Here is a 72089-nt window from a genome sequence, read left to right as displayed (position 1 = left end):
TGGAGCTTGGTTGGTGTTTTGATTTTCTTCCTTGGTGAAGCTTCCTTATTGTGGCCGAACCTAGCTAGGAGGAGAAGAAGGTGGTTGGTGGTTTCTCATCTTGGTAGATCGTTGCCCACACAACGTCCGAGGTTAGAAGAGGAATACAGTAGAAGATCAAGAGGTCTTTCTAGAAGGTATAACTAGTAGTTTTTCCTTTTCCGCATCATACTAGTTATTTATGGAAATAATACCAAATACAAGAGGCTTACGATTCTAGAATTTTGAATATGTTTTTTCGAAGTTGTGTTCTTTTGTTTCTTTCTTTTCCTTGTGATTTGATTGTTCTCTTTGGTTAACCTAAAGTTATTTTAGGAAATTAAATATTAGCTTTCTATTAAAGGTTTTGTCTAGTCGGTGGTGGTTGCTCCCATATCCAAGAAGGCCATGTGCCTCGCCACGTCAGTACTGGGAACCTTTTATGGAAATTAATATTTAATGGAATTAATAACTTAAGGAGACTTGGGTCGAACGTGTTAAGTTCCGCAGGAGATCCAAGTCAAAACCTAAAAGAACAAATAGATTAAGTTTTGGATCAAACGTGTTAAGTTCCGTAGGCGATCCAAAATTTAATTTAAAAGAACACATGGTAGCTAGGAAAAGGTTCAGACCTTTGTACAAAATTTTTGTACAGTGGAACCTCTAGGCTTTTCGAGTAGCAACCAACATAACTCTCATGAGGTGGCAACCATGATGATGTGGTGCATCATCATTGGTCCACATCAATGCCAACTCACCAATGAGGTGGCATAAAGTCAAGTCAAACTTGACTTTTAATCTTCCTCTCAAGTCAAGTCAAACTTGACCAAATCTCTTCCATGGTTGATCTAATCTAACCATTTGATTCAAGCCAACTTAATATAATGAATCTAATTCATTAAATTAAGTTGATTTAATGAGTCATAATCTAAATTAGACTCATTGAATACATGAATCAACTTGAGTCCAACTCAAGTTAGCCCAATTAGGATTACTCTTAATCCAATTTGATTCATCAAATGAATCTAATCCTTTTTGGTTCATCATATGAATCTAATCTCCATCTAATTGTCCTTAGTGTGTGACCCTATAGGTTCTTGTAACGTTGGCAATGCCCTAAACCCATTTAGGAGCATAAGTAATGAGCGGTATCTAGCAACACATCATTACTACCCAAGTTACAAGAATATCGAGATCCGACATCACCTTGTGACTACTAATTGTGACTCCTCACAATATATGACAAGTGTCCTTCTATCCTAGACATCTAGATTGATTAATATGAGGCATAGACCGTGTCATCCTCTAATCAATCTAAATCTTGAACTCCAAGTAGACACACTAAATCAAATGAGCTCAATATCCTATATTGACTCATTTGGGCATGACCATGCACTTCGTGGTCTCACTCTATCAAGAATACCGATGTCACTCCCGTCATATAGGAGGGATAGATCCCATCTACATCACTCACATCCCTCCGCATAATTTGTTACATACCCAGTATTCGCCTTTATAGTCCACCCAGTTACGGGTGACGTTTGACGAAACCAAAGTACATAACTCCTTATGTAGGGATCTATGGTGACTTCAGGTCTAAGGACTAGTAGTCATACTAATAGCCACATGAGAAAGTATATGACACTCATATAACGATCCATGATACTTTCTCATGGCGGGTCATTCAGTATACATTCTCTAATGTATACCCATGTGTCAACTTGATATCTCTATATCCATGACTTGTGAGATCAAGTCATCGAGTTGACCTACATGCTAGTCTTATTGCATTAACATTGTCCCTAAATGTTAATACTCAACTAGGAATGATTAAGAGTAGTGTTCCCTATATCATCTCACTATCGGTTCAACTAACCGATTGATATAGGTGAGAACCATCTACTCAAGGACATTATTATACTTAGTTTATTTGGTACCAATACAAGTAAGTATAATAACCAAAATCCAAATGCCTTTATTAATATACAAGAATATGATACAATGAGTCCATACAATCATCAAATGATTAGCTCTAGGGCTCTAACTAACAATTAGACGTCAATCCGGCTTAGATCCATTTCAGATATCTTTGTCGAGATCGTGACTAGATTCCGGTCTCGGAAAGACATAATCTAAGTCATACCTTTTATATTGAACTTATAAACTGTGCTAACACTTTGTTTTGCAAAATATACATTATCTATTTGCCTCGGACTAACCTTGTTTTACAGGAAAGGTGTTCCCTGGAAAAAGGTGGTCCGGGCACCCTGAGGGGATCCGGGCGCCCGAGAGGTAACTTTTATCCTGAACGCGTCATCACCACGTGGAGCTTGCTGGTTGGACCTGCCACATCTCACCAGGGTGCCCGGAAGGGATCCGGGGCACCCCGAGCCTCATATAAAAGAAGGGGTAGGGGTGGAGCTTCAACAACAACTTAGAATCCAAGATCCGCTCCTCTGTGCTCTCGCGACACCACGAAAAGCTTTCCGACTCAGTGCTGGTTTTGTTTTCATTCTGTTGTCGGTATTTTCTTTCTCTATCAATTCTTGTACTTAAACTTTGTAATATTCGAATTGATAGTGATTGCCCACCGAAAGCGGTCAACGACCGCGGACCTTGGAGTAGGAGTCGACACAGGCTCCGAACCAAGTAAAGTGAATTGTGTTAGCATTGTTTTACTTTTCCGCTGTGTTTACTCCTGTTTGAACGTTTTTCGATATTCACCCCCCTCTATCGAACGTCTACGATCCAACAATAATGGCATATGTGAATATGTATGCATGCACAGGTGAACATATCAAATTAATCAAAAACATAACTAACGATGTAAACATTCGATACAAAGAGGAAACACATGCTACAAGCAACGGAAGGTAAAGTAACACTTATATATAAATCTAAACTCAAAAATCTGAACTTGAGTGGGACTGGCAACCAGGACCTCTAAACGACACACATCCTCTATCTACTAACCTGAAGGGTCAAAGAATAACAACGGGTAGTGAGTATATAATAAAATATACTCAGTGGATAGAAAAATATAGAGTATGAATAGAATACTGACAAGAAATCAAAGATATAGTCTCATGTAACATACTTACTAACCAATGCAGGTGCCCCAACATACTCACCAGCTAACACAAAGGTATAATTAATAACACTAACATGCTCAACCAAGAATAACCAACGAATCGAGAGTACATACAGTACATATAAACCTGCACGAACAATACATATGACCTACATATAGCAAGTATATATATAACAAATACTGATTGCGGGAGAACACTCTACCACGGATAGCCCCGTGGGCAGTCAGGGTAAATGACTAGTCACTGTCCATGGGAGAACGCTCTACCACAGATGATCCCGTGGGCGGACAGGATAAATAACTAGTCATTGTCTACGGGAGAACGCTCTACCACAGATGGTCCCGTGGGCAGACAGAATATATACCAATGGTTACCAACGACTCTCTCTCTCACCACATATGGGAGACAAGATATACTAACGATCGCTAATGACTCTTTCAACCATGAATGTGAGACAATAGTCGATAGGATATACCAACGGTTGCTAACTACTCCCTCAACCATGAATGGGAGATAATGGTCGAATAAGGCATAGCAATCAAGGGGTCTAGTAGGATCCTCGGAATCCTACACTATGGTATAATTCTACTAATGTATAGGCATAAGCCTATAAAATAATAAAGGTATACTAGAGTACTTGGTACCCCATATTACGATATCAACCTACTAATATATAGGCAGACAATAGACAATCAGGGTCCCATGTTACTAGTCATCTAGTACTAATATCTCGACTAATTCCATGGAATCATCGCAGATATAATAGACAACGGGATTAATAAGTAATCCCAAGGGTTGATTCGAAGAGGAAAGCCTAGTGGAATATACTACCCTTATGGGAGTGATTTCCTTCAAGTGCAAGTCAGTATAATCTCACCATCATATATGTCCTCACACCAGTATACAACTATACTACTTATAATATCAGTGCTATGCAAACACGAGCCTAACTATATAACCACAGTCTAATACAAATTCACGAACATAAGTTATAGGCTTAATTAATAATAAAGATCTATTAGGATACTCAATATCCTACACCCTAGTATGAACAAAACAAATAAAGGTTTAGTAAGATGTTGGACCCCGTGGTAGTTTTGATGTGATCAACCAAGTTAGTTAGGTCCTGTGTTTTGTCTGAACCCTGTGTCTGAGTGTGCAGGAACTTAGGAGTGCAGGAAGTCGAGCGGAAGACACAGCTAGCGAGAAGGATGGCACGGGAAGGGAGCCGACGGGCTCGGTGCGTCCGAAGGACAAGAGAGTTGCGGAAGAGTACTCCGGTGGAGCGAGAAGAATGTGCACGACGTTCGAGGGACGAGAAGCCGGACGGAAGACTGCTCGAGGAGAAGGCCGGGAACTGGGTTCGGGTGAGCCCTATTCTGGATGGCCACAATCACCCAAGGAGCCGAACCGGAGCAAGTCAACTGGAGTTGATTTGTCAACGATTCGGTCGACCGAACCCCATGATCGGTCAACCGAACCCCATGATCGGTCGACCAAACCCCAATCCTCAGAAGACCAACCGCTGGTGACACGTCAGAAGCCACGTCAGCAAGCCAGCCATTGGGGGATTGATCGGTCGACCGAACCTCTTGATCGGTCGACCGAACCAACGTTTATCTAGAGACTCAGTCGAGTGTTTTGATCGGGCCAGCGCAGAGGAAGACCGTTGGCCGATCGGTCGACCAAACACAATGATCGGTTGACCGAACCGGAGCTCGATCCACAGAGACTGCACCTAGATGGAAAGATGGGCAGGTACAGCAGGTTCGGTCGACCGAACCTGGGGATCGGTCGACCGATCCCTCTCAAGTCAAACCTGATCCCGAAGATCAGGTTAACAGATAGATTCTAGAACCCCTATATAAAGGGGGTCTCGGGTAGCTATATAAATTAGTAGAAATATTCTATTATTTTTCTGAAATTTTAGGATATTTTTATAGAATTTTTAGAGTAGCGGAAGTAGCAAAAATAAATAGAAGTCGTAAAATAGCCTAAGCGGGAATTGAACCCGAGACCTATTGGATCCTACGACTTAAGGTGAACTCTAGTAACCAGGAGAACCCAGCAGGACCGTGCTGAAAGGAAAGGGAAATGATTTTATTTAAGTTAGAGTTGGGTGAATTAATTCCTTAATATAAATAGGCAATTAAGTGAGAAGTTTTATTTTTATCGTGACTTACCTCTTCTCCTCAGCCTAATCCCGCCGAACCTCCCTTCTCCCTCATCTCTCGGCGCCAACCACAAGGAACCTAGGGTTCCGTTCCAAAGGCCCTAAGAACACCTTCTGGCGACAATTCCGGCACGAGGGCGTCCCTCTCCGCGAGAAGAGCACGTAGAAGAAGGAGGATCGTCGAGAAGATCGTCCTTCCGGGAAACCTAGCGATCGGATCGTAAGAAAATCTAGCGCAGGATGTAAGAAACCCCTCACCTGCAGTATAAGTAGTTCTCGTGTGATTTCATGCTTTAGTTTAGTAGTATATGGATTTGTGGCACATAGGGGGTGCAACAGCGCACGCTAAGTGCCTGATAGTATGTTCAGCACCATTAAAATGCGACTTAGGCATTTTAATAGTTAGCTAAATGCGATATAAGCATTTATTTAGTATATGCAGCTTTAGTACAGCTTATATGGGACTACGGTCCAATGGGTGGGCTCCCACAGTCGCCTCTAGGTTCAGATAACCTAGCTCTAGGTTCAGATAACCTAGAAATAGCAAGATAAGAAAAATTTAGCTATAACCAGTATTTTATTTTAGCAGTGACACTGTACTGGATCAGATATCCATTGGATTGGGCTCCCACAGTCATCCCTAGGTTTAGATAACCTAGTGAACCCTACTAAATTCGGGACTTGCAAACCTGGGTCTAGTTAGGGATGCGCGCATAGCAAGTACAACTGCCGGGCCCAAACAACAACATGATTATTATTTTAACCTATTTATGAAAATAGTTTTCAAAACTTCGCAAATAGATATGTGATTTCAGTACAGCTTTAGCATTAGTTAGAATTAGCTCAGCTCAGTTTTTGTATCAGTTTAGTTCCTATTGATACAATATGATAGTTTATGTTAGCACTTGTTGCCATGACTAGTTTGTTTGTATGCCATGCCATGCTTTTACCTGTTCAACATATATTTCAAATAGCATGTTTTAAAAACATAAATTGCATCGTATGCATGTTTTAGTGAGGTAGATGATTTCTTACTAAGCGTAAAGCTTACAGATACTTCTTTCCTTATACTGCAGATAAAGGTAAAGGAAAGATGGATTAGCGGAGGCTGGAGGTTAATGCGATGAAGATGTGTGTGGAAGGAACCTGGAATGAAGATCTTGGATAAATTAGCAACTAAGGCTTTAGCTTTTATATAGTGTTATTTTCCGCATTTCTAGTTATTTTAATGCCTTGAATCGTGAAAGACTTGCTTAGATTGTTAATACTTAGGCTCATAATCCCAGTTATGTGTTATTGGTATATTCTCAGCTAATATAGAACTCTTGTAGGTGAGTTTGGCACGAAATCGGAGTTCTGGCACGAAATCGAAACCCGATCGATCGTGGATCGATTGGGGTCCTCAATCGATTAGCGGATCGATTGGGAGGGGGAAGCTTCGGATCGATCAACCGATCGATCCGATGCTTGCGAACAGAGAGTTCGAGGATCGATCGTTCGATCGATTGGGAAATCGCTCCCGCGAGCAGAATCGATCAATGGATCGATTGATCGATCACCCGATCGTTTTTCCACAGATGGCGATCTGAATCGATCCATGGATCGATCCAACAACTTGCAATCGATCGAGTTCAATCTGGATCGATTGGGAAGTTGGGTTTCGACCAAGAGACCTTGTAATTCAGCTTCTTGACCATAGGGGATGTAGGATATGCCATGTATACTTTAGATTGCATCCCTTAGCACATGAAGTACCAAGAACTTGGATTAGCTTCGCAAGGTTTTAAATTGGTACAGTTTTCCGCACCTAGACTTAGTAATGGTCATGAATATAGCTTAGCACAGCATAATGTGACGGTCCGGCCATACGGCCTAGCCAGTAGAAGGCGAGTCGTTACAGAGTGGTATCAGAGCAGAAAGTTCCATACCTCCTACACACACATCAACATTGAACCTGCAGCTTCCAAGTAAGAATACCTCTCACTTTGTTATGTTTATTGCTTTCATATTTGTAGATAACTAAAGTATGCTTATCTGTGATAGTGTTAGCTATGTAAACATGATGCTTTAGTTATGTACGTCCTTTGTTCCTTTAGAAATGGCACGAGGACGCCCAGCTAGAAGGGCACCAGCTACTGAGCCCCAGCATGAAGCAGGCAGTTCAGTGCCTCCTCAGTTACAGAAGCAGCTAGCAGAACAACAACAGGAGATAGCCACCTTAAAGGCTAATCAGCAGAATACTCCCACTGTCACCCCAGAACCAAACATAGCAACCCCAGTAGTTATAGAGGTTCCACCAGTCCAGCCTACAGCACCAGTGGCCCCAGCAGCAGAAGCAAAGAGAGAAGCCTATCTGATCCAGTGGCAAAGAGTCAAGCCCGAGAACTTCTCATGCACCAGTGAACCATGGGATGCTCAAGCCTGGTTCAAAACGCTGGAGAGTACGATGGAGGTTTTGGACTGGCCAGAGCATGAAAAAGTGAAGTACGCGGTGGGAGAGAATTAGAGCGAACCAGACGACATGGGCTGACTTCGAGAAAGAATTCTTCGAGGAGTTCTTTCACATGTGGGTCACAAACCGCCACTACGACGAGTTCACTGAGTTTCGTCAGGGCAACCTATCAGTGGAGGAAGCCGTGAAGAAATTCAATAGATTGGCTCGTCTATGCCCTGAACTAGTCAGCATAGAAAAAGAACGAGTCCGATTGATGCTCAAGATGCTGAGGCCGGAAATAGCAATGAACGTGGCTGGCGATGTTCATAGGCCGCAAACCACCGAAGAACTAGTTAGCGGTGCTCTGACCACCGAGCACTATCAGAACAATATCAAGCAGCAGAAGCAAGTCCTCTCAGAGGCCAAAGGGCAAGGAGGCTCAGGTACTCAGAAACAATAGGGCCACAGTTCTAACTGGAAAGGGAACTCCAGCAACAAGCGCAAACCAGGGAGTTACCCAAAGGGAGGACCCGCCAGCAAACAACCTAGTTATCCCAAATGTGCTACTTGTGAGAAATTTCACCCAGGAGTTTGTCGCAAGGGCACACGAGGATGCTTTGAATGTGGACAAGAAGGGCATATGGCTAAGCAATGCCCGAATAAGACAAGTCTTCCTCAACCACAGCCGATACAGTATGGAGGCCAGCTAGCACAGCTACATCAGATGTAGGCCGCTTTAGATGGTCCACACATCAGCCAGGGCAGACTAGAAGCCCCTCCAGCTATGATGAATGCAAGGATCTACTCCTTAACCAGAGAAGACGTAGCGAATACCTCGACAGTTGTTACAGGTCAGATTAGTATTTTACAGCAAAGTACAACTGTCTTATTCAATACTGGGGCAACCCATTCTTATGTATCTAAGGCATTTTTCGAAAAGTTAGCGATACCTCCAGAGGTTCTCCGTGGTCAGTTTTTGACAACACTACCTTCAGGAGAAATTATGGCATCCACGCACTGGTTCAGAGCAGTGCCAGTCATTATAGCAGACAGAGAACTCTTTTGTGATCTGATAGTGCTAGATATGACTGATTATGATGTCATATTTGGAATGGACTTCCTAATCAGATACGGTGGCTCTATCGAGTGCCGTAAATAGAAAGTCATATTCCAACCCGAAGCAAGAGTACAATTTGAGTATAGTGGAGAACCAAAGAGAAAAGCGAAGAAATTTCTCTCAGCTCTGAAGGCACAGAAATTGTTAGATTCAGGATGCACGGGATTTTTAGCGCATGTAGTCAATGCCGGTCAGGACAAGGGCCAACAGCTAGCAGAGGTCCGAGTCGTATGTGACTACCCAGCAGTCTTCTCTGAAGAGTTACCAGGCCTAGCACCAGACAGGGAGATCAAATTTGAGATAGAACTCATTCCCGGTACGAATCCTATCTCCAAAGCGCCTTACCGCATGGCTCCAGCAGAACTAAAGGAACTTAATGAGCAACTACAGGAGCTGCTTGACAAGGGCTTCATACGTCCTAGTCACTCACCATGGGGAGCGCCTGTATTATTCGTGAAGAAGAAGGACGGGAGCATGCGCCTGTGTATAGATTACAGAGCACTGAACCAAGTCACCATCAAGAATAGGTATCCTCTTCCCAGAATAGATGACCTGTTCGATCAGCTAAAGGGAGCAGCAGTGTTTTCTAAGGTAGACCTCAGATCAGGTTATCATCAGGTGAAAGTTAAAGAGGGGGATATACCCAAGACAGCGTTCAGGACTAGATACAGACATTTTGAGTTCATAGTCATGCCCTTTGGTGTGACAAATGCTCCAGCTACTTTCATGGACCTCATGAACAGAGTATTCAGGGACTACCTAGATAGATTTGTTATTGTGTTTATCGATGACATTCTTATCTATTCAGGAACTCAGGAAGAACACGCAGAGCACCTGAGAATAGTATTGCAGACCCTTCACAAGCTGTACGCCAAGTTCACGAAATGTGAATTTTGGTTAGATCAGTGTCCTTCACAGGTCACATCATCTCAAAGGATGATGTCATGGTAGACCCAAGATAGAAGCGGTGAGTAATTGGAAAAGACCCAAGAATGCCAGTGAAATCAGGGGTTATTATAGAAAATTTGTAGAGGACTTCTCCGAATAGCCTCCACTGACAGCTCTCACCAAGAAGAATAGAAAATTTCAGTGGATAGAGGAATAGCTTCAGTGAGTTAAAGAGGAGATTGACCGCTCCCATTTTGACCAGAAAATACATACAGCTTTGATATTTACAGTGACGGCTCTAAATTGGGACTAGGAGCGATCGATGCAAAATGGCAAGGTGATCGCCTATGCCTCCAGACAACTCAAGGAATATGAGAAGAATTACCCTACTCATGACCTTGAGCTTGCAGCAGTAGTGTTCGCTCTCAAAATTTGGAGACATTACTTGTATGGAGCTCAGTGCAGGGTGTATACAGATCATCAGAGTTTGAAGTACTTCTTCACTCAGAAGGATCTGAATATGCGACAGCGTAGATGGCTTGAGCTGATCAAAGATTATAACATAGACATCCTCTACCACCCAGGAAAAGCTAATAAGGTAGCAGATGCACTTAGTAGGAAGTCCAGCGCCACCTTACTATCACTAGTAGCCATGTCACCACCCCTACAGAAGGAGATCACAGATTTCAGCCTCGAACTTATAGTAGGACAACTCTCTACTATAACATTAGAATCCACCTTGCTTGGTGACATCCAGACAGCTCAGGGACAGGATCCTGAAATTTAAAAAATCAAGCAAGGACTAGCAGAATCAGAAAGTGGAGAGTTTAGAGTGTCCGCTAGCGGGATGTTGTATTTTGGTGATAGACTCTGTGCTCCAGATCAGGAGGAACTACGGAGGAAGATCTTAGACGAGGCTCACAGGACTCCTTATGCGATGCATCCGGGTTCCACCAAGATGTACCAGGACTTAAAGAAACATTTTTGGTGGCCTGGAATGAAAAGAGACATTGCTAGATATGTTAGTACCTGTCTGACTTGCCAGAGAGTCAAGGCAGAACACCAGAGACCAGGAGGGGTTCTGCAGCCTATCCAGATCCCAGAATGGAAGTGGGAAGACATTTCTATGGATTTCATAGTGGGACTACCTAGAACTACGAATGGTGTTAATACCATCTGGGTAATAGTCGACAGATTGATTAAATCAGCCCACTTCTTAGCTATCAGGATATCCTACTCCATGGAACAGCTAGCTCAGTTGTATCTCAAGGAGATCGTTAGACTACATGGAGTCCCACGAACCATTATTTCAGACAGAGACAGTAGATTCACATCACACTTTTGGGAGTGTGTACAGTCAGCATTGGGCACTAAGTTAAAATTTAGCACAGCTTTCCATCCTCAGACAGATGGTCATACGGAGCGAGTAAATCAGGTACTCGAAGATATGCTCCGAGCATGTGCCCTAGACTTTAAGGGAAGTTGGTGTAAATATCTGAGTTTTGCAGAATTTGCATACAACAACAGCTATCAGGCCACTATCGGCATGACACCTTATGAGGCTCTCTACGGGCGGAGGTGTAGATCTCCAATCTGCTGGTATGAGAGTGGTGAACAGAAAGAACTAGAACTTCAGACAGATCTAGTAGCAGATACCACAACAGCTATACAACAGATCCGCCAAAGGATAGAGACAGCTCATACACGGCGCAGACCCCTAGAGTTTTCAGTTGGGGATACAGTGTTCCTCAGAGTAGCTCCCATGAAGGGAGTAATGCGTTTTGGGAAAAAGGGCAAGTTAAGTCCCAGATATGTGGGACCATACCTTATCATCAGAAGAGTTGGTAAGGTAGCATATGAGCTAGAGCTACCTCAGGAGATATCAGCTATCCACAATGTATTTCATGTCTCTATGCTGAAGAAACATATCCCAAATGCCACCCAGGTGATTGAGCCCCAGTCGGTACAAGTCCGTGTAGACCTCAGCTATGATAGTCGGCCTATTCAGATAATAGACCGAGCCGTTAAGAAATTATGAAACAATGAAGTACCATTAGTAAAAGTTATTTGGCAAAATCACACAACAGAAGAGGCAACTTGGGAGACAGAAGCCAGTATTAGACAGAAGTACCCAGAGTTATTCTAAGTTCGAGGACGAACTTTTTATAAGGTATGGGGGATTGTAACGTCCGAAAATTTCCAAATAAATTAGTAAAAATATTCTATTATTTTTCTGGAATTTTAGGATATTTTTATAAAATTTTTAGAGTAGCGGAAGTAGCAAAAATAAATAGAAGTCGTAAAATAGCCTAAGCGGGAATTGAACCCGAGACCTATTGGATCCTACGACTTAAGGTGAACTCTAGTAACCAGGAGAACCCAGCAGGGCCATGCTGAAAGGAAAGGGAAATGATTTTATTTAAGTTAGAGTTGGGTGAATTAATTCCTTAATATAAATAGGGAATTAAGTGAGAAGTTTTATTTTTATCGTGACTTACCTCTTCTCCTCAGCCTAATCCCGCCGAACCTCCCTTCTCCCTCATCTCTCGGCGCCAACCACAAGGAACCTAGGGTCCCGTTCCAAAGGCCCTAAGAACACCTTCCGGCGACAATTCCGGCACGAGGGCGTCCCTCTCCGCGAGAAGAGCACGTAGAAGAAGGAGGATTGTCGAGAAGATCGTCCTTCCGGGAAACCTAGCGATCGGATCGTAAGAAAATCTAGCGCAGGATGTAAGAAACCCCTCACCTGCAGTATAAGTAGTTCTCGTGTGATTTCATGCTTTAGTTTAGTAGTATATGGATTTGTGGCACATAGGGGGTGCAACAGTGCACGCTAAGTGCCCGATAGTATGTTCAGCACCATTAAAATGCGACTTAGGCATTTTAATAGTTAGCTAAATGCGATATAAGCATTTATTTAGTATATGCAGCTTTAGTACAGCTTATATGGGACTACGGTCCAATGGGTGGGCTCCCACAGTCGCCTCTAGGTTCAGATAACCTAGCTCTAGGTTCAGATAACCTAGAAATAGCAAGATAAGAAAAATTTAGCTATAACCAGTATTTTATTTTAGCAGTGACACTGTACTGGATCAGATATCCATTGGGTTGGGCTCCCACAGTCGTCCCTAGGTTTAGATAACCTAGTAAACCCTACTAAATTCGGGACTTGCAAACCCGGGTCTAGTTAGGGATGCGCGCATAGCAAGTACAGCTGCCGGGCCCAAACAGCAGCATGATTATTATTTTAACCTATTTATGAAAATAGTTTTCAAAACTTCACAAATAGATATGTGATTTTAGTACAGCTTTAGCATTAGTTAGAATTAGCTCAGCTCAGTTTTTGTATCAGTTTAGTTCCTATTGATACAATATGATAGTTTATGTTAGCACTTGTTGCCATGACTAGTTTGTTTGTATGCCATGCCATGCTTTTACCTGTTCAGCATATATTTCAAATAGCATGTTTTAAAAACATAAATTACATAGTATGCATGTTTTAGTGAGGTAGATGGTTTCTTACTAAGCGTAAAGCTTATAGATACTTCTTTCCTTATACTGCAGATAAAGGTAAAGGAAAGATGGATTAGCGGAGGGTGGAGGTTAATGCGATGAAGATGTGTGTGGAAGGAACCTGGAATGAAGATCTTGGATAAATTAGCAACTAAGTCTTTAGCTTTTATATAGTGTTATTTTTCGCATTTCTAGTTATTTTAATGCCTTGAATCGTGAAAGACTTGCTTAGATTGTTAGTACTTATGCTCATAATCCCAGTTATGTGTTATTGGTATGTTCTCAGCTAATATAGAACTCTTGTAGGTGAGTTTGGCACGAAACAGTGCTGAAATCAGAGTTTTGCTGCGAAATCAGAAACCCCGATCGATCAGTGGATCGATTGGGGGCCCTCAATAGATCAGCGGATCGATTGGGAGCCTGGTTCCACGAACAGTAAGCTTCTGGATCGATCAGCCGATCAATCCAGTCGCATTCTGTCGCAAACAGAGAGTTCAGGGATCGATCGTTCGATCGATTGGGAAATCGCTCCCGCGAACAGAGAGCTCTGGAATCGATCACTGGATCGATTGGCCAGTCTGGATCGATCAGCCGATCGATCCAGATTATTACCCGAGCACAGTAGCGATCTGAATCAATCCATAGATCGATCCAACAGCTTGCAATCGATCGAGTTCAATCTGGATCGATTGGGAAGTTGGGTTTCGACCAAGAGACCTTGTAATTCAGCTTCTTGACCATAGGGGATGTAGGATATGCCATGTATACTTTAGATTGCATCCCTTAGCACATGAAGTACCAAGAACTTGGATTAGCTTCGCAAGGTTTTAAATTGGTACAGTTTTCCGCACCTAGACTTAGTAATGGTCTTGGATATAGCTTAGCACAGCATAATGTGACGGTCCGGCCTTACAGCCTAGCCAGTAGAAGGCGGGTCGTTACAGAAAATGAACGAAATTCAACTCTTGTACTGTCTAGTTAAGCAATAGTTCTGTGCTCTTCAAAGTGTAAAAGGCTTCTCCGCCTTCAGAGAAGGAGTTTCTTAGTGCGCTTTCATCGCCTTGGATTAACAACCTTCTTGGTTGTTACCAGGTTAAAATAGCTGAGTTTTTCTTTTCTGTTCATACTTTATTTTTGTTTAATCTTGTAGCTATTGCATCTATTTGAGTTTAAATTGGTTGAGGAGGGTTTAGTTTTTACTTGTAGACAATTCACCCCCCTCTTGCCGGTCCCCGCTGCGCCTAGAAGTGGTATCAGAGCCTGACAGCCTCAGAAGGACTAACCGCCGTCTGAAGCACAAAGATCAGAACAATGGCCGGCACGAACATTCATCCCCTGAAGTTCGACGGAGATTACGCTACATGGAAGCGAAAAATGGAGGTATTCTTTAAAACAAATTTTGATATTTTAATTACTATGAAATATGGTTTTGCAGCTCCTAAAGACAAAGAAGAAAACACGTGGAGTAAGAAGGAGCAAGCCGACTTCGTCGCCAATGGAAAAGATGAATTCCACCTCCTCAGCGTTCTGCCACCTCAGGAGGTAAGCCGAATCGGAAGCTACAATTCAACAAAGGATCTCTGGGAGAAATTTCTGGAGCTTCACGAAGGTACCTCTGAAGCGAAGCTGGCACGGCGTGATATCCTCCGGACACAACTAACAAACCTCCGGATGAACAACGGCGAGAAGGTAGCGCAACTCCAAGCAAGAATCAAGGAGTTGATAACGCAACTAACGAACCTTGGAGAAGAAGTAATCAACCGGGATTCCATCCGATACACGCTCAATGCCTTCCCAAGGACTTCAGAATGGACGTCCTTAGTAGATGCTTACTACATCTCTAAGGATTTTGAGGTAAGTAGTTTAGAACACTTGTTTTCAACTTTCGAACTTCACGAGTCTCGACTTGCAGAAAAACCAGTAGAGAAGTTGAACCTCAACATTACCCTACGAGCTGAAAAAGACGATCCTGACTCCGAAGCGTCAATCGACGAAAATGAAGCTGCGTTAATGGTAAGGCGCTTTAATAAGTTTTTTAAATCTAACAAGTTTAGATCGCAGTCAAGTAAGCGTCATCAAAAAGGAAGGACAGTCCGGTGCTACAATTGCAATGAAGAAGGGCATATCAAGGATGATTGCCCAAAATTGAAGAACAAACAGAAAGATAAGGAAAGAAGCAAGAAGTCAGCTCGACCCAAGCATAGAAATCTGAAGGCAACATGGGACGACTCTTCATCCTCCGAGTAAGAAGTCGAAGAATTCTCGGGACTAGCACTGATGGCCAACCATCATCTAGAAGAAACATCTAGCTTAGAAATGAGCATTGATGAAGGGGGAGGAACATTAGAAGAAGAAAGCAGCAGTGAAGGGGGAGCGTCACTAGACCAGGTAAGTAAGGTACGCAATCTAATCCCGATTCAATCTTTTAAATTTATTAAAGCTCTTTCTAAAGAATTAAATAAATTAGAAAAAGAAAATGAAAATTTAAAATTGGAAATTGAAAAATTGAAATTTGATGCATGCTTAAAGATAAATGTTTTTCCAAAATCAAAACTTAAAATTTATGGAAAATTAAACTGGTATATAAGGAAGCATCAGGGTCAACTTAAGAAAATTCCTAAAAATTATGTACCCCATAAGTTTTTGACTAATCCAGTAGGAAGGAACTTTTATTGGGTTCCAAAATCTGTGCTAAAATAAACATATAATTAAAAGCTTTATAGAGAGAAAATTAAACATTTTCCTTATGAAGGCTTTGTCTAAGGAAGTGGTTGTTGCTCTAATAACCAAGAAGGCCTAGTGCCTCGCCACGACCTGGAAGCTGAAACAAAATGTTTAATTAACTTTCCGAAAAAACATTAAAAGTAGAATTAAAATGCTTTGAAAGTATACAAACATTTTTTTTTCTTTTCTAAGTTTTGGATTTTTACTTAGAATTTTTTTTTCTATCTTAAGAACTTGCTTCCCCGTTTTTGCTATGATCAAAGGGGGAGAGAAAGGTACAAGTTTAGGGGGAGTTAGGAAAATTAAAAGTTTAATTTTTTAATTACTGTTGCAATTTTATTTATTGCAAATATTATGCTTAATATGCTAGTTTAGTAATTTTTCTTCAAAATTACTTTTTGTGTTTGTTTTACCCTAACTTGAACTTGGGTTGATGCACATCAAAAAGGGGGAGATTGTTGGACCCCGTGGTAGTTTTGATGTGATCAACCAAGTTAGTTAGGTCCTGCGTTTTGTTTGAACCCTGTGTCTGAGTGTGCAGGAACTTAGGAGCACAGGAAGTCGAGCGGAAGACGCAGCTAGCGAGAAGGACGGCACGGGAAGGGAGCCGACGGGCTCGGTGCGTCCGAAGGATGAGAGAGCTGCGGAAGAGTACTCCGGTGGAGCGAGAAGAACGTGCACGACGTTCGAGGGATGAGAAGTCGGACGGAAGACTGCTCGAGGAGAAGACCGGGAACTGCGTTCGGGTGAGCCCTATTCCGGATGGCCGCAATCACCCAAGGAGCCGAACCGGAGCAAGTCAACTGGAGTTGACTTGTCAACGGTTCGGTCGACCGAACGCCATGATCGGTCGACCGCACCCCAATCCTCAGAAGACCAACCGCTGGTGACACGTCAGAAGCCACGTCAGCAAGCCAGCCGTTGGGGGACTGATCGGTCGACCGAACCTCTTGATCGGTCTACCAAACCAACGTTTATCCAGAGACTCAGTCGAGCGTTTTGATCGGGCCAGCGCAGAGGAAGACCGTTGGCCGATCGATCGACCGAACACAATGATCGGTCGACCGAACCTGAGCTCGATCCACAGAGACTGCACCTGGATGGAAAGATGGGCAGGTACAGTAGGTTCGGTCGACCAAACCTGGGGATCGGTCGACCGATCCCTCTCAAGTCAAACCTGATCCCGAAGATCAGGTTAACAGATAGACTCTAGAACCCCTATATAAAGGGGATCTCGGGTAGCTATTGAAGAACAACGAAAACGAACGAAATTCAACTCTTGTACTGTCTAATTAAGCAATAGTTCTGTGCTTTTCAAAGTATAAAAGGCTTCTTTGCCTTCAGAGAAGGAGTTTCTTAGTGCGCTTTCATCGCCCTGGATTAACAACCTTCTTGGTTGTAACCAGGTTAAAATAGCTGAGTCTTTCTTTTCTGTTCATACTTTAGTTTTGTTTAATCTTGTAGCTATTGCATCTATTTGAGTTTAAATTGGTTGAGGAGGGTTTAATTTTTACTTGCAGACAATTCACCCCCCTCTTGTCGGTCCCCGCTGCGCCTACATAAGATGCTCAACATCCTCACTACAAGAAAAACCCTCATAGACATCGGTGGAACAACAACGGTTTTAAGCAAAAACCGATGTCTTTGGGTATTTTACACCGATTTTTCCAAAAACCGGTGTCTATAAGCACATATTTTCGCTCATAGACATCGGTTTTTTAAGCTGATGTCTATTAGCACATTTTTTTCGTTAATAGACACCGATTTTAACAGCAGTTTTTAAAACCCGGTGTCTATGATACAATAAAATAATTTAATTTTTCCACCAATACTTAGCCGAAATTTACAACACTTTACTCTTCTCTCCAAACCTAAATCTATATCGCGGCATCCCCTTCCTCTCCCGATCAGGATCAAGACGCCCCTTGCTTCGTCCAACCACACCGCTCCTCCAACTCCTCCCTCTAGGTAAGAAGAAGAGGAGCCCTTCTCCGCCCTCGCTTCTCCCTTGCTTCTCCTTACTTTTTGATGTTTATCGTCGAAATCTGAATACTTAGTGGAGACTTAGCAGCTAAGGCTTGTTGGAGATGGCAACCTTTGGTCAGGTCCTCAAGCTAAGGTTGGAGCCGCCCAATCTGTTTGCTTTTATGTCTTGCTTTTGTTGGTTATCGTGGAGCTGCATTATGGAGGTGATGGTCGAGTTGGATCTTTTTGTTGGGCTTTTCGAATCGACCATTTTTTTTGGTTTCCAATATGGTGATTTTATGAGAGAAAGCTGGGGTTTTTATTTGATTTGCGACGGTGTTGTGGTTCTTGCTGTGGATTTTAGGTCTGGCGGCTTGTTAGGGCAGTAGAAAGAGTTGATGATTGTTAGATCCAACTCGATCCGCCACGAACAATGCAGGTAACAACGTTGCTTCCGTGCTCCACGTTCTTTGCTAATCGTTGGTAGAAATGCTTGTTAGAGCTTTGATATGTGTCCTTCCGTTGCACATTTTGTGTGGGAGGCTTTTTTCCCCTTCTGTTACCCTTCTCGATTTGCTAAGAATCCCACATTCGGGTCGATTTTTGATCTCTGCTTTTATTGGTTGTCGTTAGCACATTAAATTCATTTATGATGTATGAGTATATAACATAGGGTTTCTTGGAATGTTTGGGTGCAGTTTGGAAAGGAAAGGTTTGATTTCACCGCGTCTTAGGAGAAAAGGGTCGTGTTAATATAGATGACCTGGGTGAAGATTGGTTGTGAAATGGAGCAGTATGAGGTTTTGGAGCAGATAGGGAAAGGTGCATTTGGGTCAGCTCTACTGGTGAAGCATAAGGTCGAGAACAAGAGGGCGTCCTTTTGTCTCCGAAAACCTAGCTGACTCACTCGTCGATTTCAAGCTACGGGAGCTTGCCTCCATCGGAGCGGGACCTTCTCGCTCTGCCAATTCCAGTGCCGAGCACGAGGAGCTTCTCAAAATCTCCAGGGGCTTCTCTGATTGCTCCAGCTTTGGCTCCGACATCTCCGGCGAGCTCCAGAGGCTGGCCTCCTTTTCCATATCTGAGGTGCCGCAGAGCGTTGTGGCATCCAACGTCGAAGGTTTCGAGGAATCCGGGCTCAGCACGTCATCGGAGAGCCTAGAGTACGCGTCGGTGGAGGGCGTCGAGCCGGTGGTGCGCGCTTGCGTGGAGCGTCTGAGGTCGGTGTCGGTGGAGGCGAAGCGGGAGGCTGTGGCGAGGATCCGGCTCCTGGCGAAGCACCGGTCGGATTTCCGATCGCTGATCGGGGCGTCGGGGGCGATCTCGGCCTTAGTCCCGCTGCTGCGCAGCACGGATCCGGCTGCACAAGAGAATGCGGCGACGGCGCTGCTTAACCTTTCGTTGGAGGAGGCCAACAAGAGGCGCATAGTGGCGGCGGGCGCGATCAAGCCGCTGGTGTACGCCCTGCAGATAGGGACAGCCTCTGCGAAGCAGAACGCTGGGTGCGCATTGCTGAACATTTCGATGATCGAGGAGAACCGGGCAATGATAGGAGCATGTGGAGCGATCCCACCGTTTGCTTGCTACCTCATCTATATAGAAAAAAAGTCAATAGCCATCTTGTTCATATGCTCGTAATAGCATGTGTTCTGTATAGTGTTTGCATGCTATTTATTCATTTTGTTTATCTTTGCCACTATTATAGATGGAGCTAATTTCAAAAGTAAGAAGCCCATTTATTGTGGATTATAAAGATTCCTGGGTTGAAAAGGTTTCTAAAATTTTACTTCCCCTTGATTTATTATGATAAATTTCTTTTCTGTTTTAGCATTTAGATTGTAAATGGATGTTTTATGACTGCATGTTATATGTATTAGAACTCTAGTTATTTAATCCATGTTTATTCATTCAGTCAATATTCTATGATTTCTTAAACTAGCATTGTTCTTGCAACTGAAAAGATATTTTACATGCACTCTTTGATTAATAACTATATTGGTTATAGGAGCAGAGTGAAGAGCTTGCGCATACTTTTGTGGACTAGATTGACTCTGAGAATAGCTGCCTAGGCTATATGGTTTCAGGGTCTAAAGCTAATAGTGCTTCAATTCATCAAAGTGCTGCTATAAATAGCAGTAGAGTTGTCCATGCCCAAGAGTTTGATGTTTCAGTAACAATGTTGAATATTGTATGTAGTTCAACGCATTTTGTCAAAATTTTTCTTTCCATAATTAGTGAATGAGTTAATAAATTGCTCTCTTCTTAGTATTTTTGTTAATTTGGTTCTTCACAGGCAATCATTCTCTACCATATCCATGAGTATGCATATTCATTATCTGTTCTCAAAAAGTTGTTCCAGAATATCGAGCCAATTAAAGAGGTATGCCTTAATTTAATCATCTTATGAGTTATTGATAAGATGATTCTTTTTGTTCTGCCTTGCTATTTTTTCCTATGCAGCAAATAGCTCTCCGTGATGCCTTCTGCTAAGGTCAACTGCATCTCGTCAATTTGTAGACGTGTATCTCATCTTCTATGGATGTAAACACTAAGCAATGTGATGTTTCTTTTCTGTTTAACATGAAATCTAATAAGTTGTATGTATCTTTTTTTTTTAATATTTTCTAGACATAAAGGAAAAATTATGGAAGCAGTTCCAAAGACAAGAGGAAGGTCAAGAAGTTGTAGCCCTCGACCTAGGTAATGATTTTTTATGTCAATCAGAATTGACATTTTATAATTTTTTTTTTGGAAGTTTGTGTACCTTTGTGGTTTTTCTCTTAGTTAGCACTTTAACTCACATAGTTGATATGGAATGACTATTATCTTTTTTAGAGTTATCCCTCCTGAAAAAATACAGAATATTTTAAATTTCTGTTCAAGTTATTGCAAGATTACCTCAGTCATATAGATTGATGTCATTTGAACCTAATCTAAGAAATTGCTTGATCAGCGCTACCACATATTCAAGCTATGAGCAAACGAAAAGTCCTTTATGATGAAAAATATATAAGCTTTTGGGGCTTAAAAATGGTGAAAAGATGAACAAAGCTTGCACATGGCTTAATGACCTAAGGATATCTTTTATGAAATTGCAGCAAATGCATGACGGATGTAATTCTGCGGTGAGACCAACAAGTAAGAGTAACAGGATTTTAACTTTCTCTATGGTCAACCTTGCATAACAGAACTTGTAGTTTCTTACTCTGTGTTGTTTGCTATGAAGAAGAGTGTACTGTAATCATGTGTGAACTGTGGATATTGTAGATTTCAGAGTCAAAGTCATCAGCCCGCATTAACTTTAGCGTCCAAATATTAGATGCTAAGTTGTTAAGATTAAACCTCAAGGGGCCCTCCTCACCTTTTCTTGCACCTGACCATTCATAAGACTTCAACTCCTAGGGTGTTTAGCATTTGCATTCCAGATTCATTATATTTCATGCACAGCAAGTTTAGATTCTTTACCACAAATAAATTCTTAGATTTAGTGTTTTTAGAATGTTTAGGTTCTGTGAACTGTTGTGATAATGGAACCTATTGTCTACTTGTTTATTTCTTCACTTTGATTATCATTTGTCATTGATTTAATCTGTATTTTAGTTGAAATATAATTCGACTTCAACTCATAAGGATTTTACACTGACCATATTTTACTTGGTTCTTCTCCATACGAAGATCAATTGACTAGTTATTATACAAATTAAGAATGTAAAATTCCCCAAATTTGTTCTATTTTAATTGAAATCTCATTGCTTCCCAAAGATGACAGTGATCCAATGATTCTTTGTTGGGTTTGATATGAAAGAAGAAATTGCATATTTGGTATCCACACTTCTACTTTTTGTGTGAAGACTTTTACACTGTTTGTCTTTAGGTCTCCTTAATAGTTGCAACTAAGGGTTTGATGTTGTTTCTCCATGTCAAAATTGTTAGGACCTTCGGATGGCTAAAGAGGGGGGGGGTGTGAATAGCCTCCACTAAAAACTCAATTAATTCCTCACAAAAATTTGTTAGCACAGCGGAAATAAGCAAAAGGAAAACTGATGCAAGGAAAAGAAACAACCCACCACTAACACAACAAGGATGTACGAGGTTCGGGGATAACTTGCCCCTACTCCTCGGCGTGTCCGTAAGGTGGACGATCCCTTGATCTTTCGGTAGATCACACCCCGGACAAATTTCGGCTAAGTATTTCTCCTTCTCGGTGGAGTAACCTCTCCACAAAGTCTCAGACAAGATTTGAAATGAAGCACAAGACTTACAGAGTTTAGTGGCTAAAAGGAATGAACAATAAACTTACAGCCACGATGAAAGCAAAGCGCAAAGACAGAAGAAGTTCCTCAGCCAAGAGCTAAAACACACAACACTCTTGCTTGATCGACAGAGAGTTTTTCAAAATCCTTTTTCAAACCTCTCTTCTTCCTTCTTCTTATTCCTCTGCTTTCTCACTGTCTTCAGCCAGAGCCGAATCACTGTCACCTATATCGAATCACTGCGACCAACTCAGGCGTCGCCAATCACTCTTCCTCTTCATCTGGTTCTCTGAATTCACACCAATACCATCCATGGTCTTCACTGGTGTCTCTGAGCTCGAACCAATAAGCAAGAGTCAAGCTGTTGCCAACTGATCGCATCCAGTGAACGTTTACGCTCCAATTGCACCGTTTGCAGTGAAACAAAGCAGAAAGAGCACTTGGTCTTATTCTTCTGATGGAGCTTAATTTGAATTTAAGCATTGGCACGACACCTGCAACCTGTAACTCAAAAAGCTTACAGCAGATGGTTAGATCAGATGAATCAGAAATCGCAGAGAAACAGCAGAAGACAAATGACATCGTTGTGGATCGGTCAACAGACCGATCCATGGCCCTCTGGACTGATCAGGACATATCCTGATCGGTCTGGGATGATGCTGATCGGTCTGTGGACCGTTCAGCCTATAGGTGGATCGGTCCACAGACCGATCCCCCTATAGTTCTCTGAATCCATCGCTTCCTTCTGATCGGTCTACAGACCGATCAGATAACCCACAGAGAGCTACTGTGTGGTTACTGATCGGTCACGAGACCGATCAGATAACCCACAGAGAGCTACTGTGTGGTTACTGATCGGTCACGAGATCGATCAGATAACCCAGGTATCACTGGATCAGTCGACAGACCGATCCAGACGGCCAAAGTATCACTGGATCGGTCAATAGACCGATCCAATGCCTCTGTTGGTTTTAGAGCTTCCTAGCCCTAAACCCTAACGTCTTCCTGGTCCAGAGAATGAGCTACCGAGCCCTCTCTGACCTAGTCTGGAGAACAAGCTATCGAGCCCTCTCCGACTTCCACGTCCGGGTCAGAGAACGAGCTACCGAGCCCTTTCTGACCTAGTTCGGAGAACGAGCTGCCGAGCCCTCTCCGACTTCGTCCGGTCCAGAGAACGAGCTACCGAGCCCTCTCTAACCTAGTCCGGAGAACGAGCTGCCGAGCCCTCTCCGACTTCGTCCGGTCTAGAGAACGAGCTACCGATCCCTCTCTGACCTAGTCCGGAGAACGAGCTGCCGAGCCCTCTCCGACTTCGTCTGGTCCAGAGAACGAGCTACCGAGCCCTCTCTGACTTAGTCCGGAGAACGAGGTACCGAGCCCTCTCCGACTTCGCGTGCCAAGTATCCGTACTTGGACTTTTCCTCTCCACATGATCAACCTTGATCATTAATCAGTCTGAGTTTAATTAATATCTGATACAAACTTAAATCAGTGTCAACATCAAAACAACAGCCAGGTCAGACTGTATTAATAATCTCCCCCTTTTTGTTGTTTGACAACACAATTTAAGTTTAGATCAGAAATGTTCATATTTCCTTAATTTTAGGGGAATCAAGATCCTCCCCCTAAGACAGATACAACACCATGTAAGGATAGGGGAATCAAGATCCTCCCCCCTAAAGCCAAACTTTCATTTATCTCTAAACTTAGTTATCTTCTCCCCCTTTGTCAAACACCGAAAAGGTGCGAATTAGGTAAGAAAACGTTAAAGGACTCCCCCTTAACCCATACTATCTTTTTCTTAATCCACCTAGAATGCCCTCTAAGTATATTATAAGACAGTAATAAAGAAATAAGAGACATACAAGACATGGCATATGAACAGCATATTAATAGCCAATAGGAAGTGAAACATAAAGAAAAACAAGAAAATGAGCAGCATAAATATATGAAATTAGCAAGTATCCAGGTCACACATAAGTATCCAACAAACAACATCCAAAACATAGATAATCAAGATGACAGCATAGAACAATGTGTATCAATCAACCTCTTCATCATGAGGAGCATTAGCATCATCAGCTGGAGGAGTGGGTCCCTGAGGTGGCATGCCGCTGCTCGAGGATGGATAGCCCGGGAAATACTGCGGAGGTGGGTATCTGGCCATCCATCCCATAATCGCTTGATGTGTCGCCAACTACTGAATGCGTAGATCATCGTAGCGCTGGTCAATCCGAAAGCGCAGCCCGTGGAGCTCAGCAACCAGCAGCTCATCGTGCTGATCAATACGGCTCTCCAGCTCGGCGATCTGCCAGCGCAGATCAGGATCTGCCTCTCCATCGTCAGCAGCAGCAGGAGGAGGAGCAGCAACAGGAGCAGCCGCAACCTGTCGTGGAGGTGCCCGTGGTAACTCACCTAGTGCTCTCCCATCCTTCCACCGAACCTCCCCATTCTGTCCTATGATGCCAGACTTGGAAAATGCCCGTTTCCCAAGTCTGCAGTCCTGCCTGACCATCTTGACTATTCTACCCTTGGAGACATCAATCTGAAGGGTCTCGAGCCAATCTGTAATTATATGCCCATAAGGCATATAAACAGTGAAGCTGTTTGGCTCACTATAGGAGATGATCGAAGAATAGATGCTAGACATGATGTCAAAGTCGAGACACCGACGCAATCCATAAAGCATCAGGCAATGATATGGTCGGATCTCAGACAAGGGTTTAGATGTGATTGGCAGAAGACAGTTTGTGACAATCTTAAAGAGAATGTAATCTAGGGCAGATAATCTCAAGGCTGCAAAAGTAGGAAAATCAACATCTAATTCATCTAGCCCACCCAGTCTAGGATGTCCGAAGAAATACTCATAAATGGAGTCAGAGGAGACATCAAAGGGTGAAGATAAGGGGTCTGGTAAGTCAGGATATATGGAAAAGACATTTCCTGAACACCTACGGCAAGCTAGATAATCAAAGAAGGCTGAGAAACTGAAATCAAGAGTCTGCTTAGCAACTTTTGTTTTATAACTTACATCATTAGTTTGATGAAGATTGTTATAAAACTCAGATACTAAGTCATAATTGATATCTCGTTCTAAATAGACAAGTGAATCAAGTTTGTAATAGGCAATGATTTCTGACACAGATGGACAAAATTCGTCCATGAATTTTCGATCCACAGACCTACAAGGGAGCAATTTGAAGGTCCGTTGTTTAAAGGCTTGTTCAAAATGATGGTTTGGGAATCTCCCGGAGATAGATGGTTGAGGTTAGGAGGGAGCCTTAGACTTAGACTTCTCAGGCGACTTAGAGGTTCCTTCACCCACTTGTTTCTTCCTAAGGTGTAACAATGTGATACAATGGGGCAAATAAGTGAGCACCGGAGCCACCAGCAACTGAAACCAAAACAAAATGCACAGATACAGTGAGAAATGAAACTGAAATGGCAAGGTGAGTAGTTCTAGGGAAGTATGGAGTTACCTTGGTGCCATTGAAGTATCTTTTGGCTAGGGCTTTGGCGTGTAAAGAGAAGAGAAGAGTTGAGGTGTAGGAAAATGTCGGCTAGGGCTTCAGCGTGAAAGGAGAAGAGAAAGGATCGGGAAGATTTAAGAGAGATCGGCTACAGGTGTTGAAATGATCGGACGGCTGCCCGATCAGGAGATATCAGAAACTTCCTGATCGGTCACCAGTCCGATCAGGGAACCTCCTGATCGGTCTCTGGACCGATCAGAAAATGATCAGTAGCCCTCTCTACATACCAGACTGACCTGATCGGTCCCCGGACCGATCAGGGAACTCCTGATCGGTCTGTAGACCGATCAGTAGGCTTCCCGGCGTACAAAACGAATCTGATCGGTCCCTGGACCGATCAGATTACAAACAGAAGGTCTGGAGAGATTTTTGGATCGGTCGACACACCTATCCACCTTCTCCTGATCGGGCTGTAGACCGATCAGTGTCTGATACTGAAGTTTCTCCAGTAATTTCAGTAACTGAAATTCGTAGAGGTGTTCGATAATTCGTAGAAGTTTCTCCAGTAAAACTTCCAAATTCAGTACCTAGAACCTGAAGAATCTACAAGTATAACTATTTCCTAAAGATTATGGTCTGAAATTGTTTATAGCCCGAAAGTTTCAGACATTTAGAAAAACAGACAACTCAAGTCTTGAAAACTGAAATTTTCGACCTTGTTATGTTCAGTTTCAGGTTTGTCAAAATATAACCAAATTGCCATCATTATTTCAAGGACTTGTCCTAGTTTCAATCAAAATCATGAAAAGTATCGATCAAAGGTATCAAACAGTCCATCAACCAAAGTTACATAATTTCTAGGTAAAGATCCAACCAAGTTTCCTTGGTTGGAATATATGAGTAAGTTCTAGGAACCAAATACACATGAATTATGTAATGGTCTTCCCCATACTCAATTTATGTCTCTTTAACCTAATTATTCAAGGGATGCATGATACATTTTGAATAATTCGGCTGATCCTAGCATCTCACCCCATTTCTAGCAAACAAAAATAATTTGTTAAACCTTATAGTTTGTGTGAGATGCCCCCAAGTTGCCCAAATTAATTTCTCATTTTTTTTATTTATCGTTTTAATTGTCCTTATTGATCATGACATGGTCCTAATGACCTATTGAGCCAAACACATTCCCAATTCTCTCCTCAAATGACTAAATTCATTTTCCGGAAGAGGTTTGGTGAAAATATCGGCTAGGTTTGACTTTGACTCAACATATGTGAGTGCAATGTCTCCCCTAGCTACGTGATCTCTAATGAAATGATGACGCACTTCAATATGTTTGGTCCTTGAATGATGGACTGGATTTTTTGTTAGGTTTATTGTGCTGATGTTATCACACAACACTTGCACTCCCTTATATGAAAGCTCATAATCTTCTAGGGTGTGGATCATCCACAACAATTGTGACACACTCTCTCCCATGGCAATGTATTCAACCTCAGTTGTGGAAAGAGCAACGCAATGTTGCTTCCGACTTGACCAACTAACCAATGATGAACCTAAAAATTGGCAACCCCCACTAGTGCTTTTCCGATCCAATTTGCACCCAGCATAATTGGAGTCGGTATAACCTATCAAATCAAAAGACTCAGTACGAGGGTACCAGAGACCTACTCTAATTGTGCCCTTAAGGTATCTCAGAATTCTCTTAACTGCAATTAAATGAGATTCCTTGGCACATACTTGATATCTAGCGCACATGCCCACAGCAAAAAGTATGTCCGGTCGACTAGCTGTGAGATATAGAAGACTACCGATCATGCTTCTATATTGCGTTAGATCAGCTGGTTTTCCACTCTCATCATTGTCAAGGCGAGTGTTCGTCGCCATTGGAGTGGATACTTCCTTAGAGTCACTCGTTTTGAATTTCTTGAGCATCTCTTGAGTGTATTTCGTCTGATGGACATAGATGTCATCTCGAGTTTGTTTGATTTCAAGTCCAAGGAAGAATGTCAATTCTCCCACCAGACTCATCTCAAACTCACTTTCCATGTGAGTGATAAATTCATTCAAATAGCCTTTGTTATTTGAGCCACAAATTATGTCATCGACATATACCTGGGCTACAAATATGTCTTCACCATCTCTACGCAGAAATAGTGTTGGGTCTATTTGACCTCTTACAAAACCCTTTTCTAGTAAGTAAGTTGACAACCTTTCGTACCATGCTCGAGGTGCTTGTTTAAGCCCATAAAGAGCTTTCTTGAGCTTGTACACGTGGTTTGGAGCTTCGGTATTCACAAACCCCGGTGATTGTTCAACATAGACCTCTTCTTTAATGAAACCATTTAAGAAGGCCGATTTAACGTCCATTTGATAGAGCTTGAAGCCTCTATGTGCAGCAAAAGCTAGCATTAAATGAATGGACTCTAATCGAGCCACGGGAGCATAAGTCTCATCATAATCGAGGCCTTCGACTTGACTATAGCCCTTGGCTACAAGTCTTGCCTTGTTTCTTACGACTTCTTCCTTTTGGTTTAACTTATTTTTGAAGACCCATTTGGTTCCAATAATGGTGGTCTTCTTAGGTCTAGGAACTAAGTCCCACACTTGGCTCCTTTCAAATTGACTTAACTCATCTTGCATAGCTATGATCCAATCAGGATCGTGCAATGCCTCATCAACTAATTTTGGTTCGATTTCTGAGATCAAGGCGACCTCATTAGACTCATTTCTAAAGAATGATCTAGTCCTAACCCCTTGTTGAATGTCTCCCACAATCTGGTCTTGGGGATGACTAGAGGCTATCCTAGATTGCCTTGGTGTTGGCGGTGCCTCATGAGAGGTCTCACTAGACACAGACAAGAGCTCAGTATCAGGCAAAGGATCAGACTGAGTCCTCTCTTGCCTTTGCTCATCATCATCGGAGTCAATTTCGACTCTTTCTATGTTTTGATCATTTAAACTTAGATTTCTAAGTTCAAATTGAATTTCTCCTACATCCCTTGATTGATCATTTGATTTAGGAATTTCTTCAAATGCTACATCCGAGGACTCTTCAATCAATTTAGTCCTATTGTTGTAGACTCGATAGGCTTTGCTGATGAGAGAGTACCCGACTAGTATCCCTTCGTCAGCCTTAGCCGTGAACTTTCCAAGATGATCCTTGGTGTTCAAGATAAACACCTTACAACCAAACACCCTAAGATGTTTAATTGTAGGGGGTCTCCCAAACCAAAGTTCATGGGGAGTCTTTCCTAAAAACCTATGTATTAAGACTCGGTTTTGCACATAGCAAGCGGTATTTACAGCTTCAGCCCATAAGTAGCTCGGTAGTGAGTACTCATTGAGCATGCTTCGTGCAGCCTCTTGCAAGACTTGGTTCTTTCTCTCCACAACCCCATTTTGTTGTGGGGTCCTTGGAGTAGAGAACTCATGCCTATATCCTTTTTCTTGACGAAATTCTAAAAATCTATGGTTTTGAAATTCTCCACCATGATCACTTCTAATTGTTTTAATTGTTGTTGATTTTTCATTTTCAGTTCTTCTACAAAAAGAAACAAAAACATCTATGGTTTGATCCTTATTTTTCAAAAAGAAAGTCCATGTATATCTAGTAAAATCATCAATGATCACTAAGAAGTATCTACTTCCATTCAATGAAATGACATTACTACAATCAAATAAGTCCATATGCAATAAATCTAAAGCAGTAGAGGTACTTACAGCGCTTTTACCTTTATGAGACGCTTTTGTTTGCTTACCCTTTTGACATGCATCACATAATTTTGTCTTTTGGTACTTGATGCTTGGTAAGTCTCGCACTAATCCTTTGTTGGCCAACTTTCAAATATTCTTCATGTTTACGTGGGCCAACCTCCTATGCCAAAGCCATGATTCTTCTTCTTTTGACATGAAACACTTAGCAGAGGCATTAGTAGCACTTTTAAAAAATACTTGATAAATGTTATCTACCCTTGTGCCTACTAGTACCGTGTCAAGTGTGTCAATGTGTTTGACCAGACATTGACTTGAATGAAACTCAATTGTGTAACCTGTATCACACAATTGGCTGACACTTAGGAGATTAAAGGTCATCCCCTTGACTAGAAGGACATTTTTGATTTGGAGACATTCGGATATATGAATATCTCCAACTCCTATAACCTTAAGGCTACCATTATTACCAAAGGACACATTACCTCTATTTTTGTTTTGAAGGGTAGTAAAGAGTGACTTGTCCCCGGTCATGTGCTTGGAGCATCCACTATCAACAAACCAAGTTGATAGATGCTCCCCCTTGACAAATGCCTACAAGACACGAAAGATAGATGTTTTAGGTACCCAAATCTTGAGACCTAATGCATCTACAATGAAAGACCTAGGAACCCATGCCTTGGTCACACCCTTCCTAGTCTTATGAACCCTAGAAGAATGTGATCTATGAAATTGGGTTCTAAATACTAGGGAAATGAAACTAGACTCCTTAGGTTGATATCCTAACCCAGCCTTGTTGTAGACTACCCTTTGGGCATTTAGAATCATATCTAAGGTCTTAGAGCTAGTTGAGAATTTCTCAAGCATTTTCTTGAGTTTCTCAACTTCACTCTTTAAGGCTTTGTTTTCATCCTCAAGAAGCTCTTGGTGTAGGTCATCAACCTCATCTTCCCTAAGAGTCTTCAAATGTTCTACTTCATCTTTTAATGATTTGATTTCAGTTTTTGATTTCTTAAGCAAAGTAGATAAATATGTAATAGTTTTATAGCATTTTTCTAAGTGAGGAGAAGTTACCTCTTCATCATCCGAAGATGATGAAGCCGCGGCTGATGTATCACTTCCGGAATCCGATTCCTCCCTTGCCATGAGCGCTAATTGACGAGTGCTTTTCTCCTTCTCTTCCTCCGATGAGCTTGAGGAGGATTCATCCCAAGTAGCTTTGAGAGCTTTCTTCTTGGCCCTTTCCTCCTTCTTCTTGAGTTTTGGACACTCGCTCCGATAGTGTCCTTTCTTGCTACACTCATAACACGTAACATTAGTCTTATCAACATTTTGATCAATAGACTTACCTTTCCCTTTGTATCTCCGACTCCTTCTCATGATTCTCCTTACGAAGTTGGCCATCTCGCTTGATGATGATCCACCTTCATCATCGGACTCAGAGGAGGATGAGGATGTAGGAATCTCTTTCTCCTTCTTATTTTCTTTCTTCCTTCTTCCATCCTTGCTCTTTTCTCCTGCAACTAAGGCAATACCTTTCTCCTTTTGACCCTTGTTAGCAAGTTCATGAAGTTCCATTTCACAAAAGAATTCATCTAATTTAACAATTGAAAGGTCCTTGGAGACCTTGTAGGCATCTACCATAGATGACCACAAGGTATTCCTCGGAAAGGCTTTGAGAGCGTACCTTACAAGATCGCGATTCTCTACGCGTTCATCTACGGAATGAAGACCATTGATGATCTCTTTGAACCTTCCGTGTAGTTCACTTACCGTTTCGTTCTCCTTCATGGTGAGATTTTGTAGTTGGTTTAGGAACAAGTCTCTCTTGGCGATCCGAGAGTCTCGGGTTCCTTCTTGGAGCTCGATGAGCTTGTTCCACAAATCCTTTGCGCTCACAAATGGACCTACCTTGACAAGTTGATTTTTGGCTATCCCACATTGTAGAGTGACCACCGCCTTGGCATCGGCTTGTCCTTTGCGAGTTTACTCGGCGGACCACCTAGACGACTCTAGTTCCTTACCTTCTTCGTCCTTCGGAGGTGTGAACCCTTCCTTGACCGAGAACCACATGGAGATGTCGGTCTTGAGATAATACTCCATACGGCTCTTCCAATATTGGAAGTCCGCTCCGTCAAAGTAGGGTGGACGATTGGTGCTAAAACCTTCCTTCATAGCCATCTTCTTGCTCTTTAGGGTGTTAATCCGGATGCAGAGCGCCTTGCTCTGATACCACTTGTTAGGACCTTCGGATGGCTAGAGAGGGGGGGGTGGGTGTGTGAATAGCCTCCACTAAAAACTCAATTAATTCCTCACAAAAATTTATTAGCACAGCGGAAATAAGCAAAAGGAAAACTGATGCAAGGAAAAGAAACAACCCACCACTAACACAACAAGGATGTACGAGGTTCGGGGATAACTTGCCCCTACTCCTCGGCGTGTCCGTAAGGTGGATGATCCCTTGATCTTTCGGTAGATCACACCCCGGACAAATTCCGGCTAAGCATTTCTCCTTCTCGGTGGAGTAACCTCTCCACAAAGTCTCAGACAAGATTTGAAATGAAGCACAAGACTTATAGAGTTTAGTGGCTAAAAGGAATGAACAATAAACTTACAGCTGCGATGAAAGCAAAGCGCAAAGACAGAAGAAGTTCCTCAGCCAAGAGCTCAAACACACAGCACTCTTGCTTGATCGACAGAGAGTTTTTCAAAATCCTTTTTCAAACCTCTCTTCTTCCTTCTTCTTATTCCTCTGCTTTCTCACTATCTTCAGCCAGAGCCGAATCACTGTCACCTATATCGAATCACTGCGACCAACTCAGGCATCGCCAATCACTCTTCCTCCTCATCTGGTTCTCTGAACTCACACCAATACCATCCATGGTCTTCACTGGTGTCTCTGAGCTTGAACAAATAAGCAAGAGTCAAGCTGTTGCCAACTGATTGCAGCCAGTGAACGTTTACGCTCCAATTGCACCGTTTGCAGCGAAACACAGCAGAAAGAGCACTTGATCTTATTCTTCTGATGGAGCTTAATTTGAATTTAAGCATTGGCACGACACCTGCAACCTGTAACTCAAAAAGCTTACAGCAGATGGTTAGATCAGATGAATCAGAAATCGCAGAGAAACAGCAGAAGACAAACGACATCGTTGTGGATCGGCCAACAGACCGATCCATGGCCCTCTAGACCGATCAGGACACATCCTGATCGGTCTGGGATGATGCTGATCGGTCTGTGGACCGATCAGCCTATAGGTGGATCGGTCCACAGACCGATCCCCCTATAGTTCTCTGAATCCATCGCTTCCTTCTGATCGGTCTATAGACCGATCAGATAACCCACAGAGAGCTACTGTGTGGTTACTGATCGGTCACAAGACCGATCAGATAACCCACAGAGAGCTACTGTGTGGTTACTGATCGGTCACGAGACCGATCAGATAACCCAGGTATCACTGGATCGGTCGACATATCGATCCAGACGGCCAAAGTATCATTGGATTGGTCAACAGACCGATCCAATGCCTCTGTTGGTTTTATAGCTTCCCAGCCCTAAACCCTAACGTCTTCCTGGTCCAGAGAACGAGCTACCGAGCCATCTCTGACCTAGTCCGGAGAACGAGCTACCGAGCCCTCTCTGACCTAGTCCGGAGAACGAGCTACCGAGCCCTCTCCGACTTCGTCCGGTCCAGAGAACGAGCTACCGAGCCCTCTCTGACCTAGTCCGGAGAACGAGTTGCCGAGCCCTCTCCGACTTCGTCTGGTCCAGAGAACGAGCTACCGAGCCCTCTCTGACTTAGTCCGTTGAACGAGGTACCGAGCCCTCTCCGACTTCGCGTGCCAAGTATCCGTACTTGGACTTTTCCTCTCCACATGATCAACCTTGATCATTAATCAGTCTGAGTTTAATTAATATCTGATACAAACTTAAATCAGTGTCAACATCAAAACAACAGCCAGGTCAGACTGTATTAACAAAAATGTATTAATTGGCTGCTATATGAAACATGTCTATTTTTTCCTCTAATTATTTCTATTTTAACTAATATCTTACTCATTTTTAAAGTACATGATGATTTGTTGTTGACTTGCATACAAAAGAAGAGAAGTTTATTTACTATGTGTAGTTCTTGTTTGTGTGAACTCTTAATCATTATCTATTTATTTCAGGTTCTTTATAACATTGCTATTGCAGAATACTTTCACTGGAATATGCTACGTAATTCAATAACTCCTATTTTTCCACTGGACTGTTAATCTCTTTTTGATTTTGTGGATAACTTTGCTGCAAACTATGCTCTGAAGAGAGTTTATTATGTTAACTATGCATTGGGGATATCTGGACGTAGGAAACCTTGCTGGCATCTATTATGAACAAAGTCAACTTGACATGGAAATTCTGCATTACAAGCAAGCTATCAACTGTGATTCTACCTTTATTGAAGCTTACAATAATCTGGTAAGTTGATAATGGTCTAATATGTCAAAATGTGGTATCCTTCTTGATGGTGAGCCATGTTAGTTAATGATCGACTTTCTTGCACATTAAAAGGGGAATGCTCTCAAAGACGCTAGACATGTGGAAGAGGCTATCAACTTCTATAGGGTGACTTTTTAATTTGGATATTTTTATTCTCTTAAGTTTTTTTTCCTTGTTGAATAACTTCATTTTAATAATTTTTCCCAAGTCATGCCTTGCTTTACAACCTAACCATCCACAAGCATTGTCAAGCCTTGGCAACATATACAAGGACTGGTAAGCTTTAGAAATGTTTGATGACAACTATGAGGATAGTTTATTTTTGTTCCTTAATAAAACTTCTCTTCATGCAGCAACATGATGAGTGTTGCTGCATCATTCTATAAGGCAACTTTAGCAGTTACAACAGGGATATCTGCGCCCTTCAACAACTTGGCTATTATATACAAGCAACAGGTAGAGTACTATATCTGCCTTTTTCATCGCTAGTTTGAGAGTTACTACATATTGCCTCATTTAATGGAAGAAAGTCATATAATTTGTATATCTTCTTCTTTGCTGTCTTTACCCCTAGTTGGAAATTGATAGTTCTCTTGTATTACACCAGGGAAATTATGCAGAAGTGATAGCCTGTTACAATGAAGTTCTTTGCAGACTGCTGCTGATGGTCTTGTCAATAGAGGGAACACATTTAAGGAGATTGGTAGAGTTACTGAAGCAATTCAGGATTATATACGTGCTGTGAATATCAGACCAACTATGCCTAAAACCCATGCAAATTTGGCTTCAGCTTACAAAGATAGGTAATTTCTTCTTTGAATTTGTGCTGGTGTTGGACTATATCAGTATCTTACATCATTGATTCTTCTTTCTATTTATTTGTGGTTGAGATAATTGATGTGCGTTTCTTTTTTTAAGCATTCCAATTACTCATCTTGTTACCTGGTGCTCTTACTGCTTTTTCAATTATGATTTTTGGTCTTGATTTACTAATATATTATTTATGTGTTTTTACAGTTTATAAATATCAAGTACTCCAGAGTTGAAATTGATGAAGTGCGGTTCGAGTGGGCTGAATGCATGCTAGATTACATTTGAGTAGGAAAGGTATTTGATTGTTGAAAACTTTGGATGATGCATGCATTTGCATGGAATGTAAATTGTGAATATTACCTTGATGTGTACAATATCTATTACCTTTTAATGTTGTAAAAAGAATATTTATGTATTTTATGGATACTGTTGTAAGAAGAATATTTATGTAATTTGTAAATATTTGTGTATTTTATGGATACTGTTGGAAGAAGAATATTTGTGTAATTTGTGAATATTTGTGTATTTTTTTGGTTATTGTCGGTTTTTCACTGTTTCGGAAATCAAATTTGTGTTGTTAAAAAATACTGATATTACATCGGTTTTCCACCGCTGCAAAACCGGTGTTATTAACTAATATTACATCGGTTGTATACCACTGCCAAAACTGGTGTTATTAGCATATAATATTACATCGATTTTACACCGTTGATGAAACAGTGTCGTTAAGTGATACTACACCGGTTAATAAACGATTCGAACACCAGTATCATTAAGTGATACTACACCGATTTTAACCCGATGTCTAAAATGACAGACCTTTTACATCGCCTTTATAGACATCGGTCGAAAATGTAATAAACATCGGTGGAAAACCGATGTCTATGAGGGTTTTTGTTATAGTGCCTATACTATGGTATGATCATCCTAACAAAGTCAAATCATCTACTAAGGGGTCTAGCAGAATATTTAATGTCCTACGCTAGGGTCTGGAAATATCATACATGCACATATAAAGACAATCATGAATCGTAATCGAGACTATATAGCTATCAATCAATAGGTCACTACAACAAATATAGCTTTTTGCGGCGCGCAAATATGCTATCCACGGCGTGCATTGCGTCCTGTACAATGATAAGCTGTTGAAAGTCTAAAGATATCCACGACGTGCAATAAACGCTGCAATTGACGTAATCGCGACGTGCAATGCATGCTGTTGTTAGTGTCATCAATGGCGTACAATAAACGCTGCAATTGAAGAATTCGCGGCGGACAATGCATGTTGTTGTTAGGGTAATCAATGGCGTGCAATAAACGCTGCAATTCAATTATTCGCGGCGTGCAATTCATGCTGTCATTAGTGTTATCAGTTTGCAATTGAAGTATTCACGGCGTGCAATTCATGCTGTCATTAGTGTTATCAGTTTGCAATTGAAGTATTCACGACATGCAATGCAAGCTGTTGTTAGGATTATCAACGACATGCAATGCACACCGCAATAGATAGTATTCACGGCATGCAATGCATGCTGCCGTTAGAGTTATCAACAACATGCAATAATATACACAAAACGCAGAAACATAATGTGCAAAAACATAAAATGCCGACACACAAAATGTAGAAACAAACACAACTTGCAGAAACATAAAATGCACCACACTTAACATAACATAGCAAGAGTTCACTTAGTAACATGATTTGGATCCAATAAAAATGTATGACTTTCAAATAAGTAGAATCTATCTCACTCACACAAAACTACAAGTTTAGACAGCCATGCTACTGTGCTTCCTAGTGCATCGTCGAGATAAAACATTTCATCATTTGGTTGTATCAAGTCTACCTTCTCCACTAGAACTTTATCAACCCAAACCTTCCAACAAGATCCTCCAAGAGGAATGTGATGCACTTTTGCTTTTGGATCTGTGGATGCAACTCGACCTTCTGCAACAACTCCCTCACCACACCAATGAAGTAACTTACATTTATGATTATCATGGACAACTTCACTATTCACATTCTTCAGTTTTGCCTGCATATAGTTAAACAATATAAAATTATTAATATGACATGATGCTTAAACAATGAACTTTTGGTTTATAAGGCATACAATTTGAATATAATTACCTGAAATTGTTTTGCACCATTGATATCAATATCATTCCCAATACCGCTACTAATGCCACCACTAGCAACCTAATTTGACACACAAATTATGTCAAGTAATATCATCATGTAATTAAATCCAATAATTTAACTATACATACTTAACTTATTTTATCTAATGATGGTTAATTTACTAACCTGTTCTTCATCATTTCGTTGCCTCATACTTTGGAGAAACATGGACCTCATTTCTTGCATTTCTTGTTGAAAGTTATTCATCATACTTTGAAGTTGCTTAATAGTTTCATTTTGTTGAATGCAAGCTCCAGTTTTTGATGGTGTAATTCCAAAGCCCAACCCATGCACTCTACCTCGAGCTTCCTTGCCAAATACAATGCTAATTGCGTCATCGGCAATGCTAGTTGTATTTAAAGATTCAGGTGGACATTCTTCTATTTTTCTCTATCAAATAGAACAAACAGATAATTTTTTAGTAAATAACAAATTTTTCTAACGTTTTACAAAATTCAAAGAGATAGTTTTATTACCATTTTCTCTCCAACAGCTTCACTACTAGGTTGCCCATTTTTTTTCTTGTGAGCCTCAATCCAAACTTTTGATCTTGTAATTGGTGTATCTGCAGACTGCAGGACTTTTTTTCCCCTTAAGTATGGAACATATAGAATATAAAAAAAATCATTAGAAAAGAAATTTAAAAGATGTATCATTGCTTAAATAAGAAAACTTTAAAACAAACTATCCATAAAGTTGTATAAATAATAATATTTACCATCATGTTGGCCAAACGAGCATAACCTCTCCGGCTCATTGTATGATTATGGTCTTGTTTTACCCTCATTTCTCTAAATTTGGCGCTCTTCTCCTGAGAATTAAAAGATAACCAACAAGGAAAAATACAATCATGAGCAGTAACAATCTAAGAAAAAATTCATAGTAAGGATACAGATTTTAAGATATTCAAAAATCTAAGAAAAAATTCTAGCATTCTGTTTGTTAATTCTTGACAAATCTCTATCTTCATTTCACTCTTCAATTTTGCTGCACGCTATTTTACAAGAAAAAAAAGCGTGCAGAAAACTGAGGCCCAGCTGGCTACCACCAAGCCAAAAAAAAAGCGTGCAGTTTTCTGCTGCAGTCTGAGGCCCAGCTGGCTACCACCAAGCCAAGAAAAGCTTGAGCAGCTACAAGTGAGGCAAATCTTCTCAGGAATTTGTTTTTTTTTTCAAGTTCTTGTTACCTAAATTCTTAATGAGTTGCTTGTTGTGGCTAATGAGAGAATTTTGTTGGATTTGGATTGCCCTTGTCCACTGTTTCAGTTTTCCTCTGTTGCTTGCTTGAAATAAACCATGCTTGCAGTATATGAATGGTGATTTGGTGGAAAATACCGTAGAGATTAGATTGTCACACATATCATTCACATGTCTTATTTATTCAAGTAAATGCACTGTGCACTAACACGAACTACTACCACTCACACCTTCCATGACAACTATGGTAAATTCCACTATGCTCACATTAATCTGCTCAAGTTAACAAGGTGGAAATGCAGTAATGAGACAGCATCCTTATATAGGCTTTAGATAAAAAGTGAATGGAAATGCACTCCAAAATTTGAGTCCTCATTAACAGATCAAAGAAACAATATTTTTTTTTAAAAAAAACTTACTGATGTGGTAATGTAACTCTAACCTATAGTGTGACTAGGAGAAAGTTTCTGAAATCAACACCAGAAATCTTATATTGACTAATATGTGGTCCTATATAGAGAAGCTAGAAGAGATTCCTAACCATCTCATCTGCACAAGGATGTCACATGTATAGATATCATGTTTTGTGTCTGTGCCACCAAAAATAAGGAAAACAACTGAAAAACACTCACGTGAGGGTCAATCATCTTGCTAGAGTATTCATCAAACAACACAATTAACTCGTTCTATGAACATTTGGATATCATGTATAGATATCATCTTTTAAAGTTATTAATATGAATTAAATTGTTGAAATAGAAGACTCATTTGGATCGGTTTTTTTTTAATGTAAGTTTGAGTTTAGTTCGGGTAAGTAGCAGTCATGCCGAGATACATCAAGGAGCCTTAACATTCTAGAAAATGAATGAGTTGGAGTCCTATTAACATTCCTGAGTTTAGTTCATGTGGAGAGGATGATTTGGATTACAATGCAGTAGTCAAGTATGAGATAGCTTCTAAATGGGACAAAATCAAATTCGTAACAGAATTACTACAAATGGAAGAGAGGTTAGAATATATAGTTAACCAAAATTACTACAAATGATTAAAGTGAGTGAGCATATGATACTACTTACTGATTTTGGTCCATAACAGTGAATTAATACTTACTTGAAAGGAAAGTCACATTGTCTTCTTTACAAAAATGTCCCACTGATTTTGGTCCATAAATTCGGGCTTCAAAAGGCTAAGATCTCGTGAAGCTGCTTGACCAATATTAACTTCTCGTATAAGTATCTGCAGCCTGGACTTTCTATCACACCACAACTTACCTAACTTTTGAAAGATTGTTTTCTTTTCCCACTCCTCAACATTAAAATGTAGCTGTAAAATAAAAGCATGAATATATGACTAAATTTTGTTATAGAATTGGAAAATAATAATTCAGTGATAGATGACATTACCTGAAGACAACTCCACATTTTACTTTTCAAATCTTCATCTACATCATTCCATCCATCCAATGTATATGGAACAAATTCTTTTACCATACAACCAAGAAAAGATGCATACTTCACCGAATTATCTCCAATTGGTTGTCCGAACTCATTACGCTCTAGCACTTTGGGATTTTGTTGGCCACTAACCAACATCAACTTTGATGGACCTCGTCCTTTTTTCCCACCAATTTTACTGTCATCAACCGACTCTTTACCATGCAAAGGTTGTGAAGAATCAGGGGCAGTGTTAGAGTCCATTCTCGATAGTTGATTAACAATTTTTTCCTACAAAATAGCATAAAGAGATGTTGAAATGCATAAGTGTACTTATTAAAATAAACCAAGAATTAAAAAAGGATTACAATATATCACCTGAACTTCAACTATAGATTCTCTACTCGTTTTTTGCCCATTTTTTTCATCATTTGAATGCTAAATAATGACCTGATAAAATATGTAATATGACATGATGCACCACTGAAATATTGTAAACTAGAACAAAAATATATTGCAAAAGTAAATAAACAGTAGTGGAGTTTGAAAAGAACATTTATTTGTTGAAATAAATAACTATAAATCTACATCTGAAAAGTTCAGTCATGGGATATCAATAACATCAATTCCCTCACACTCATTTCTGGAATATGGTTCTTTCTCAGTAATGTTAATCTCAAGTCTGGACACATCAAGAGGTTTTGATGATGTATATGCATCCTCTTCAAGCAAATCCATGTTATGAATACCTCGAGGTGGCACTTTTAGCAACACATACCAATTTGATTCATCATTTTCCCTAGAATAGAAAACTTGCTTTGCTTGTGATGCTAAAATGAAAGGATCATTTTCAAAAGTCCTTAGTCCTTGGTGTAAGTTGACAAGTGTAAAACCATCATCCATTTTGATACCAGTTCCAGGATTAGCCCAATCACACCTAAAAACAGGTACTTTGAAAAAATAATAGTCTAGTAACACAATATCTCGTATAACCCCATAGTACGATAGTCTTCCTACTGTATGTGAATCAGTAGAACTAGATTGCCAAATAGTATCAGCTTCAACTGAAACACCACTATCTTGTGTCGACCTTCCAACATCAATTGTGTGGAACCGATGTCCATTTATAATATAACCTGTATACGATATAACATGCTTTCTTGGACCATGTGCTAGCCATTGAATCCGATCTGAAGAGTTATCAAGAACATGTTTTGATAACCATTGAGCAAATGTTTCCATATGTCATTTTTGTAACAGTGTTTCATTACTTGAGAAACGACGATCTGTTTGTTTAAGCTCCTCAATGTGCATCCTATTTAAAATCATTAAAAAGTGATTGTTAAAATATATGAATCATGCAATACACCAAGAATATTAGGGTTGCAATTTAATACTCACTGTATGTAAGGATCAATTTCTGCAGTATTAAACAACACATATCGATGTGCTGCTTGTAACAAATGTTCTTCTAAAATAATTTATTTTCCTTGAGAAATGGGGCGACCTTCCACTACTCCATTTTCCAAATCGTCATTCCGATTAGATCGGAGACCAATACAAGCAGCTTTTTTTATATAAGCACTACAAAATCACATTCGTTCTTCTGCAAGGTAACACTCAGCTATGCAACCCTCTGGCCTTGCTCGGTTCTTCACATAGCCTTTAAGCATTTTCATAAATCTAAATAATTAAAAATCACATGAAATAAATGTTGATAGAAAAATCTAAGTTGTTGTATGATATTAAAGTAGTAAAAAGATAGATTATTATTTATTACCTTTCAAATGGATACATCCAGTGGAATTGAACTGGCCCACACAGGCGAGCCTCTCTTGCTAAATGAATTGTCAAATGAACAGAGATGGTAAAGAAAGCTGGTGGAAAGTACCTCTCCAACATGCATAAAGTTTCAGCAATATTCTCTTCGAGTTGTTCTAGACGGTTCCTATCTAACACTCTTTGACATAACTCATTGTAAAATGCACAAAGCAAAAATATAGCATTACGTGGACCTTTTGGTAAAAGACTTCTCAATGCTACTGAAAGCAATTGTTGCATAAGAACATGACAATCATGAGATTTCAACCCAATAAGCTTTCGTTCTTCTAAAGAAACACAGTTACCAATATTTGAGCTATAACCATCAGGTAACTTTATTTTCTTCAACCTAGAACAAAATACGTCCATTTCTTTTTTAGACAATGTGTAAGGTGCAGCCGGCAAGTGATACATGTTTTCTCCTTTTTCTTGAGGATGTAATTCTTTTCTAATATTTAAGTGCCTCAAATCTTTGCGAGCGTTAACACCATCTTTTGATTTTTTCTTTAAGTTTAACATTGTACCTATGATATTCTCGCAAACATTCTTTTCAACATGCATAACATCTAAGTTATGACGTAGCAGGAGCCCCTACAAGTTTAACCATCAACATATTTCATATATTAGTTCAAGATTCAAAATAAATTGTGCATAAAATATAAAAAATTAATAAAATACAATTAATAGAGTGCAAAATAACTTACACTCCAGTATGGCAAATTGAAAAATATTGACTTCTTCTTCCACATTTGAACTGGTTTTTGAACTTTTTTTGAACCATCACGCTCCTTCCTCTTTTTCTTTGTATTATTGATATCTTTACCCATTTTCTTTTTACCCCAGTCATTTTCAATGTCTTTCAATACATTAAGAATTTCTAATCCATTCAGAGGCCTAGGTTTTCCTTTTGTCTCTTTATTCCCATCAAACCACTTCTTCTTCTGACGGAATGGATGATTAGGACCAAGAAATCTCCTATGCCCTAAATATGCAAACTTTCTACTATACTTAAGCCACATAGAAGATATGCCTTCACCACATATTGGGCAACCAAATTTCCCTTTTGTGGCACATCCAGCTAAGTTTCCATAAGCTGGAAAATCATTGATTGTCCACATCAAAATAGCCTTCATATTGAACACTGACTTGCTAAATGCATCATACGTCTCCACACCAATGTCCCATAACTCCTTCAGATCCTCCACTAGGGGTTCCAAGTATACATCTATATCATTTCCTGGTTGCTTCGGGCCTGGAATCAATAATGTCAACATAAGATTTTCCTTCGCCATGCACATCAACGGAGGAAGTTTGTAATTTACCAAAATAACTGGCCAACAACTATATCTAGAACTAAGATCACCAAAAGGGTTGAATCCATCTGTTGCAAGACCAAGCCAGAGATTTCTAGGATCTGATGCAAAAGCTGGCCACTTATGATTTATCGTATCCCAAGCTATTGAATCAACTGGATGACGCATCATATGATCATGACTTTTATGGTTGGAATGCCAAATCAAGTCTTCAGCCTTTTGTTCTGATTTAAACATCCTTTTCAATCTTGGTATCACAGTAAAATACCGTAGCACCTTTTCAGGAACTCCTTTACAAACTTTGGTGGTGACTTTGTCTACCTTCCATCTTGAAGAACCACACTTTGGACATGAGTCCAAATCTTTAAGCTCCTTTCTAAATAGACAACAGTCATTTGGGCATGCATGAATCTTCTCATATCCTAAATCAAATAGTTTTAACAACTTTCTCATTGAGTAAACATCCTTTGGAAGTGTATTTTTTTCTGGAAGCATGTCACCTAAGATCTTAAGAAGCTCATTGAAACTATTGTCAGTGTGACCATTTGTAGACTTATAATTGTATAATGTAACAATTGCTGACAACTTCGTGTAAGTTGTACAACTAGGGAAAAGAGGAGTTTCTGCATCTACTAATAAATCAACAAATTCATAATCTCTTGCCTCAGACATAGTGTGGCCAACCCTTTCATCAGAGGCAAAGACATCTTTATATAAGTTATATGCCTCTCTAGTTTCATCCTCCTCTTCCTGAATTCCTCTTGAACTACTTTGACCTTGAAAATTTGGAGTATAAGTTTCACCATGGAAGATCCAAATTGTGTAAGAAGGATTGAACCCGTTAATAATTAAGTGATCGTACACTTGGTCAAATTTCATATACTTCTTATTTTTACAATGTTTGCAAGGACATAAGATTACTTCACGTGTTTTGGCATAGTTCCTAGCTTGTGTAAGAAATTTTTGAACCCCTTCTTCATACTCGGGTACAAGCCTTGAAGGAAGATGGATCCATTCCTTATCCATTTTGAAAACAATGGTCCTTGATACTAATAAAATAATCTGAAAAAAAAATAAATAAAAGAAAATTATCCTATTTTTATAAATAATTTTAGTGTTACAATATTTAATCCATCAAATTTTAGGAAAAGATGGACTTATAAAAAAAAATGATATACAACAGAACAAAAAAATTATATCTGAGTATTATCAACTTACATATTTTGCTCAACTCAAAAACATAAATAAAAGTATCAGCAACCTAGTAAATTCTACTGATGTCTTCGTTCTACATGTATGAAGTAAGTCGAACTAGAATTGACAATTCATGTTTAATAATCACAACCAAGCCTTATGAATATTAACTACTAGGCAATACAAATAAAACCAACTACAATGACGAAAAAAATATAAATGCATACCAAATTTTGCCTCTGCTGATGAAGATAAGAAAACTATAGGTTCTGGTCCTTGGGATTTCAAACTAACAATGTCATATTATTTTCCTGACACAATAAATTAATGGGTAAAGGGTAAAGTAATTAATAGACAAATCCAAGAGAATTAATACCACCGAGCACAATAGAGTTGATCCGGTATTGAAATTACTTGGGGATGAATAAACACATAAAATATGAGGGTATTACAATATCAATTCACGAATAGTAAGTAATATGCAACAAGTAGTATTTTTTGGTTGAATTATAGGTAGTCAGTAAATAGAAGTGAGGTAAAAAATTATAGTTTCCATGACTGCCTAGCACAAACCATCAAATAACCAGAACTGAAACATGTCTAGAAGCAAAGAAACCTCAAACGCAGAGTTTCCAGAGGCGTATTGAAATTTAGTACCAACTCAAAAAGAAATTAATTTCCTAAGATAGCTTGAAAATATTACATGCTTATCTAAAGAAAAAAATCACCAGGTTTCCAAATTTATTATACAATCACACACAAAGAACTAAAAGGATAACATGCACGAGGAAAAACATGTTTTCAGACCACAGATGGAAAACCAAGGAGGGACTAGAATTTTGTTTGGATCAAAGAGATTCATTGCTTACCTACTTTGCAAGGCTGCAGGCACGATCTTAATTCGCTTCTTGGAACATGCTCACAAGAGAATATGCATATTGAATTGTGAAGAAACAATTCCAAAAGCAATAGGCTTTAATTGCAAATAGAGGTCAAAGGATTAGACTAAGATACCTAAATCAAAAAATGATGGTGAATATTAAAAACCCTAACAACATATCACTTCTCTGCATTCCTTTATCCTACTCTGTAGGAGATTCCAAAAATGAATAAGAAACACAAACAAAAAATCAGAAATAGATCAATTTCAAGCCGCGTAGTGAATGGAAGAAGATTCATTGAATGAGTTGACGGGGGCTGGAGGTTACGCGCTAACTCCCACACTACCATTACGCCCTTACTCTCTTAAAGGCTTCAGACGACTCGGCTGGTCTACTTCTTGCTTGAAGTCAAGTGAAGATGTGGCATCAGAGTCCTCCTTCCTACCTATAGTGTGCGTGTGTGGGTCTATCTTCTACTAGTAGAAGCTTATTCGAGCTTGCTTGTAAGCCCTTCTAGAATAAGATTCATGTCCACATCTCTTCCTCCAAGATCCCCTAATGGAACACTGACCTACTCTCGATGTACTGCTTATTCACCTTCCTGGGATCACAACTTTTTTGACTTCTAAAAAAAAACAAATATGATCTTTGGGTGGACACAGTGCCATTGGAAAAGTTGGTATCTTCATGGATTGAGGGGAGAAAGCAGTAGCGATAGATCGAATAGTGGCAGAAACACAATTTGATAGATGAAGGTTCTGTGAGTTGCGTACCTGGAAGGAAGCGGAGGCTCGTCAACGACGGGGAGGAAGTAGGTGTTCACTGAAGAGGGCTTCGACTGGACGAGCGAGTGGCTTAGCGAATAGGTTTGCGTGAGAGAGGTTCGCGTGATTTAGTGGAGGGCTTCGGCAGAGAGGGCTTCGCTGAAGAGGGCTCCGGCTAAGAGAGGATGGGAAGAGATGTTCGGCGGAGAAGCTTAAGGTTCGGCGGAGAAGCTTCGGTGGAGGGAGTTGTCGTGAGGAGAGGGCGCGAGTTAGGTTTTTGCGTGAGGGTTTTCGCGCGAGGGTTCGGGAGATTCGGGAGGTTCGCGCGAGGGTTTTCAACGCAAAGAATAATTGAAAATTTGGTGGAACTGTTTTGGCGGTTCGGGAGATTCGGGAGTGAACTATTTTAGCGAAAAAATAATTGTGGAAGTATTATTTTTGTATAAAAAGTTTGCAAAAAATTAGGAAGGGGAGTTGTTAATTTCAACGGAAAGTGTTAAAAAAGTTTGAAGATTATTAACGGTGTATATTATATGTTGTTAGAATTTTATAATATTTATTAGCAGCATGCAGTTTTACACGCCGTGATTTATATATGTATAATAATTATTAACAGCGCGCTACGCGCGCCGTTAATATTTAGTTTTAACAGCGCACTTTGCATGCCGTAGAAAAGTTTATTGACAGCGTTCTATTTCTGCACCCCATCATTTGTATAAATATTATATTATTGGCAGCGCACATAATTAGGTGCGCCGTAAAAACTATTATTAACGGCGTGCTTTAACTGCACGCCGTTGATGATGCGCCGCGGAAAGTCACTTTTGTTGTAGTGGGTCAACATATAAGGATATAAGGACAATTATAAAGTATCAAACTCAGAAGCACTATAGGGCAGGTTTAAGGTAGGCAAGTAACTGTAACCTCATCAGACATGATCCAAGCTATCAAAAAGATAAGCAAGATCTATCCATCTCAAATGTAGATCGTCTTAACCATCTTCAGATAAGATAATCTGCCTTAGCTCGTATCTACAAATACAAGATACGAAGATCAATTTAAGTTATCAACCTATTGTTCAACTTCTATGTTAATCTATTAATTAATCAATTAACCTAACAATTAATTGTTAGTTAATCGACATTAGGCAACCATTAATTAACCATTTATTCAAATGACATTAGTTAGATATTCAATTAACCACGATATTAATGGATTACATTTCACATAATTAATATTACTATTAATCACATCCTAATAATTAACCTATTACTCAATAGTGAATTAAGGGGGCGTTTGGTTCTTTCCTAGGAATAGGAATCGGAATGAGAATCATTGTATTGTGGAATGAGAATGAGTATGAGCATGGATATCACTCTTAAAAGCAATGTTTGGTTAGTTGTATATCTTCTATCGGAATAAATCAAAGTTTCCTTTTTTACCCTTAAAGGAAAATAAGAGAAAAAAATTAGATGTGAGAGAAAGATGAATGTGAGAGAAAAATATGATGAAAGAGAATGATGAGAGAGAAAGTATTATAAGAGAGAAAGTGTGATGAGAAAGAATGAAGAGAGAGAAAGTGTGATGAGAGAAAATGAAAAAAGAGAGTGTGATTGGAGAGAGCATGATGAGAGAAAATATGATGTGAGAGAAAGTATGATAGGAGAGGATGAAGACAGAGAAAATATAGTGAGAAAAAAATGAGGAGAGAGAGTGTTATGAGAGAGATTGAGGAGAGGGAAAGTATGATGAGAGAGAAAGTGTATTGAGGAAAAAAGGAGTAAGTGTGATAAGAGAGATTGAGGAGAGAGAAAGTGTGTTGAGGAAAAAAGGAGGAAGTGTGATAAGAGAGATTGAGGAAAGAGAAGTATGATGAGAGAGAAAGTATGGTGAGAAAAAAGAGAGTGATGGGAGAGATTGAGGAGAGAGAAAGTGTGATGAGGAAAAAAAGAAGGAAGAGAGTGCGATGAAAGAGATTGAGGAGAGAGAAAGTATGATGAGAGAGAAAGTGTAATGAAAAAAAAGATGAAAGAGAGTGTGATAGGAGATATTAAGGAGAGAGAAAGTGTGTGATAAAATGATGAGAGAGAAAATAAGGAGAGATAAGTGATATGAAAGAAAAAATAAATAAATATATTTTGATATTTGATATTCATGGAGAAAATTTTAGTTTTAAGTCAAGGGTATTTTTGGAATAAGAGAATATTTTGATTGATGAAAATAGGGTAATGGCTCATTGAAGGGGAGGTACATGGGAATGAGTTATTACCCAATTTCAAGGATTCATTCCCTTATTTGTATTCTTATTCCTATAATCCAAACATTAACAATGGGAATCAATGATTCTCATTTCCATTCCCCACTCCTATTACCCTAAACCAAACGCCCCCTAAATACTTACCATTACTCTAACAGCTCATCATTGCTGGAGGAGAAAGGCAGTCGCGACGAGCGGTGAGAAGCGACAGCTTGTATCGACTACGGTGTGCTTTTGCTTAGACAAGACGACGGCTGATGACGGTCGTCGAAGGAGTCGGGGAAAGGGAAAAGACACGATGTCGACGGATCATTGCTTCTTCTCTAGCGACAACTCACGACGTCGGTGACACATGGTCGATGACGGATGAGGCCGACCGTGGGCTGCAACAGCGGCGGTGCATGACGCCGGCAGGTCGTGTTCTCGATCAGGTAGGTGGTCATATCCGTAGGCTCTTTTGGCGGAGGATCACTGTAGTGCGACGCACAACCGGAATATGCCGCGGTGAGGCACATCGCGGTTTTGCGACGTTTACTCCAGTGACGACTCAGCTCTCCAACGGTCGTAGCCGGCAGTCGACGGTGGCCCGCCGAGGTAGGAGATCGTCTGGTTCACGACGCAACGGGGCAAGCGAGGATGAGCCTCGGCCGTACGTAGGCGACAGCATCGGAGAAAACTGGTTGTTGGCCCGACGGGAGGGAGAAGGGTGAGCGTGAGGCTGCCGGAACTTGACCAGAGGACCCCGGAGGCCGTTGTTGGTCGGCGAGATGGCGGCGGCAGTCAGGTGCACATCGTCGCGAGCGCAGAGCGGGGCCTGCGCGTGAGGTCCCCCGAAGCTTTAATTAAACCTAGTGTTTAATAACAAAAACCTAGGTTTATATTCAGTTAACTCCTCCTTTAAATAAGGTATTTTAAAACAAACTTTAAATCCTATCAGTTTATTCTCGTAAAATCTAAAACATCTAGTTTAAAATCCATAAAAATTCCAATAAATTTCATAAATTCTTATAAACTTAATTTAGGATAAATTTTCCACTCAACATATTTATTTTCCCTTAAAATCATTTAATTATATCAACATTTAATTATTTTAAATCCTTGTTATATTTTTGGGTATATTACATATGATTTTGTAGTACCCAAAGATCAACATGGAGAAGAAAAGGAAGAACATCTGTGGATCAAGAACGAGCAGAATAACTTCGTAGCAAATGAAAGAGCTGAATTCCATATACTAAGCGTACTTCCACACTAAGAAGTCAATTGGATCGGTAATTATGACTCGGCAAAAGAACTCTAGGAGAAATTCCTAGAACTATATGAAGGGACCTCGGAAGTGAAGCTCGCAAAACGAGACCTGCTCCGGAATCAACTCAGCAACCTCCGACTTGAAGAAGAAGAAATTGTTTCTCGGCTACATGTCAAACTCAAGAAGCTAATCATCGGAGTCACCAACCTTAGAGAAATTGTAACCAATAATGACAACTTGAGAAACACACTTAATGCCTTCCCGAGGACCTTAGAATGGACATCGATAATCAATTCCTATTACATCTCTAAGGATCTTGAGGTAAGTACCTTAGAAAGTTTATTTTTTACCTTGGAATTACACGAAACTTGATGTACAAGACTAAGAAAAGAAAAGGGGCCGCGTCAGAACTTAGCACTGCAAGCCAAGTAAACTTGTAACGCCCGCCCCTTTACCCACTCCTGCCTAGTGAGGGCGGGGTTACTTCCTTAGACTTAGCATACATAAACATACATACAGCGGAAGCATATATATTTTTTTCTAGAATCATACTAAGCATATGAGCATGAAATAGCATGGTTCAACTTAATAGTCACATTATTCATTTCTAACACATGCATAGGGAATCATGAAAGACATCACATAACATAACATATTATTCATAAGTTCACTTAAGCAGGTCATTTTATTTATTTAGCCAAGTCACCATCACACATCTCTTGCCCCTTCCTGCTACTCCTCTAGTTTTCCATCCTTTACCTTTATCTGTGGTACAAGGAAAAGTATCTGTAAGCACTCAAGGCTTAGTGAGATCCTTTCCTACTCACAAAAACCAACAAATCATGTAAAATCATCATATCATCCATCATAGAATAAATGACGCTCATATCATCATATAATGAAAAACATATCATATCATGACATAAATTTCAATAATATCGTAACATAAAGTAGACAACATATTATGGCATAAATCTTATCATGGTATAAGTAACATCATATCATAGCATAAGTCATATCATAGCATAAGTAATCATCATATCATGGTATAGATCATATCATAGCACAAGAAATCATCATATCATGGTATAGATCATATCATAGCATAAGTGTAGCATAAGTGAAAACATCATGATAATTCTTTTCATAGCATCAAGGCATCATATCATAGCATAACTGTAAGCATTATTTCACATCATATCGTAAGCATAGATGTAAGATGTCCTTTAAAACATGGGTAATGTCATGTGCAATATGCCTTTCAAAACATGATTTATGTCATGTGTGAGATGTCTTAAAACAATATCATATAGTACTTGAAAATAATCTCAACATGAAAGGGGCCCGGCTTAGTACCACATACATACATAATGCGCGCATCCTAAGTAGACCCAAGGTAGCTAGTCTTGAACCTACTAGGAACTAGACCCGTAGCTCGGCCTAGGGGCACGTAAGGAGCCCACCCTTTACTAGGCCCGTAATTCGACCTAGGGCGCATAAGGAGCCCACCCTTTTGGTACAAGCCATTCAAAGTAAAATACATGTCATATCATATCTTTATCATTTCATAACTTATTCGTGTCATTCATAGCATATCATATTCATGTCATTCATAGCATATCATGTCCATGTCATTCATAGCATATCATGTTCATGTCATTCATAGCATATCAAGTTCATGTCATTCATAGCATATCATGTTCATGTCATTCATAAGGTATGCATAAATGGGCACATAGCCATGCATACTTGGGCACATAGCCATCATATTTGGGCACGTAGCCATCACATTTGGGCACATAGCCAATATAGGTATCATTCTCATGCATGGTTCATAAGCATACTTAAATGAGCATATATAATATATCATGGAAGGAAAAGAAAACATAATCATGCATGGATCACGAGTTAACTTCTCCTAATTCATATCATGGCAAAGGAAAGTACATAATGAGTCATAATTTGGTCTAAATCCTCAACCAACTAAGGGTGGCCGAAACATGCATAGGCTCACTTAGGTTGCATGAAATCATACAAGCATATGAACCCAAATTCATTTCTATAACATTTATCATAAAGAACATCATGAGCATATTGGATTTAGGTTCTATGCTTCCTAGGTTTAGAAACCCACATTGGCCGAAACATACAAGGTCCAAAAATTTGGTTACAAATAGCATGTAAACATGTGAACCCTAAACAATTTCCATGCATTTATCATAGGCAACCACATGAGCATATTGGATTAAAGTTTCAAGCTTCCTAAGTCCACAAAACATAGGTGGCCGAATGCCATCAATGTGACTCTAAGTTTTTTTTTTTTTTTTTTTCAATCAAATACAAGCATGTGAGTACCCTATAAATTTCATAGCATATCATAGAGAAGAACATAAACATGTTAGGGTTGAATTTAGGCTTGCCTAAGCCCTACATTTCATTTTGGCCGAAAGTTCACCATGTGAAAAACCTAACCCTAAGCAACATGAAATCTCAAGTGCATTATGTTATCTTCATATCCTTTCATAAGGTAAAACATAAGCAAGCTAGATTTGAGGTTGAGCCTCCCTAAGGTATTTAATCCCTTCATGGCCGAAACCCTAAGGTAAGGTCCTACTAGTTCCAAGCAACATACAAGTATAAAACATCAAGAGAACATTCATAACATATTATGGGGACTTCATACTTGATACTTCTTCTAGGATTTTTCAACCAAATACAAGCATGTGGGTACCCTATAAATTTCATAGCATATCATAAAGAAGAACATAAACATGTTAGGGTTTAATTTAAGCTTGCCTAAGCCCTACATTTCATTTTGGCCGAAAGTTCACCATGTGAAAACCTAACCCTAAGCAACATGAAATCTCAAGTGCATTATGTTATCTTCATATCCTTTCATAAGGTAAAAACATAAGCAAGCTAGATTTGAGATTGAGCCTTCCTAAGGTATTTAATTCCTTCATGGCCGAAACCCTAAGGTAAGGTCCTACTAGTTCTAAGCAACATACAAGTATAAACATCAAGAAAATATTCATATCACATCATAGAAGAGATCATAAGCATGTTAGTTTTTAAATTGAGCTTCCCTAGGGTTTTAAGTCTCTTCATGGCCGAACCCTAAGGTGGGGTATTACCTAACTCCAAGCCACATACAAGCATGAAATATCAAGGTCATGTTCATAGCATATCATGAGGAAAGAAAACTCAAGCATGTGGGTTTTGGTTTTGAGCTTCCATAAGCCTTACAAGTGTCATGGCCGAAAGTTCCCAAAAGAAATCCTAGGTTGTTAATCCATCTAAACTTGAACAAAATCATATAACAACTTGTACCACAGGTGAGGGGATACTCACATCCTCTTGCTTGGTCTTTTCCCTAAGAGAAGATACCCTTTGTGAAGAGGAAGAAGGAAGCTTCTCCTTCTAGTGCTCCCTTTTGCTTCTCTTACTTGTGAGAGATAGATCTTGAGGATCCCTTCTTGTGGTTTGGTTTTCTTAGGGAGAAAACCTTAGTTGAATTTTCGGAAAGGGGAGAGGGGATGCTCTAGGTCACGGCAATGGTGAGGAAAGGGAAGAAAAAAAATGAAATCTCTTCTTTGTTTTTCTTCTTATGCTAGGTGGGAGTAAGAAGCAAAAAGAAACTTTGCTTTCTCTTCTTCTTAATTCATCCTTTATTCTCTTAATGATGAAGAAAATGTCTTCATTCATCCCCTTAGTTCCTCTCCTCTCATTCCCTCTTGTATCTCCACGAAAATGGAAAAAGAGTGAGGAAGGAAAAGACAACTTGTCTTGCTTCTTAATCAAGAGAAGGAGGGAGAAAGCTACTTGATATTTTCTTGCTTCCTTCTCTTAATCATACTTTTTATCTTTATCTATAATTTCCATTCTCTATTCAACAATAACTTATGATGGTCTAGTGGTAATTCCATAATCCTTAGCTTAAGAAGGTTCAAGGTTCAATCCTTGACCAATTCCTTTTCTTTTATATATTTTTGGTTCTATCTTATCTTCTTTTATTCTAAGAGAAGATCTCCACATACTTAGCTTAAGAAATTCGTGGGTGTTACAAAACTGGACTTGATTTTAATGGATGAAGATGAGTAAGCATACGTGGTAAGAAAAACTAAATAAGTTCTTTAAGACTATTAAATTTAATAAGGCACAACCGCACAGGCCAAGAAGTTCACAATTGCCTGAAGCTGAAGAGCAAAGAAAAAGACAGACAAAGGGACAAGAAAGTTCAAACAATGGAACCTGAAAGTAACATGGGACGAGTCGTCAACAGAAGAATCTGAGAATGAAGAATACGCTAGAATTGCCCTTACAACCAACTACCAAGAGGAAAACATCGATAAAGGGAGAACTACTTCAGAGGAAAGCAACGGTGAAGGGGGAGCATCCAACTTCAAATCCGATATGGTAAGTGAAGTATGTCTTCTACCTCTTCACCAATTATATGAAGGTATTAAACTCATGTCTAGATCTTTATGTAAACTTAGATCTAAGAATATTAAGTTGAAAAAGGACAATATGGATTTGAAAACAATCTTAGCTAAATCATGCCCACTAGAAGAATTCGACAAAATTCAAATGGAAAATTCTAAATTAAAAGAGCAAGTAGAAAGATTAAAAAAGAATGGTGCATACTCAAATTTTTCAAATTTTAGAAATAAAGGAGGACTAAATTGGTATATTAAGAATTATAGGGATCAAGTTATAAAAATAGTTAGAAATTATGTTCCTAAAAAATATTTGATAAATCCAATAGATAAAAACCTATATTATGTTCTTAAATAATGCTTAATCTGATTTAACTAATTTTTATCTACATGCTGAAAATTTAATTTGCTTTAGTTTTAATAATATTTGTAAAAATTATTTAACAGACCTTCAATTTATATTTTCTCTCCAAATCTTTTTTTGTGAAAAATAAATTATTACCAACTAATATAAACGTTTTCATTTTTTTTAAGTTTTATTATTTTATATGAATTTGCTAACGAAAATCAGAGTTTTAAAATTACAAATTATTTCAATTTTTTTTTAAAAAAATTATAATGAATTAGGTTTTCTATTAGAATAAAAATTTTGAAGATTTTTTTGGTAAGCATATGATTTCTTATGAATTTTTTATCAAAAAATATGATTTTAAATTTAAAATTTTTCGGACATAAATTTTGAAAAAAATAATTTTTTAACTAAGGAACGTTACATTTTGAATGTTGAGAACAATTAGCTAGGATTTTATTTTTACTCAAAAATATTATTTCTGGTTAAAATAAAAATAGTATGTGTGTGAAAATTTTGTCCTGATCCTACTTTTTTTTGGTTGACCATGATTTTTTTTTCAACATTTTCTTGATACTTAAAAATAATTTTTAAATTATTTTTACCAAAACTAAGGTTTAATTGATAAAAATTATACTTTTAGAAATAAATTTTGATAAAAAGACATAAATTGAAAATTCTGTCTTAAACCCCTAGAAGCAATTTTACTATTTTTTTCTAACTAGTTTTTATTTTCCCTAACATATTTTTTGATGTGAGCAAAGGGGGAGAAAATACGGGTTAAGTTCAGTTAAGGGGGAGTATTAAAATTGTAAAATTTTGATATATTTTTCTTGTACTTATTGTAAAATTATTTCTAGCACTTATTGCTAAGTTTAAAACATAAATTATTTTATTGTTTGTTTACCCTAATTTAACTTGAGTTGATGCACATCAAAAAGGGAGAGATTGTAAATACTCTGGGCTAATTTTGATATGATCAACTGAGTTAAGTTAGGTCATGTGATGTTTTGATGCCTTGTGTCAAAGTTTGCAGGAACTTAGGAGCACAAAAAGTCGAGTGAAAGACGCAGTGAGCGAGAATGATGGCACAGGAAAGGAGCCAATGGACTTGGTGCATTTGAGGGACAAGAAACTGTGGAAGAGTACACTAGTGGACAAGAAGGACGTGCATGATGTTCGAGGGATGAGAAGTTGGGCAGGAAGCCTGCTCGAGGAGAAGGTTAGAGTTGGATTTGGGTGAGCTCAACTCTTGACATCCGGAGCATCACCTAAGTGAGCGAGATTAAAGAAGATCAACTTGGAGGTTGAAATTGAAAATTTGAGGTGCCTCACTTGTGATTGAGGGTGCCTCGGGTGCCAGAATTGCATCTGCCAGCTATCGGACTGAAAGCACCTCCAAGGAGCATGGAGGTGCCTGTTGGTGCAATCAACCTATAGAGTTTTGATGTTTGTTTGACAATATGTTCAATGAAACTTGGTCAAGGTTGACCTTGTTAGGTGTGTAGTCTACTGAATGACTGCAAGGGTAATAAGAAGTCTTGGAGGAGTGAACTCCAAGTAAAGTGGAAAAGCCTTAGTGAATGAAGTTAGACAATGGAATGCCCTAGTGAGTGAAACTAAGCTCTAGTGAGTAAAATTAGGCGGTGAAAGTCCTAGTGAGTGAAGGTAGGCGGTGAAAGTCCTAGTGAGTGAAACTATACCCTACTGAGTGAAGCTAGGAGAATGTCTTGGAGGAGTGAACTCCAAGCAAATTTGACCAAAATGTTTCCAGTCGATCGCGCGCGATCAATCGAACCAGTGGATTTTGGTAAACCCTAAGCATAATTTTACCAATACTATTTTGCATTAGTATTGTTGTTGTGCTAATTTAATATTGCAGGAAAAGTTTTAGTAGATCAGGTGATCATACACTGAACAGAGAAAGTTCAAATAGTTCTGGAGGACCAAATATTTGGTAGGTGAGTTAAAGTAAGCTCCTAGAGTGAGTGCAATGAGGTCGTGTCACAGTAGGGACAAACCTTAGGTGTTGATCCAACTGAAGAAATCAGAAGATTTCTAAGTTGAGATCTAGACAGTCCTAACTATCTTTATCATGAATATATTTATTCTAACCTTATTTTGCAGGGTAAATGCTATATTTGTTATAATCTTGTTTTGTAGGATAAAATGTTCTAACTTTGTTTTATAGGCATTCCGTTGACGAAAAGTAAGGTTTAGTCGGTGAAACAAAGTAATCAGTCAATGGATAAGGCTCATCCAACGGATCATATGAGAGCATACAAGGAAAGCAAGGTTCAGTCGCCGGATCAGGTGGTTCAATCGATGGAACAACTCGATTTATGGGATCTAATGGACTGAATCGAAGTAAGCATGGAAAGGAAAAGGTCCCGTCAATAGATCAGGTGGATCAGTTGATGGAACAACTTGATTTTTGGGATTACAAAGATCGGATCACAACACACAAGGAAATATTAGAGATCCATCGATGAATAGATCATTTAGTCGACAAAAAGGATCAGTCGACGAAACAATTTATCTGTTGACTGAATGAGGGCCATAAAAGAAGGGCTCCGGATTCAAGCTAGTCATCACTTCTCTGTTCAAGTCATTTGTAACTATGCTTCATTTTGTCGCTACACATGTAAGCTCTGCTCCTACAATGCCGGAAAGCTCACCGATAACCTACGCCTCTTGTTACTCAATAGTTGTCGATATAATTATATTTAGATTCTATTATACTTGTACTTGTACTTTCATTCATATAGTGGATTGCCCAATGAAAGCGGCCAAAGATTGTGAGCCTTGGAGTAGAAGTTGCCACAGCCTCCGAACCAAATAAAAAAACAAATTGTCTTTTATCTGTTTTTCTTACTTCATTTCCACTATGTACTCTATTTTTAACTAAAGAAAAGAAAGGTTTTAAAAGGCACAAGATTTACCTGTTGGTGCGGGAAGCATCCGATGATCGAACCCAAGTTTTGATAATGGAAAAAGATTCAAAGTTAAGTCTTGTTGTTATCTAACATGTTGAATGAGTGTTTCAGGAAAGTCCTAACTGCGGTTAGGCAGGTGAAAACCCTAGGGGGTGGTAACCCTAGGTCCTAGGGGGCGGTAACCCTAGGTGGAGAAAAGTCCTAGCTGCGGTTAGGCAAAGGGAAAACCCTAGGGGGTGGTAACCCTAGGTCATAGGGGGTGGTAACCCTATGCGGAAAGTCTTGGCAGGTCGATGGCTTCAGGCAAAAGTCCTAGGGGGTGGTAACCCTAGGTGGAAAGTCCTGGTGTCGCGAACCAGGTGAAAGACTGGACTAGCCGGGAAGCGGATGTCCAGCAGAAAGTCTGGAAGCATCGAGTGCTGAGCAAAAGTCCAGACGATCTGGAGGATCGTACTGGCAGCAGGTAAATCTCCTGAGTGGAGTAGGTGAGGACGCGTTCCTCGTAGAGGGAACAGTAGGCGTCGGGTCGACCTAGGATTTCTGGACGGAAATCCGAAGTCAGACCCGGACAGTCCGGAGACTGTCATAATACTCTTTATCTGTTGTTTTATGCTAACTTTGTGTTGCAGGATATTATTTGGGACTAACATGTCTTGCAGGTACAAAATAATGATGTTTTCCCTCGGATGAACAGTGTCCGAGGCGCCTCCATGAGGCTTGGAGGCGTCTCGGGTACAAAAGCTGACCTGGCCACGAAACAGGGCTAAAGGCGCCTCGGATGGCTGTGGAGGCGCCTTGGAAGGCGCCTTGAAGACCCATGAAGGCGCCTTCAAGGTGATAAGCGCAGAACGGTCAGCGCTCATCTGCACGGTGGACTCGGAACTATGGAGGCGCCTTCGGAGGCTTCCAAGGCGCCTTGGACACCCTTTATAAGGGGGTTTCGAGCAGCACCTCAAGAGATCTGATTACAAGTGATCGTGCTTCAATTGGCTGCTAAACGCGACATCCCGAGAAAGCTTCAACTCGACTCGACGACCCGACACTTCGATTTCCTTAGATTCTGTCGTCGGTGTTGTATTTCTTTAGTTAGCAAATAGTTCTAAATTTGTAATATTCTTCGAGCTTATAGTTGTTGCCCACGGAAAGCGATCAAGGATCGCGGGCCTTCGAGTAGGAGTCGCCTTAGGCTCCGAACGAAATAAATTCCTCTGTGTTTGTGTGTGTGTTTTATTCCGCTGCATTTTAACTCCGATAGTTTTGCGATTCGAAAAATGAATTAGCCACGAGCGCTATTCACCCCCTCTAGCGCGTCTCGATCCAACAATTGGTATCAGAGCGCTATTCGTTTTGCGATTCGAAAAATGAATTACGCCTTTTGTTTTTTCCCTCCAAAATTATTTTTGAAAAATTCATTTTCATCCTTTCACGGTTTATTAGTATTGATAAAATATTGAATTTGGCAAAATTTGAAATAATATTTTTTAAAATATTTTTAATAATATTTTATTATTATTTTATTATTTTTTCTCGAAACTGGTGAACTTCTATTTCTATCCTTCCATACCGCACTGCTAATCCAGGATCAAGTCCTGGTACATTTTTTTTTGCTATTTTTTGTGTGCAAGGTTCTTTCAAAATGGCATTCCAAGAAGGATTCTGCACCGTCCAACCGCCGCTCTATTCTGGCGAGGACTTTGGATACTGGAAGAACCGGATGGAATACCACCTCAAGACGCAAGTCGAGATGTGGATCATCATCCAGACCGGACTAGAACTTCCACGTGACGACACCGGAGAACTTATCTCATGCATCAACTGGGATTCTAGCACAATGAAAAAAGTTGAAGCCGATGCCAAAGCAACCTGCATGCTAACATGTGGCCTAACCAATGAAGAACTGAACCGCATCGGCCCCTTCGCAAGTGCAAAAGAGTTGTGGCAAAAGTTGATGGAACTACACGAGGGCACTTCCGACGCTCAAGTAAGTAAGCATAATTTAATAAATGATTTATTTGAATTAGATGAGCAGAATAATACTACTTCGACCGAGGAAGGTATTACGATGGTTGCAGGTACAAGTAAGACAGAGGAAAAGATATGGTCCGAGTCTTCAGATGAATCCGGGTCTGACGAAGAAGAACCGACGAGCCTCCTCGCTCTACCAGTACTAGCAACCGTGGCGGAAACTTAGTCCGAGTATGAGTCAGAAACCAAGAGCGAATCCGAGACTGAGTCTGATCGAAGCCACGAATCCGCATTCGTTTCCGAAGGACCAAAACCCACTGTAAGTTCACTACTCGTAGAATTTCAATTAGATAACTTGCATGAATTATTACCTTACTTAGTAAAAAAGTTGGCTAAATCCAACGTCTGGGTTAAGTCGCTCCAAAAGGAGGTAACAACCCTTAAGGAAGCGACTGACTCGAGCTCTTTAACTGAGTCAGTTCAAATTGGAAGTTCAACTCAAGTCCAACAACTTGAGGAAGAAAATTCCAATTTGAAAGCTCAAATTAAAGAACTCAAGGACACGTTGGAACAGTTCACCTTGGGCTCCAAGAATCTGGATTTGATTCTTGGAAAACAGCGAGCCGTTTACAACAAAACTGGACTTGGATTTAAAACTAAAATAAAATACAAATCATATTTATCGCTAGTTAATAGAAATAATAGAAAAATTGTCCAAGCATGGGTGCCAAAATCCAACTTGGTTAATCAAGTTGGAACTGGTCACTATTGGGTCCCCAAGGATCAAGTCTATTACCTTGATAGACCATATCGATGCTATGATCCAGGGAGAGCTAATAGAAAAACAATATTAAGAACATAATTCAAATTAATATTCAAATTAAATTCAAAATTAAATTCAAAATTCAAAATTAAATTCAAAATTCAAAATTTAATTAAAAATTTGAAATTAAATTAAATTCGAAATTAATTCAAAATTAAAAGTAAATTTCAACTTAAGTTAAATAAAAATAGATGGAGGATCCAGACTCGCTGGCACCCCCAACTGAACTACTCGACAGAGTAACTGAACCTAATCTACCCGAAATGGGTAAAACAAGAGTAGATTACCCGGCAGGGTAATTAAGGTTAGATCAAAACGGGCGAGGTTTAACTTGACCCACAATACTGGTGAAGTTTTTGGATGATAGTACGTTAGGGAAGCTTGGGCATCGCATGTCTAGGAAGATATGGCTTCAACCTGGTGCATTTGGCCAAGTGGAATTGACCGAATCTACCCTTAAATGGATCCTAATTAGTTAGACCAAGGTTTAGTATTAAGCTCAATGGGTAGGACTATTTGGGAAACCTCGAAGGCATGGTTACTTTAATGAGTACCTTGTGACTCACCATAGCCCAGAAGTTTATCCAAAAAATACTTACTTGTTGAACCCAAAGCTAAACCTGAATCTAACACAAAGTTAAACCAAACCCTTAAATTGAACCTTAATTCATCTCACAACAATTATAGGGTTCCCTGATTGACAATTTTAGATCGGGTCAGATGACTAGGAAATTAAATTATTAAAATTGACTTAACTTAAATCAAGTTAATTAACAATTAAATTATTTTAACTTGAATTATTTTCAAATCTAAATTATTTTAAAACTCAGTTTCTAAATCATTCTAAATTGTCTAAAATTATTTTTCAAATTTAATTAACTTTAAAATTATCTTTCAAAAATTATTTTTCAAATTTAATTAACTTTGAAATTATTTTAAACTCAATCCTTTCAAAAATATTTTTTTTAAAAAAAACTTAATTATTTTCAAAAATCTTTCAAAACTATTATAAAAAAAAAACTTAACTATTTTCAAAAATCTTTCAAAACTTTTATAAAAAAAAAATTAATTATTTTCAAAAATCTTTCAAAACTATTATAAAAAAAAACTTAATTTGAAAATCTTTCAAAATTATTTTAAACTCAATCCTTTCAAAAATATTTCAAAATTATTTTTAAAAAAAAACTTAATTATTTTAAAACTTAATTTCAAAACCGTGCAAAATTATTTTAAAAAACTTAATTATTTTAAAACTTAATCTCAAAACCGTTCAAAATTATTTTAAAAAACTTAATTTCAAAACCGTTCAAAATTATTTTAAAATCTTTTCAAAACTTAATTTCAAATGATATCATTTTAAAATCTTTTCAAAACCAAATTTCAAAATTATTTTAAAATCTTTTCAAAATTTAATTTTAAAATCTTTTCAAACTTAATTTTAAAATCTTTTCAAAACTTAATTTTAAAATCTTTTAAAAACCATTTTAAAAATCTTTTAAACCTTAATTTCAAAATTATTTGAAAAATCTTTTAAAAACCATTTTAAAAATATTTTAAAACTTAATTTTAAAATTATTTGAAAAATCTTTTAAACCTTAATTTCAAAATTATTTGAAAAATCTTTTAAAAACCATTTTAAAAATCTTTGAAACCTTAATTTCAAAATTATTTGAAAAATCTTGTAAAAATCATTTTAAAAATATTTTAAACCTTAATTTCAAAATGATTTGAAAAATCTTTTAAAAACCATTTTAAAAATCTTTTAAACCTTAATTTCAAAATGATTTGAAAAATCTTTTAAAAACCATTTTAAAAATCTTTTAAACCTTAATTTCAAAATTATTTGAAAAATCTTTTAAAAACCATTTTAAAAATCTTTTAAACCTTAATTTCAAAATTATTTGAAAAATCTTTGAAAAACCATTTTAAAAATCTTTTAAACCTTAATTTCAAAATTATTTGAAAAAACTTTTAAAAATCAGTTTAAAAATCTTTTTAAACTTCATTTCAAAATTATTTGAAAAATCTTTAAAAACCATTTTAAACAAATTGTCTTTTATCTGTTTTTCTTACTTCATTTCCACTGTGTACTCTATTTTTAACTAAAGAAAAGAAAGGTTTTAAAAGGCACAAGATTTACCTGTTGGTGCGGGAAGCATCCGACGATCGAACCCAAGTTTTGATAATGGCAAAGGGTTCAAAGTTAAGTCTTGTTGTTATCTAACATGTTGAATGAGTGTTTCAGGAAAGTCCTAACTGCGGTTAGATAGGTGAAAACCCTAGGGGGTGGTAACCCTAGGTCCTAGGGGGCGGTAACCCTAGGTGGAGAAAAGTCCTAGCTGCGGTTAGGCAAAGGGAAAACCCTAGGGGGTGGTAACCCTATGCGAAAAGTCTTGGCAGGTCGATGGCTTCAGGCAAAAGTCCTAGGGGTGGTAACCCTAGGTGGAAAATCCTGGTGTCGCGAACCAGGTGAAAGACTGGACTAGCCGGGAAGCGGATGTCCAGCAGAAAGTCTGGAAGCATCGAGTGCTGAGCAAAAGTCCAGTCGATCTGGAGGATCGTACTGGCAGCAGGTAAATCTCCTGAGTGGAGTAGGTGAGGACGTGTTCCCCGTAGAGGGAACAGTAGGCGTCGGGTCGACCTAGGATTTCCGGACGAAAGTCTGAAGTCAGACCCGGACAGTCCGGAGACTGTCATAATACTCTTTATCTGTTGTTTTATGCTAACTTTGTGTTGCAGGATATTGTTTGGGACTAACATGTCTTGCAGGTACAAAATAATGATGTTTTCCCTCGGATGAACAGTGTCCGAGGCGCCTCCATGGGGCTTGGAGGTGCCTCGGGTACAAAAGCTGACCTAGCCGCGAAACAGGGCTGAAGGCGCCTCGGATGGTTGTGGAGGCTCCTTGGAAGGCGCCTTGAAGACCCATGAAGGCGCCTTCAAGGTGATAAATGCAGAACGGGCAGCGCTCATCTGCACGGTGGACTCGGAACTATGGAGGCGCCTTCGGAGGCTTCCAAGGCGCCTTGGACACCCTTTATAAGGGGGTTTCGAGCAGCACCTCAAGAGATCTGATTACAAGTGATCGTGCTTCAATTGGCTGCTAAACGCGACATCCCGAGAAAGCTTCAACTCGACTCGACGACCCGACACTTCGATTTCCTTAGATTCTGTCGTCGGTATTGTATTTCTTTAGTTAGCAAATAGTTCTAAATTTGTAATATTCTTCGAGCTTATGGTTGTTGCCCACGGAAAGCGATCAAGGATCGCGGGCCTTCGAGTAGGAGTCGCCTTAGGCTCCGAACGAAGTAAATTCCTCTGTGTTTGTGTGTGTGTTTTATTCTGCTGTGTTTTAACTCCAATAGTTTTGCGATTCGGAAAACGAATTAGCCGCGATCGCTATTCACCCCCCCTCTAGCGCATCTCGATCCAACATTACCCCCCTCTCTCTCGCCCTCAACGATCCTTTAGTACCCTCGTGCCTCAAGAAGGAGGCGCTGTGTTGGAGACTGGAGGCACCCTCGTGACTCTATTGGAGGCGCCCTGGAGCTTCTATAGAGGCGCCTCAAATGAACAGTAGTTGTTAGGCTTCCGTTGAGATGAGGATAAACTTTTAGCCGCTTGGAGGCACCCTTGATCACCTTAGAGGCTCCTCTAAGCAATGGTAACTTTTTCTATGAGGCTATAAAAAATCCCCTGGAGCTAGAAATTATTCATCAATCACTATATTCATTTTTCTAGCTATTTTTGAGTTTTCAAAGTTTGTAAAAGGCTTCTCTACCTTCAACAAAGGAGATTTTTGAGAGTTTTTCACTTGTCTTGGATTAACAATCACCTAAGTTATAACCAAGTAATTCTTGTGTCCTCTTTCTTATTTTTATGCATTTTATTTTGATTGTTTAATTAATATTGTGTCCTTGCTAAGTTCAAAAAGCAAGAGATTTCTAACTTTCTTTTTAGTCTATTCACCCCCCCTTTAGCCGGTCTAATGCGGACCTACAAATGGATCATCGGTGATGCGGTGGTGAGGAGGAGCCCACCTGGCACGGGTCAACGCCACGGTGGAAGTCAAAATCAAACTGTCAACGTCAGGGCTCAGACGCTCAACCGCATTGCTTGAGCGAGACAAGGCTACATAGGTCGATCGGAGGAACCACTGTCCAATCGGCCGACTGGAGGAAACAACGTCTGGTCAGCCCGATCGGCAAAAGAGCGGGCCAAGCGGGCCACCCGTCCTGCTCGAAGTATGCCATTGACAGTGAAAAATAAACCGGTTTAATAAAAGAGGAAACAACGGATACTTCATAAGGGGAAGAGAAAACAAAAGAAAACACTCCATCTATCATTGAATGCGGAGAAGCCAAGACAAAATGTTTTTTGTCTGCAATCAATATCATCAAATACGGGCATATGAAGGGTCACTAAAACAAGTATAAAAGAGTATGATAGGTATGAAGAAAGGTACCTTGGATCCTGTCCTCTATTACTTTCAATTCCTCTCATTCTGTTTCTAACTTGAGCGTCAGAGGGTCAATGCCAAGGATCCCTTCCCTGGTTTGGGTTGTTTTGTAGATAGGAGCGAGGTCTTCATCTAGTCAGTGAAACCGCCACTTCCCCGGCTTTCCAACTTCACACTCTCGGACAGGATTATTTTGGTACCATCTATGGGAACGTTGCTTGCATCCAAACGAGAAGATGGAAGATGTTGGACGAATCACAATGGTGACGCTGACTCAAGAGGAACTCGACACGTTGAAACAAACCCGAGCAGCGAAGATAGTGGAATAACAACAACAATAGGCGTTGGTTGAGTGCCAACCGGTATTATTCGAGCATCGAGGGAAGGAGCCTGCAAACTCTATGGCAGACCACCAGGCTGAGCGAGAGGATCGAGACATTCGAGAAAAAAACAAAAGGTTGGTCGACACCTATAGGGAAGCCCCTCATATGTTTGTCCCATTCCACCAAGTGCCATTATGGCCTCTAGCGGAAGAGAGGGGTCGAGCTGAAAGAGATCGGGGATCATCCTCAGATGAGGCACCTGCTTAAGACACAAAGAAAGGGAAGGCACCCCGAGAGGATGATTTGCCCGAACGGGCCAATCAACAATTTTTGGAGGGGATTCTAAATGCCCCTCTCCCGAAGCATTACACTCCACTAATGATTAGGGAATATAATGGAGCGACTGACCCCGATGACCACTTGGCCAAGTTTGATAACGCGACCACACTTCACCAATATACAGATGGGATTAAATGCGGAGTCTTCCTCACCACGCTATCCGGGTCGTCGGAACATTGGTTCAAACGGTTGTCGAGTGGCTTGATCTACGACTTCAAGGACTTCCGAGCAGCTTTCCTACACCACTTCGCTAGTAGTCACCGCCACCAGAAGATGAGTGTGAATCTATTCTCATTGAAGCAGGGGCCCCGAGAGCCATTAAGGGCCTATATCCAATGCTTCAATCAAATAGTGATGGACATCTCGACGGTCTCCTTGGACGTATTAGTAAACATCTTCACCCAAGGGCTCATCAAAGGAGAGTTCTTCCGTTCGCTCATACGGAGACCGCTGAAGGACTTTGGCCACTTACAAAAGAAGGCTATTGAATACATCAACATAGAAGAAGTCCAGGCGGTAAGGAAGAAGGAGACGCATGCCGAGCCTATAGGAGTATCTGAATGGCGTCAGTCGAGCAGCCATCAACCTCCCAAGGGGCCTCGATCAAGAGCTTCACCACATGAGCCCAGGACACATACCGTATAGCATGTGGTGGCCGCTCGTCTAAAGACTGGAAGAGATAAGGTATAGACGTCGATGTTCTGCTCCTTCCATCAGTCGGTGACGCACAACACCTGGGATTGCTATGACCTGGCAGCCAGCAGGCCAACCCCGCGAGGATATCACCGTCGATTACCATCACCTGATCGGTGATAAAGGTGTTGATCAACTGTTTGAAGGGAGGGAGAAAGGACATCGCTCGAACCACACTACCATCAGCCTCAGTGTCGGAACGTTCGAAGTCCCGCTCGAGGCTTCGCCGAGCGGAACAAACCGTCGGCATGGGAGGAAGAGAATCGGAGTAACACCGTTCGGGGGGAAATAGGTATGATCGCAGGAGGGCTGACCGACGGAGATTCTAACCGAGCAAGGAAGTCGCACACTCGGTGACTCGAGATACACACTGTTGGCTACAACAAGGAAAAAGCTGAAGGACCTTAAATCAGCTTCGGTCCTAAAGACTTGGAAGGAATAGAGATCTCTCACGATGATGCACTAATCATCCAAGCGGTAATTGCCAATTATATAATCCATCGGACTTTTGTTAATACAAGGAGCTCAGTAAACATCATATATAAAAAGGCATTCGATCAGTCGCAAATCGATCGGAGCGAACTGCTGCCGATGACAACCCCACTTTATGATTTCACAGGCAAGGAAGTGTTGCCAATCAGCCAGACCAGGCTAGCCATTTCACTTGGTGAGGATCCCCTGAAGAGGACAAGGACTACAAACTTCATTGTGGTAGACGCCCCATCAACATACAATGTTATATTAGGTCGACCGACCCTAAACGAGTTCCGAGCGATAGTGTCCACCTACTGTCAGAAGATTAAGTTCTTGGTTGACGACAAGGTAGGAGAAGTCAAAGGTGACCAATTGATCGCTCGACAATGTTACATCAAGATGGTCAGATCAGAAGCAAGGACTGGTCGGATGGTAAATGCCATCATTGAGAAGTCCCCTGTGGTGGTTTATGAAGAAAAAGAAGTCCAAATTCACCCTAACCGGCCGGATGCAGCAACCTTCATTGCCTTCGATCTGGAGAGTGAGAAAAAGGTGGAGTTGTTCGCCTGCCTCGGGCGGAATCATGACGTGTTCGCTTGGTCGACCCACGGGCTCCCCAAAATCTCACCGAGCATCACCCAACACGAGCTTCATATCTGACCGGACGCCCGACCTGTGAGGCAGAGGAAATGGGACTTCAGCGTGGAGCAGAACCTGATCATCTGGGCAGAAATAGAGAAATTACTGGAGGCTAGCCACATCCGAGAATTCCAGTTCCCGAGTTGGCTTGCTAATATCGTGCTGGTCTCCAAGCCAGGCAACAAATGGTGGATATGCATCGACTTCCGCAACTTGAATAAGGCGTGGCCAAAGGATTTCTATCCACTGCCCTGGATAGACCAGGTGGTGGACTCTACGACGGGATGCCAGTTGATCTGCATGTTCAACGCATATCAAGGCTACTACCAAGTGCCGCTCACCAAAGAAGATCAAGAAAAAGTGAGCTTTATCATGGCTGATGGAACGTTTTGCTACAACGTCATATCGTTCGGACTAAAAAATGCCAGCGCCACCTACCAAAGGCTCATGAACAATGTATTTTAGAAGTAGATTGGCCACAACTTGGAGGTATACGTCGATGACATATTAATAAAGTCTGTCCAAGCTGCTAATCTGTGTATAGATATCGAAGAGACATGCTGAACCTTGAGGACATATGAGATGAAGCTAAACCCAAGAAAGTGTCTGTTCGGCGCTAAGAGTGGACGCTTCCTCGGATATATCGTCATCGAATGGGTTATTGAGGCCTCCTTTAAGCTATATATTGATGGATGTCGAATCCCGCTACACTAGTCTGAAAAAATTAGCTTATGCTTTGGTGCTTGTAGCTCAGAGACTCCGCCCGTACTTCCTCGCTCATCCGATCATCGTCATGACCAACAGTGCTCTGGGAAGAGTCCTCCTCAACCCAGAGGCATCCGAGCGGCTAATCAAATGGACAACCAAATTAAGCGAGTTTGATATTCAATATCAACCCTGAATGGTGATCAAAGCTTAGACCTTGGCTGATTTTATTACAGAGGTCCAGAACACCGAGCCGGCAGCAACTTGGAGAATATATATCGACGGTTCATCCACTCGACAAGGCAGCGGAATCGACATTCTGCTCATTTCACAACGGGAAGATCGGATGTAATTTTTCATTTGGCTGGATTATCGAACCACCAACAACGAAGCCGAGTATGAAGCCTTGATAACCGGCTTACAGGTAGCGCGGCATATCGGAGCAACAAAAGTCCTCATTCCTTCAGACTTTCAGCTGGCTGCCCAACAGATATCAGGGACATTCGAGATTAGCAGCTCTCGACTCAAGTTATATGAAAAAGCTTTTGAGAAACTGAAGGCAAATTTTCAAGAGGTCACTATATAGAAGATCCTCCGATCGAACAATCAAGCAGCGGATGAAACTGGCTAAGTTAGCTAGTTCATTATCACCAGTTGTGATCAACCAGCTGATCGAACAAGTCTCATTGGCGGCGCACATCGACCAAATAGAGGGAGTGGTTTTTTTGATCGACTGGAGAACACCACTGATGGAGTTCCTACGATCGGGTAGCACGTCGGCCGACCAAGAGACAGCGAAACTATTAAGAAAGAGGGTCGGACGATTCATATTGGTCAGAGATCAACTGTATAAGAGAGTCTTCTCTAGGCCCCTGCTTAAATGCGCTGGATCAAAGTACTCAGAGTACATCCTGCAGGAAGTACACCAAGGCTCCTGTGGAAACCATCCGGGCGGCCATTCGCTAGCTCAAAAGATTCTCTTGGCCGGATACTTTTGGCCAACTCTTCAAAAGGATGTCGCTCGGACAGTAAACACATGCTTGTCCTTTCAAAGGTATCACAACATCCCGAACCGACTGATCGATGAGATGAAAACATCCACGGTATCTTGCCCGTTCGACTAATGAGCATGGAAATCGTGGGACCGTTTCCCATGGCGACCTGTCAGCGGAGGTTCCTGCTCGTTGTGGTGGACTACTTCTCAAAGTGGGTGGAGGCCGAGCCACTAGAAACGATAAGTGAGCAAATGATCATCAAATTTATTTGGAAAAACATCTTGTGTCAGTTCAGCATCCCCCACTGGCTCATCTCGGATAACGGGAGGCAATTCGGTCGTTGGAAGCTCAGGGAGTGGTGCGGAGGTTATGGTATCCAGCAGGCCTTCACCTCAGTAGCCTACCCCTAGAGAAATGGTTAGGAGGAAGTCACAAACCGGGAGATCCTCAGAGACTTACGAGCTCGGCTCGACCACGCAGGAGGTAGCTGGGTCGACGAACTCCCAAGTGCCTTTTGGGCACTTCGCATGACTCTAAAAGAACCGGTTGGCGTAATACCATTCCATCTGGTGTATGGAGGGAAAGCAATGGTCCCTATGGAGGTTGGAGTAAAATCTGATTGGGTGCAACTCTACGACGAGGGAAATATCGAGCGGAGGTTAATGAAGCTCGACTTGATGGATGAATCGTGGGATAAAGTCGTCATTCGGCTAATGGCATACTGACAGCGGATGAGGCAAAACTACAACCGAATGGTGATCCCGAGGTCTTTTCAGGTCGAAGATCTAGTGTGGAAGAAAATTAAGCCAGTTGGCAATATCACCAAACTCGAGGCGCCATGGGGAGGACCTTACAAGGTTGTACAGAAACTATGTTCAGGGGCCTACTACTTGGAGGACGAAGATGGAAGGTAGCTCGAGCAGCCATGGAGCGCGAATCATCTCCAACCCTATAGGGTCGGATGAGAGGTGCGTAAGTAAATATAGATGTATTGGTGCATATGCCTTCTGGATGCAGAATTGACATGAATAAAAAACAAGTTTGCCAGACTCTTGAGCTGATTGGCCAAGTTAAAAGTTGAGCGACGACTATAAACCTTTGTCTCCATCAACGGTCGAGCGGTGACCTTAAACTCTTGTCTCCATCAACAGTCGAGCGGCGACCATAAACCTTTGTCTCCGTCAACGGTCGAGCGGTGACCTTAAACCCTTGTCTCTGTTAACGGTCGAGCAGCAACCTTAAACCCTTGTCTCCGTCAATGGTCAAGCGGCGACCTTAAACCCCAGCCTTCACCAACAGTCGAGCGACAGCTTTAAATCCCAATCTTCATCAACGGTCGAGTGGCAACCTTAAACCCTTGTCGCCATCAAAAGTTAAGCGGCGACCTTCAACTCAGAACTGATTGATCAACTATGAAATCAGATAGCTCGTGGCCGATCAGAAGATCATGAAACCACACTTGGGGACATAAGCGACTCAGTTTTTCTCTGGTTTATGCGGTAATGCGTGAACTAAATATAAGTCGAAACTGAAAATATCGAATGGCAAGAAGGGACAAAAAATAAGGGTTCGCCAGATGAACGATCATTCATTAATACTTCAAAAAAATTACAGAAGAAAAACTTGCACGAACAGGCTCATTCAAGATAATCCAGAACGTCGTCAGGCAGTGACTCGATCATCTTGTCTTGGCTAATGACCTTGCTTGTTAAAGCGGTTGGAATGTAGTTGTTGTCCTTCAGTTGATCCAGCATCCCATCGATTGCAAGGTTGAAGAGATGAAGTTCCCGATCTGTGAGCTTGTCATTGAAGGCGTCCGAGTGGAGATAAGCCTTCTTCTGTGCCTTGAACCACGTGGATTCAGCATCTTGATAAACTTGCAGCACCGCTCGGGAGGCTTCTAGGTCTGCCTTCAACTATGCCAGCTTCTCATCTTTGGCGTCCAGCTGGGCCTTCGTTGCAGACTGATCGTCCAACTTGCCCTCTCATTCGGCGTCAAGAGATGCCTCTGTATCCTTCAGTTTCTGAGCCAACACCCGAAACTCCTTATTTTTGATCTCCAAGTCCTCGATGGCCCGGAGCTTCCTAGTGTTGGCCAACTTGAGCTTGGACTCGAAGGAGCTGACCTGTTTATCCTTGATGGCCCGACACCTTTTCCCTTCTCCGTCTCTAGCTACTCGAAGCTCTTTTTCATATCGTCTTGTAACTGAGCCATCTCAGCGTTCATCTACTCTAGTTATTCTTGGGAAGCATATGATTGGTCGCTTGAAGCATGGAGCTGTTGGACTTCATGCTCTAGGTAAGCGAGCCTGTGGCACAAGGCTAGGTTTTCCACCCAATACTGCAAAAAATGCTAAGCATTATACAAACCAAGCTTACGAGAGAAAAAAGGAAAGATATACATACCCCAGTAGACATCTGAGTGTGACTATTAGCAAGTTCCCCCAGAGCTACAATCACCGCATGGGCTCGGGCATCAGCCCATATCTCTGTGAGTGACCCTTGTATTCTTATTTGATGCTCGGGGATGAGGGACGCTAGGTCATCCGAATGGCGGTACTCGTCAGTTGTTAAGTGGATGATTGTCGTTATTGATCTCTGACCACTTGGGTCAGAAGGTGCAGAAGTTGCCCGGCCGGTGGGCTATGAAGAGACTAGCTGGATAAGAGACACCTGTGTTGTCGACAGAACATGGGTCATGAAGGCGGTTAGAGGCGCACAGATTGTCCCTTGAGGCAACCCGGACAATGAAGGTGTCCAGTCGGAGGACAGGGACAAAGGGAGTTCCCCAATGCCCTGCTTAAAAGGTGGGAGAGAAGTATCACCCCGCTCGGATAGGGGTTGAGAACTGACCGCGGTAGGAGTCTGTAGGGTTAAAGTGGCAGTTCGGGAGGAACTTTTTGCTCGGCGTCTATCGCGGTTGATCCTGTCTGAAAGCTCAACGAGATGAAGCGCTGAGAGAGGTGGGTGATGATTCCGGTAAAGAAGAATAATAACAGATCTGAAAAACCCAAGGCAGATCTAGAAGAAACTCCGGTGAATAGGGCACCATGACGAAGAAGACCCTAAATCAATACTAGATCTGAGAAAACCAAAGCAGATCTAGGAGAACTCCGGTGAAGAATGCCTCCGATGTCTCCGCTCATGCGCACTATGAAATCTACCAACAAAGCGTTAATGACCTAAGACCAGGGTGGGAATCCCTGGCTAGGCCCTCCGACACTCAAGTCAGTTTTCCTCGTTCAAAGCAGGAAGAAGAAGAAGAAGAAGAAGTACAGTAAAACTGAAGTGGAACTAGGGTTTCAGTGGTGATGTTGAACCTTGCCCTACTAGCGGAGAGGATTTTCCTTTTTATACCACCTCATATAACCTCCACAGTCATGAGGTGGACCTCGGTTCATTAGAGTTTGTTAGGAGATGATGTCATCTGCAATAATAGTTCGGGGAATCTTTTTTGTACCCCAGATGTACCTTTTTTATCGTTTAGTTCACCTACAGAAGTCTTTAGAAGATATTTCCCACCAAATAAAATAGGTTGTCATGTAATCACATATTGTTCACATATCATTAATGTAGCAGATGTATTTGTATATTGAGAATTTTTCTTGTTAAGCTAATCTTGGTCAAGTATATGTAAAGGATGCAAAAAGGTTGTTTATGCCCGACCGGATTTTGTCAGGTCGATCTTATACTAACAGCCTTAGAAAAGTGCGTGTTTATTTACCCGCCCAAGATTCTATTATCGAGCGTATTATGCCTATGCTAGACCAGATATATCCAAGCCGAGCCCATTCTGATAATCTTAGTAAGTTATGTGTTTGTTAGCTCGCTCGAGATTATATTACCGAGCGAGTTATGTTCCTGCTCGACCGAGATTTTACTACCGAGTGTGTTATATTTATATCGTGTTTATGCCTGACCGGTCTTTGCCTATTGAGTCATGTTGAGCCTTATGATATGCGATCGGTCTTTGCTTAGCCGGCTTATAGAGATTGCTTAGGAA

At 40.4% G+C, this 72089-nt stretch overlaps 2 protein-coding genes and 2 long non-coding RNA genes across 5 annotated transcripts; 3 read left to right on the top strand and 1 right to left on the bottom strand.

The window, feature by feature from the left end:
- Positions 1-18682: 18682 nt before the first annotated feature.
- On the top strand, positions 18683-19621 carry LOC122054737 (U-box domain-containing protein 4-like). Its single transcript, XM_042616175.1, has 2 exons — positions 18683-18717; positions 18776-19621. The coding sequence occupies exons 1-2, from the start codon at positions 18683-18685 to the stop codon at positions 19560-19562; spliced, it is 822 nt and encodes a 273-aa protein (XP_042472109.1). The 3' UTR covers positions 19563-19621.
- Positions 19622-20281: 660 nt separating this feature from the next.
- Positions 20282-21116, top strand: LOC122056110. Its single transcript, XR_006133027.1, has 4 exons — positions 20282-20304; positions 20385-20465; positions 20553-20624; positions 21023-21116. It is a non-coding gene; the product is annotated as an uncharacterized LOC122056110 (long non-coding RNA).
- A 12429-nt stretch (positions 21117-33545) lies between these two features.
- On the top strand, positions 33546-34102 carry LOC121968125. 2 transcript variants are annotated; one of them, XR_006107944.1, is made up of 4 exons: positions 33546-33586; positions 33717-33826; positions 33920-33973; positions 34056-34077. It is a non-coding gene; the product is annotated as an uncharacterized LOC121968125 (long non-coding RNA). The 2 variants fall into 2 exon arrangements; XR_006107943.1 differs by having other exon boundaries at positions 33920-34102.
- A 5972-nt stretch (positions 34103-40074) lies between these two features.
- On the bottom strand, positions 40075-43277 carry LOC122054736. The gene is made up of 6 exons (XM_042616174.1): positions 41997-43277; positions 41756-41883; positions 41252-41641; positions 41068-41154; positions 40743-40786; positions 40075-40661 (listed from the first exon to the last, which is right to left on the bottom strand). Exons 1-6 carry the CDS (start codon positions 43275-43277, stop codon positions 40075-40077), a joined length of 2517 nt encoding a protein of 838 aa, XP_042472108.1.
- Between the last annotated feature and the right edge of the window lie 28812 nt (positions 43278-72089).

Source organism: Zingiber officinale, chromosome 3B (genome assembly GCF_018446385.1).
Source record: "Zingiber officinale cultivar Zhangliang chromosome 3B, Zo_v1.1, whole genome shotgun sequence".
Taxonomy (NCBI): Eukaryota; Viridiplantae; Streptophyta; class Magnoliopsida; order Zingiberales; family Zingiberaceae; genus Zingiber; species Zingiber officinale.
This window is presented reverse-complemented; position numbering and strand designations above follow the sequence as displayed.

Excerpts from the sequence above, each read along its gene's own strand:
- LOC122054737 (XM_042616175.1), top strand. The coding sequence starts at position 18,683 with ATGACCTGGGTGAAGATTGGTTGTGAAATGGAGCA. Across the intron at positions 18,718-18,775 it reads ATTGGTTGTGAAATGGAGCA|CATAAGGTCGAGAACAAGAG; the intron begins GTATGAGGTTTT and ends CTACTGGTGAAG.
- LOC122054736 (XM_042616174.1), bottom strand. The coding sequence starts at position 43,277 with ATGTCTGAGGCAAGAGATTATGAATTTGTTGATTTATTAGTAGATGCA. Across the intron at positions 41,642-41,755 it reads AACGCTCGCAAAGATTTGAG|GTTGAAGAAAATAAAGTTAC; the intron begins GCACTTAAATAT and ends ATTTTGTTCTAG. Across the intron at positions 40,662-40,742 it reads AACAGATCGTCGTTTCTCAA|ATCGGATTCAATGGCTAGCA; the intron begins GTAATGAAACAC and ends ATAACTCTTCAG.